The sequence below is a fragment of the Arvicanthis niloticus genome, chromosome 26 (assembly GCF_011762505.2).
Source record: "Arvicanthis niloticus isolate mArvNil1 chromosome 26, mArvNil1.pat.X, whole genome shotgun sequence".
Classification (NCBI taxonomy): Eukaryota; Metazoa; Chordata; class Mammalia; order Rodentia; family Muridae; genus Arvicanthis; species Arvicanthis niloticus.
In genome coordinates this window covers 14,881,176-14,953,264 of record NC_133434.1, presented here as the reverse complement: position 1 = coordinate 14,953,264, position 72,089 = coordinate 14,881,176, and the positions used below count along the sequence as shown (strand labels likewise).

The window sequence follows — 72,089 nt, the reverse complement described above, 5'->3', positions numbered from 1 at the left end:
AAAATGTGGTTTTACCATATCACTGTCCTACCCTGTCAACTATCTATTAACTATTTCTCACTAGCTCCAGTCGTAGAGCCACAGCCCTGTCATTGTGTTTTTACCACCTGAATGACTTTCATTCTTTACAGCCAGTTCCTAAAACTGGCCTGGCTTGTTTCAGAGAAAAGTTTCCATGTCCCTAAAAGAACTTAAAAAGCATCTCTATATGTATATATTTTATAAAAATGATTTTTATAATTTTTCATTCTTCACTAGCAGAGGTTGCCTTGTCAATCAAATACTCTCAAGAGCAGCACTCCAGACAAGGGAAGTGTGGTCGGATCTGGGGAAGTAGACAACTTAGAACAAGTTCAAGAGTAAAGAGACCTGGCTGGGGCCACAGAATGAGGCAAAAAGGCACCAGGAAGGAAGCAAGGCAGTAGAGGAGGGAAAGGATGGAGTCATCTCTCACTAGAGACAGAGACTAGGTGCAAGAGTGAAAGGAGAGGCAGGGCCCCCCGGTGTGTATCCAGATCTGGGGCCACAGTGGTCCTCAAGGCTTGATCAGAAAGTTCTGAGTGGAAACCAGGGAATGCAAAGAACAAAGCTCCAGGCAGATATTCAAAGACAAGATTGAGAAGAAGAAGAAGAAAGACCTTTCAAAGAAATACACCCAGCATCCCAGGTATACGAGGGCAGACTGGCAAAGCTTCCAAGAAGTCAGCCAGCCCGACTAATGTGGAAGTCAAGCAGAATTAATCACTACCACTCAACACTGGGAATTTTCTTACACACAACTGGTGGTTGATTCTGGGTCCATGGTCACTATAAGGAGGTGAGACAAAATACTCATGTAAGGCTCCAGAAGTTATCCAGTGGGGATCCTTAACTGTTCCCATACTTGAGCAACATAGAGGTGGGACAGAGAAGCAGGAGCTAAAGACTTTCCCACATCAGTCTTGTCCAACATATACCCTGAAAGGCACACATGCAGTACATGGGCCCACTCCCAAATATGCAGTCTATCTATAGTGTGTCCAATCTCATTCCCACATAGACCTTGAAATTATCTAAATCCACCCATACTTTTCCTGCAGTATTCAAGCCTGACTCATCTCCACCATTGGTGCCAGATGACTGGAAGGTAGCCAGACCCAAACCTTTCTCTGGGAGCCCTCAGGAGCCCTGCTTAGCTGTGCTAAGGCCTAGCCATATACATGCCTCCTTTTGACCCCAACTTTGGAGGGTATCAGGTTTGGTCGAGCTGATCGAGCCGCAGTGTGATAAGGAGCCACCAGATGGACCATTTGAAGAAACAAATTCGGCAGGAGCTGAACAATATAGAAAAGTAATGTAGTGTCCACTGGACTCCCAAAGACAAGATGATGACAAGAAGGCAGGAAGCCGATGCTGTGTGGGTGCATGTTTGAGCACACACACACGTATCTGTTGTGGCTAAATTGGTTTGTGTAAGCAAACCCTCTGCAACAACCTGTGGAAAATAACCAAGGGCAAACTTTCAAAACCCACTCCTCTCCCAAGAATATCCCTAGGACTTCTCCAGAGTCCCAATCCCTGACAGGATTGCCAGCCCACCTTCTTTCTCTTCAAATCCTACTCCCTTTGTAACTTTTAGCTCAAGCTGCCAGTCCTCTAAGGACTCACAATGCAGACCTCCTTCTGTAACATCTAACTAGCGCCCCCTCTTAGAAGGATTCACACTCTGTTCTCCATGCCTCTCTTTGTCATGGTCTTCCTGTGTAAAGCAGGCTGATTCTTCCTGTGTCCTTGACCCGAGTGGAATATCAGCTCCTAAAAGTCAAAGAAGACCCTGCCATTCATTCATCCCTCTAGTGTCCCCTGCAGACTCCCATGAGTAAGCAGTTATGGCGATGAACTGGGGTTGCTCACTTAGCAGTATTTTGGAGCGTGTGTGAGGGCTCCATTCCATAGGGGATTAGCAGTGGACCAAGTGAACAAAATCACCCTCGCCCCCCCATAGGAGAGCACCATCCACTCCCTGAGGTGAAGGAAGATCCATCTCAATAGAAGAAAGAAGGATGGGGATACACTTGTCCAGCCGAGAGCATCTACCCTCGGCCCTGCGACATCATGACCCTCTCTGCTCTTCAGACTCCGACTGACCTGGCCATCCACCTTCCTGCTCCTCCAGCTTGCAGATGGCAGTTCATGAAACTTCCTGGTGTTCACAGTCCCATGGTTTTCCTGTTTCACACATTCATGTGAACTATATCTTCAGTTCTTTTGACTAATAAGGAGCTCAATAAAGGACACATGCTCAGGCCAACGAGAGTTGAAAGTTCAAGGCCAGCCCAAGGCACAGAGTGAGACAAATACAATACACACCCACGCGAAGGCACACACACATGCACACACACTCACACACGTGTACACACATACACAACTTCACACACTCAGTGAATCAGTAAGAACAGCAATATACCAATGTCTCCCAGGGTCCTACATGACAACGGTAGATAGACATTACACAATTGACCTCACTTCTCTAGACTGAATACGTGACGCTTAGAACTCAAAGAAATACTGTATATTAAGAGGTTCACACAGTGATGGACAAACGACAATCACTCAAGCAGTACTAGACCCCTCCCACTGCCTAGTTCACAAAACTTTTCGCTACATATCTTCTTATATTCCCCCCACAGCAACCCCTTGAGGTAATAAGCATTTCCCATTTGCATGTCCCATTCTAGTTGTAGATAAACTGAGGCCCGAGGAGTTTGTGTTACAACAATCCAATCAGTGAATCCCAGAATCAACCTTCTAACAGCACCTCACTTCAAAACCCAGGCTTCCCAGACAGTCCACAGCACAAAGGCAGTGCCTAGATATGGTGCCTGTTAGGCCAATTGGTAACAACACCTGAGGACAAAGAGAGTACCAGAGAATCATGGAGTGCACCAGCTGGACAGAAACAGCCTCCTTTGGAACCACATCCTGTGTTAGCAAGGATATAGGGAGTGCAAGACTCAGATGAACCCACTGTCCTGCATAAGAAAAGATAACTTGTTTTGCCTTCGTCAGGATGCTAAGGAATTCCATCTACAGTCTCCATGGTGGTGGCAATGGAGTAGGTGGGCAGAACTCTTCCTAGCCGAGTCCTTCCACTAGGAACAGAGAAACAAGACTTCCCAGGATTTTCCTGATCCCTCATCTCAACCCACCTACCCTATTCCAGATCTGAACCCACCGTAAGACGCCATCACAAGACAGAAACCAAGGGGAAAAGCAAGAATGTTTGGAAACACTAAGAAAGCTTCCATTAATGATTCCAGTTGTCCCCTCCAGCATTCTGAATGCTGGATCCACACAACATCCCTGATAAAACAGGGATGGGTGCCAGGCAGTGGTGGTACACGCCTTTAATCCCAGCACTTGGGAGGCAGAGGCAGGCGGATTTCTGAGTTCAAGGCCATCCTGGTCTACAGAGTGAGTTCCAGGACAGCCAGGGATACACAGAGAAACCCTGTCTCAACAAACAAACAAACAAACAACCAGGGATGGGCATCCCCAACTCATAAACAAAGACATCATCAAACCTGGTATTCACTTAGGCTAACATTGGAACTCAGGCCTGTCTGATCCAAAAGCTAGACTCTGGAGCTGAGGCTTTAGCAAATTCCTTGGTAGAGTGCTTGCCTGGCATACACAGAGCTCTAAGCTCCACCCTCAGCACCCAGAAATAAATAAATCGCTGTGATTTTGAAAAGGCAACACATCCTCATTTTATTGTCTTACCCTGTGCAAAGTGGGGCTTGTAACTGAAGGGTGAGAAGCTGACAGAATGGAGTACAACGGAGCAGCAACAGGTCACAGGTAGTAGATGGGTATTGCTAATAGAAGCACGGGGTCAGAGTTCAATTAAAAGGGTGGGACTTAGTCTGTCTTCATCGCCTCGTATTCCTGTCTTAGGAAGGTAAGTGAGTGACATATGACAACACCTGACTGGACAACCCCTCTCCTTATATCCTTGTCCCCCTCCCCTGCCATAACCAGGGAGAAACCATTCCTCCACCCTCCTGCAGACTTGCATTGAGAAGAATCAAGAAAATAATTATGGGATGGAGAGGATTTATTAAATTGGATAAGTCTTGGCTATAACCTTCCTTTTAGGCTTTGAGTGGTTTGGTTTTTTTTTTTTTTTAATTTTTCATTATGGCTGCATAATAAAATAATAACATAATTAGTGAGGAATTTGTTACCTTTCAAGGAAGAGACTTTAATTCCCCTGTAGAACATCTCCCCGCCCCCAGGCTGTCTCTGCAACAGTGTGAGGAAGAATACTGGGAAGAAAAAAAGGGCTACCCTACCCACCCGCAGCTGCTCAGGTGAGAACTCAGGTACCCATCTGCACGGAGACTCTTCTAGCAGAACCAACAGAGTGCTGACTGCCAAGAGAGGACAGCCAGAACATCCAGGAGTCATTCCTCCTGTGAGGATGCCACACCGATCTCTAGAGCATCCCATGTTGCCTTGTCAGGATCCAGGTAAGACTCACATCCCTGGGCTCCGTTCCTATGTAATCCAAGGAAGGGAGGCATCTACATATAGCATCATCTAGCTGTTAGGGTTTTGTCCCATTAATTTTATTTTGTGATGGTTTCATATATTATGGGCTAGCCTCAGACCTACTAGGTACCTGAGGATAACTTCTTGCCTCTATTTTCTGCATGCTGGGATCACTATACCCCATTTACACAGAGCTGGGGATTGAATGCATAGTTTCTTCCAGGCCAGACAAGCATTCTACCTACTGCATGCATCCTTAACTCCTCCCATACCCCTGAATACATATTAAATCTTGGTTGGCATTGGCCACCCGGGCACTTGTCTGAGTGTAGTGGGATGCCAAGGAAAGGAAGACTTGGTGTCACATGACAAGAGCAGAGTGGTGTGCTTTACCACATCCTCCACAGTGTGAGGGCAGGGAGATCCTTCTTTCTTATCACTAATAGCCCCAAGTCCTCGATTTTCCCATGTGTATAATGGGTACTTGTGAATGACATGCCTTGTCCCCTTCTTTGGCTCAGCATCACCATCTCCCTTGTCTGTGACGTGTTATCCATCCTGGTTCAAGACGTGAGCCTGTGACATTAGGGAAAACAAAGAGAAGTGGAAGGAGTCAGCCACACAACAGATTCTTACAGATCTTATAGATATTAAGCTCTGGTGCCTAATGGGACCCAAACATTCCAGGAAAGAGATGCAACCACAACTTAAGTTATCACTTGTTTCTCTGTCTTTGACAGTGGGTTTTACCTAGGGTGGAGGATGGAGAGAAGGGGAAGAAAAAAAACACAAGTGGCCTAGGAGCCTGGATCCCTGGCTCTCTCTGCCCTACTCCAGCAGTCTGTGACTGCCTGGTTACAGTCAGGTTTCCGTTACTGTAACTAAATACCAGGCATAGTCTCCTTTGAAGACAACAAGGTTTATCCGGTCCAAATCTCAAAGGCTAAAAGTCTAAACATCGTGCTGCTGGCTCCGGTTGGGTCTTGTTAGCCAAGGCAGAGCATTTGCAAGAGAAAGAAATCAAATCATCAGACAGGAAAGCAGAGTATGGCTTGGGGTCAAAGTAAGGCTTCTTTCTATTAATGCATTCTATCTGGCAAACGCTACCTCAGGACACCAGTACCCCCTTCTGAGGTCCCAGTGACTAAAGTATTCCTATAAGGACCCACCTTTTAAAGGTCTCACCACCATGATATTCGAGCCTTCAGAAGGAACCATAAGCAAACCTCGGACTGCATGATGGTTGAGATTGACTTTTGCCTACCTCGTAATACTAGGAAGTCATGACAGCTAAGTCATACTTGGCCATCCTTTGTGTCTTGGAAAACAGTGCTTACGTGTGCATGTTTACGTGCAGACATGTACAGAAAGGAGTACCCAGGTCTGTGTGGATGCGTGTGACAGCAAGAAGATAACCTAGGATATACTTTCTCAGGTATAGTTCATCTTCCTTTTCTGTCTTCCTTCCTTTCTGTCTTCCTTCCTTTCTTCTTAAGACATAGTCTCATTTTGGCCCAGAACTAGTCAAATAGCCTATTGTTGGCTGGCCATCCAGCCCCAGGGATCTGCCTGTCTCTGCCTCCCAGTGCTGGGATTACAAGTACATACCACCCCAATCTTTTTATACACAGTCTCCTGTTACAAGGCCGGCACTTTACCAGACTTCTGGGTTTGTCTCTCACTTGATAATGAAGGCTGGGAAGTCAGTCAGTCTGCTACAGTTTCCTCAGCTGTAGAAGAAAGAAAAACATGTCACAAAGGTATAACATCAAATATGCCAGTGTTTCTAGAAGCCATAAGAAACTGCATTGCTCTGGAGGATGCCAGGCTTGCAGCTTTGGGCTCGACTTTCTTCTTAAAAAGGATGCTAGCGCCCATGCCTGCTTCCCTATTCTCTTCTCTCAGACCTCAAACCATCCAGGCTCCCTCCCAAACTCCTGGTCGGTTGAGTTCAGCTCCACAGTTTCCATCCAGAAATCTACCACTCCCTCCCCCGGGTGCATCCATCCCTCATCCATCACTGTCACATCCCACAGAGGACTTTTATTTAACAACCAATTTATTTCCAATTTAACTAATCTGGGGATGGGCCATCTCTCTCTCTCACGCAAACCACCAATGCCTGGGTTGTAAATAGACTCACAAACGAGGGTGCTGGCTAATATAAACTCTCATCAGAGCAGCATCAGGGGAGAGGGCTGCTGGAGAGTGGGGGTCACGGGAGTGCAGGCCAATGCAATATACAACTCCCCCAATATAAATAACCCTACAGCCCTCATTCGTGGCCCCTGCACTTGGCACTGCTTAGAATTATTTATATATGTATCTGTTGATTCCCTGGCTCACCTTGAGCCCAGGACAAATGTTTCATCAACAATGTATGAGATTCTAGCTAACTTCAGGCTAGGTGGTAAGGAGAGGTGGCTAAGTTGGTAGCCATTATCTGTCTTCTGGCCAGCCCCTCTCTCTATTTTTTCTGGTTGGGAGTCTCCTCTCAAAGCCCACTTGCATGGAACAATGGCCTCCAGGAAGGGTAACCTTGCTTTGTGAAGAGAATACTAATACATCACCTATACGGCCCAGCCAGCACCAGGAACATACATTGATCTGCTGGAGACAACAGCGAAGGGCGGCACCTACAAGCTGACACATAGGACAAGTTCAAGGCAGCAGCAGACTGAGTGGTCTGAGATCTGTCCCCAGAAGGCCTAGAGGCTGAGTGTCCCTGCTCCCGAGTGTCCCTTCTTCCAAGTTCTAAAGCTGCATTCAGGCATCCAGATTGAAGCCAGGGATATAGATCTGAAAAGAAATAAAGGATCAGGAAACCATGGTGTGTGTGAGTGTGTGTGTGTGTGTGTGTGTGTGTGTGTGTGTGTGTATACTTGTACTTGCATGTGTGTGTAGAGGCCAGAAGACAACCTTGGGTGTCATTCTTCTAAAGTTACCTGCCTTGTTTTGAGAAAAGGTACAGGCCTGTGTGCTGGAGGCCTTCCACGGAGATCTCTGGCCCGATCAGGTGTGAAGTTTCAGGCAAAGGGGAGAGAGTGCGAGCAGGGATGGGGAATCACCTCCGCTGCCTCAGCTGCTGCAGCTTCTTCCACCTCCATCTCCACTGTCGTGCCTCAGTTCATCCAAGACGCTACACCCTTCGCTCTGTGCTGATTCGGGCCAGCTGATCGGGCGAGAGGCCAACTAGCCAGCAAGGAGTTCTGGGAAACTCCTGATGGTATTTCGGGAGAGCAGATCTCTTCCCAAGCGCTATGTTACAGCTCTTACGACAGAAGCTCTCAGACAACAGAGTAATTTCTCACACACCTTTATTCCTTCTGGATAGGATTCTTATATATAGTTTTGGGGTGGGTCAGGGTCTGGCAGCAGGTACTTCCTATTGACTTGGTCTGAGAGGTTGAGGCGACCTTATCTACATGTGGGAGGGCTTGGGGTGCTGTTCCTATGTGACCGATGGCCACAGACCTCTCTGTGGGGTGCTGTGGGGAGCTGTAGCTATGTGACAGGAGCTAGGAGCCCAAGAGCATGGCCAAACGTCTACCGTTCCCTCAGGGTCATTTGGGTTGAAATCCTGTGCTCGACCAGGTACCCAGCTGCCTCTCAGAGCCCACCGCCCCACAACAAGGGTCTCTTATTGGCTTGGAGCCTATCAGTTTGGCTAGGCTGGCTAGCCAGTGAGCCTCCAGAGCTGCGGTTACAAGTGTGGACTGCCACACCCAGCTTTTTACAGGGTTCTAGTTATTAGATCAGGTCCAAGTGCAAGGCAGCTATTGTGCTCACTTGTCTCCTTGGCCCTGGGAAACCACACTTTAGAAGGAGCAGAGTCACTCTCTTTGTCTCTCAATTAGTTGGTTTCCCTTCCCTGTAGAGGAAGACTTGAGCTCAGGCTCCCAAGACCCCTCCAACTCTCACCTCTTCCAGGTGGAGCCACGGAGAGACTGACCTGGCTACTGCGAGATTTATCTTCTTCCTGGCTGGCACACTGAGGCCTGCCTGCATGACTTTAAATCACACCTCCTCAACCCTGCTGCACTCGGCACTTTCCCAGGGCCACCTTAGAGGGCAGAGAGAGTTTATGTTAAACAAACACCTCTTGGTTATTAAAAACATATTTATAGTGGTTATGGGGCTTGAAAGGTAGAGACAGATCCATTCCCAGGCTGGGTCTCCAGGGAGGACTGTGGCTACGGAATAACTTTCTCCAGCCCCAGGGACCATCACAAAGGGTCACCCCAGCCTACATCAATCCCACTCTTGTTTCTTCTCCCTGTGACAATAATTGCAGGTCTGCATCATGCTCCTGGTGTTGGCAGGGGCGGGGAGCTTGTGCGAGGACGGGCTTTCAGGGCTGCTGATTCCATTTAAGACGGATGATGGATGTGAGGCCTTTTTGAAGTTGGAGACTCAACTCAATCCTAAGCCAATTAGAAAAGGATGTGTTTATTGAAAGCCTGCAGCATCTCTTTTAGGGCTGACTTCAAGATCCTGGTTTACATTAGAGCAATGGCCTGTATCTCTATAGACTGCATGAAGGGGCCTGGGAACAAGGAAGAAGGAAGGAAGAATGATTCCCAGCAGTGCTGTGACTCTCTGAGGAGGAAGGACAAAGAGACAAGGAGCCTGCCTGCCCCTCCTCCCCTGCATCCTAGTGCTACGTGGCTGCATTCCTCTAGTGGCCAGAAATATTTAATCGAATACTTTTGTTTGGATCTCACATCCCTGGTAACCTGAAGATGTTACCATGGCAATCCCCAAGTAATACATCTCGATTATTTATGGCCTTGCAGATAGGGTGGGGAGGCACTGCAGGCCCCACAGAAACAGCGGGAAGGTGGGAGCTTCATTTCCTGCTCTCACTGTTCCTCAGCAGCCTCAGAGGAAAGGTTGAAAGAAGATGTGACCGTGGTTGGCTCGCTTGAGTTCAAAGCCTTTTAACAGGGGCGGGGGGTGGGGGGGGGTTCACCTCTGCCTTCTCCTGCTATGTCCCTCGAATGTTCCCGGTTCCTATGTCTCCATCCTGGGGTCTCCAACTCTTCTCCATTGCTCTTTACTCCCTCTGCCATGGGTGCGGGTAAGATGGGAGGAGTCAGGGGCATATGAGTGTGATGTGAGCCAGAATCCTATTCACACCACCTATTGCATCTGTGACCTGCTATCCTGAGGGCTTTGTTTCTCCGAGCACTCGAATGAGAATAAGAAGTGACAACTTCTGAGATTCAGTATGACAACAAGGAAATAGGGCGTATCGGGTTCTTTTGCATGTAGTAAGTGCTCAATAAATCCGAGCTGTTTGGTAATCACTACCCTGTCAGTCATCCTAGCATATTTTTTTCTGTGGATGGGAGTCAGTATTGTCACGGGAGCAGAGCTCACGGTGGACAAGGAACAGGACGGGGTAGATTTCTAAATATCTCTCTTACCCAGTCTTCCTGTGTCCTGTACCTACCCTGACCGTGCTCTGAGGCCCTGACAGAGCAGTACACCATCCTGCTCCTCAAGCAAGGCTTATCACTTAGACGTGGAGTTATTCCTGAGTTTGGTCCAGCTACTATGCTCAATATCCCCAGCCTGGGGATTCCTTCCAGCTGTGAAGTGCCCTGCCTTGCATCCTCCACTCCTACACTGGACTAGTTCTTCATAGTGAAGGTCTCAACTGTGCAGGTGGTCTTCTCTAAGAGGTCCCTAGGCTGTGAGCGCTCTGGTTTACATGCCTATCCCCCTGCATAGCCACCACCCCATATTTGTTTCAGTTAATGATCATTGATTAGCCTGGCTCCCTCAGGTTGAGAGCACCATGAGAGCAGAAATCTTTATACACCTTTGTTTGTAAGAAATCCTGAGTCCTTCACAACGCCTGCCATATATAGCTATTAAATATACTTCCAGTGAATTATACATAGAAGCTCATTGTACTAAGGTTTGAGAAACAGAATTCAAACACATATGTTCAGGCGTGAAGAGCCACCCTCCTCCCTTGCCTAAGCTCACATCATTCTGTATCTATAGCAATGTGAGATTAGAAACCTTTGCTCTACATGCAAACTGAACTAAACCTGTTTGGCAAGAGGTTGCTGTTCAAGGATGATTGCCTGTATATATTTGCACTCAGGCATGTATGGTGGGGGGGGGGGTCTGTACTTGGGTACATATGTGTAGAGAGAGGATGTGACACTGCCCTCTCTGGCCCAGAGTCCTCTATCCAGTCTCTCTGTGGCAGAAAGGCACAAAGCAGGTCACAGGTGCTGATACTGCACCAGAGTAGACAATGAGGATCTGAAAGATGGAGGCCATGGTCCAGATCTTTGGTCCTCAGACCCCTCCAGGTGTTCCCAGGGAGTAATGGGGACTCGTGAGCTATTTTAACATTTCTGTATGCCTAGCAGAAGTGACACATTTAGCAGAGATAAAGCCACACCAACTACTAACTGAGACTTCATTTCTCTGCTTTTGGCTGGAATTACATCAACTCAGTGTGATAAAGCCACTAATCTTATGCTGATCGGAACCCCTGATTGTCAGTCGTACATGGCTTTGATTAATAAAAAAAAAAAATGGGAAAACAAATTATTACTTGATAAATGCAGTGGGTTTGGTAGACAAAAATCTTTGAAAATACATGAAGAAGGAAGGAGGATCTGTGTGACTGACTGTTAAAACCTCAGGCTTAGGAGCCACTTGCTCATCCAAGTCCTGGATCAAACAACTCACAGTAAATTACACTAGTGTCTTAACATAAGAGGCCTCGTTTTCTTCATCTGAATGGGAGTCATAGTAGTATTCACCTTGGGAATGATCAAGGGAGATGATATAGAAGCCATTAGCTCTTTGCTGGGACACACCAGGTAAATCATTATTGAAATTCAAGATCCTTTGTCATCACTGGTCCCAGGGAGAAGGAAAAAGTAGAGATAATGGACCCTCAGTTACAGGTGGGAACTCACAGAGGGCATACAAGGTCTCTGAGGACCTAGAAAGTTGCAAAAGAGATGACACTGGGCTGGCCTGCCTTACCAGTGAGGTAGAAATGTGGTCTGCCAGGTGAGACAGAAACCAAGCAATATAGATGCCTGGACTTTCATGGGCTCATTTCCTAGAACCTCAGAGCTGGTGGCTTAAATCACACCAAGTTACTGTTTCCCAGTCCAAAGCAGAGGCAACAGTGAGTTCAAATGAGTTCTCTGCTTAGTGCCTCAGAAGGCTAAAGTCACAGCCCCTTAGGGGTCATTGGGTTATGTCTGACTTGCGCTTCTGTGATTGCAGGACTGAGGACCCAGTGTCCTTGCTAACTGTCAACCATGCACAGTCCACAGGCTGCAGTGTATCCGGTGCAGACTGTCCGCACATTCCATGTCCTAGTGTCTTAGTCTCTGTTCTATTGCTTTGAAGACACCATGACCAAGGCAACTTATAAAAGAATGCATTTAATTGGGGGAATTGATTAAGGTTTCAGAGGGTTCGTCTATTATCATCATGGCAGGAAATATGGTAGAAGGTAGGCAGGCACAATATCATCAGGCTCCAGGCAGAGAGAGATCAAGACTGAAAATGGCTGGAGGCTTTTGAAACCTCAAAGTCCACCCCCAGTGGTGCACCTCCTCCAACAAAGCCACACCTCCCCCAACAAAGCCACACCTCCTCCAACAAGGCCACACCTCCTCCAAAAAAGTCACACCTTCCCCAACAAAGCCACACCTCCTCCAACAAAGCCACACTTCCTCCAACAAGGCCACACCTCCTCCAACAAAGCCACACCTCCTCCAACAAGGCCACACCTCCTCCAACAAGGCCACACCTCCCCCAACAAAGCCACACCTCCTCCAACAAGGCCACACCTCCCCCAACAAAGCCACACCTCCTCCAACAAGGCCACACCTCCCCCAACAAGGCCACACCTCCTCCAACAAGACCTTACCTCCTAATCTTTCCTGAACAGTCCACCAACTGGACACCAAACATTCAAATATATGAGGCCATGGGGGCCCATCTCATGCAAACCACTACACACAATAAGTAGACATCACCATCTTTAAGCCCTTCCATGATTTCTTCTTGACAGTGGCCTGAAGTGACCCATGGAAATGGTCCACTTGACCCAGAAGATTCCACAGAAATCATGCAAATCAAGAGTTTGACATTTTTGTGTCCGCTTTAAAAACACTCATGACACTAGCAAAAGCGTCAAGGGTAAGCAGATCCAAAAGCGCTACATGTCTGAAAGCCGTCACTTTACAGAAGTAGAATGTGCCACCCTGTGGTAACAATGGTGGAGTTTGTTGGTGTGCCAATGCCAGATAGCAGGGCTGGACGCCAAGGTTAGTGGCCCCAAAAGAGTGCTGAATTTTTTCTGTAAGTGTTTAAAAGCACAGAGTTGCCACTCAGTGGGAAAGCACATGCGTAGCACAGACAGGGCTCTGGGTTCAGGAGTCAACGCCACACCCTAAGTGCAGACAGTGGAGCTGCATGAACCTCATTTAAAGGTTCAAATGGAGATTGTCAGCTGGGCGTGGTGGTACATACTTATAATCACAGCCAGTGGGAGGCAAAGCAGGAGGACGGAGAGTCAAGGGCATCTGGAGCGACCCAGAAAGACCTGTCTCCCCCTTCCCCCAGAATCTTCTTGCTTGTCTGTTTGTTTTCCCAGACAGGGTTTATCCACGTAGCCCCGGCTGTGTATCTTCTTAATATACACCATCTAAGCCACCCGATTCTGCTGGTCTCAGCTTCCACATCTGCAATACGCCGTTTTCTCTCTCGGTGATGCAAATATAGGCTGGATCAGACCAGATCTAAAGCAGATAAAGGTTGGTTTATTAGGCGCTGTTCCCAAGGGGTTCTTTGGTCCTAAGGAACAGGGCCAGGGAAATTGCATGCCCAGGCTAAGGCAAGGGGGTTTTATAAATCTTAGGCAAGGGGTGATGACACGTCAGCTAGGAGCTGGGATTGCTCCCATATATGGTCAAAAGCTGAGCCCCTGGGCGGGCACTCTTGGGTGGGTCACAGGAAACAAAACTGTGATCAAGAAAACACAAGGGTGATCAAGTTTCTGTCAGGTAGGAGTTTTCTCCTTGTGGGCTGGGTTGAGGGAAGAAGGACACATGGGTTTCCTAGCTTGTGCTGAGCCCAGCATTGGTTCCGACCAAACACTGGGCACAGGGACAAGACTAGGTCAGTAGTCCCTCATTTAGGCTGCTTCAGAATCACCTGTGTGTAGACAAAATACAGATTTCTGGCCCCTATGCTGAGAAACAATTTGAAGCTCTGAGGTAGAGCCCACTTACTGTATATTAGTAGTTCCAAACAACAGTTCTGTGTCCTGCCAGCTCAGGAGCCTTGGCTGACAGGAACGTAAGTTCCTATCCTTTTAAAAAAAAATCTCGATACCTCAATGAGCTAACTAAAAGGCCCTTCACCTAGATGCAGGCAGCTCCTGCGGGGGCAGGGAGACTTCTGTCATTACCTCTCCAGGGTAGATAGAAGAAGCTGTACTTCATGCCTGATTTGCCTCAGAACCAAGAGTCCCTAATTGCTAAGCTGATAGAGTGCTTGCCTACCATAAAACAAGGCCCTGGGTTTAATTCCCCAGGACCTATAGAGTTAAGAACACCCCAGGTTGGGTTAGAGAGATAGCCCAGCAGTTTGGAGAACTTACAGCTGTTCCAGAGGTCCAGAGTTTGGTTACTAACTTGAAATCCTGGCATCCCATAACTGTCTGTAACTCCACTTCCAGGGGATCTGACATCATCTTTTAGCTCCCGTAGGTACCTGCATACATGCAACATATAATCACATACACATACATAAATAAAAATAGTATTCAAAGTTTCTCCAAGTGTTACACATCCTCCTGTTCTCTGGGATAAAGATAACTGTCCTTCCTGCCAGGCAGTCTGGTTGGGGAAGGACAAGATCCTGTCTACTGGGGCTGACTCCCAGGCCTGTTCCTGAAGCTTCCTGGGAAGCAGCTTCCGGCCAAGCTGCTCAGAACAGCTGGATTGTCTCGGTTGCCTGGTTGTTAAGGAGCGATGCGTACTCAACAATCAAAACCCTTTAGCTCACTGACAAGAAGAACTGATCAAGAGAGCGACATGTGTAACTGTGGAGAGAGAACAGACGTCTATGTCTCTCTGCTCACATCAGCCCTCGTGATGAGCTCTGTTGGACAGCTACTCAGTGAGCTCTGCTCGCCCAGGTACAGTACTTCCCATTCAACCTACCCAAAACCAGATGGGGCTTGCTGGAGTAGCTATCTGCTATTCCAGGACAAGGTTGAGGGCACATCTCTGTCTGTCTGTCTGTCTGTCTGTCTGTCTCCAGCTAGAAGAGCCACAGAAAAACAAAGCATCCATTTGACAGGAAACTTATCCCCTGTGAGTATGAGGACAGCTTTCATTTCACATACAGAGAAACTGAGGCATCAAAGTCAGAGTGAAGCTGTAAAAGATTGGCCCCTGAGTGAAGGTCCCTGCTGTGAGTAGAAGTGGGAGCTTATCCAGCAGACAGACAGATAGACAGACAACAAACAGACAGACAGATAGACAGACAGACAGACTTCCTCACAACATCCAAGTATGATATACACATTTTAGTGCATGTACCTTGAAGTGCAGACTGTTCAGGGGTGAGACCAATCAAGACCTTGGCAGAGGCTTCAGGGAGGAGAGGAGAGAGAGAGAGAGAGTTAGTCTACCACATAGTAGTTCATGTCAGAGTTCTTACAAGGGAATAATCAGGATGTTGCCCACTCTGACAGGGAAGCGTCAGCCCAAGTCACCAGTGTCAACTTGCCTTAGCCTCTGCTCCACTTAGAAGGGGCAAGATGAGGTGAGCAAGTCAGACTAGAATCCAGTGTCTAGGTTTTTAAAGATCTGAAAGTTTTCTACAAGCCAGAGAGATCCGGCTGGCAAAGTGTCGCTTGTTCATTAACGTCATGTTGCTGTGCCCAGCAGCTCCCACAGTACTTAGTGAATCCCTGGAAGAGGGCTTTCTCTTTTACCCAGTTAAGAATTTCCCTAGCAGACCACCCCAGGAGCCTGCAGGATGCAAACCAAAACACAACTATCAATTCTTTAATTGTTTTCTTTCTCTTCCCTGGGGCACGGTGTGCCCCTCTGTAGCAGTCAGCTAGAATCTCACTTTTAGAAAACAACGTTCCAGAGAGGAAAGGGAAGACCTAGGGGAGGTAGGGAGAGGAAAGACCCGCCTCCATGCTGGTGACTACCCAGGACCACTGCTATTGGCTCCCCATGTGGGCTTCTCAGCCAAGCTGGACCAATAATGTACACCCAAGCAGGCCAATTTAGACCAGCTGGCCCAGATACAGATTACCACGAAGAGGAAGGGGGTGGGGTGGGGGAGAGACAACCTGGAAAAGCAAGAAGCAGGGACTTGGGAGAAATCTCAGTGGTTTCTGAACATTAACTGAGTTGGTATTCAAATAAGATGCAAATTAAATGTAAATGAGCATCTAGTATTTTTGAAAAGAGACACCAGTGGTTTGGCTAAGGGAACAGCAGTTAATCTCTCAGAGGCCAGGGATATCCAAAGTGACCTCTCCTAGAGGAGCATCCACTGCATCCAGGACCTGCCTGAGCTACTCAGAGCCAGATTCCTAGCTCACTAGGCCACAGTTTACCCCAGTGCCACCTGGTACCATGGATGCTCACAGAGTGGCTGTCAAGGTACCTTGTCTTTCTTTGTTTGGCACAAGGTGACTAAGGAAAGCACAAAGGTCACCCCATATCTGCAATGCAGGTCACTATAAGGGCTAGTGAGGAGTCGTAGGGCAGTGTCATCGTGCCTGGAGCTCTGCAGCTCCCCTGCCCATTGCAGCATGCCATCTCTCCCAGCTGGCGACTCTTCTTCAGTGAGAGTAGACTTTCTCTTCTGAGGATGCTCAGTGGTACGCGGCAGCAGGAAGAGATGTCACCCATCCTTTCTGAGGAGACCAGGAGGTGGGTCTTCACAGGTGAGGATGTCCCTCAACTCTTGACACTTGCTAAATCATCCCAGGATTCTGAATTCTATGAAGCCATGAACCAGCAAGCTTCCTCCTCTACTATCCTTTCCCTTCTAATCCTGCGTAGACACTTCTGGGAGGGGCGCTCCATCCCCTTTTTGACCTAGAGAATCCCCAGCTAGGGTCTGGAAATGCCAGAAGGAAGATAGAGTGTGATGAAATGGCAGGGAAGAGTCTTGTTTTAGTAATGAGCTCTGTCTTGCCTTTCCCAGGTCCTTTGGGTGCCTGAGGTGCCAGAAGGGCCCTCCAGAGGGCACAGGGGAGCTGGCTGCACCGCCTCAGAGACAGCAGCTAGGAAGGAGAAGCAGGCAGGAGAGGTGGTTGCATTTGAGGAAGAGATTCTTTTCGCAGTTCGTAACTGCTCCTTGGGAGAGCCCTCACCCCAAAGTGCTGTGTGCACAGAGGACAAGGTAGCTTACCTTTCCCTCCTCACCACTCCTGGCTTTGCTGTCTCCTGCCTTGGCCCCAAGGGCAGAACTCTAGAGTCAGACTGAATATAAGGGACATGGAGCAGGGAGAAAATGAAGCACATGGTCCTGATAGTCCCAGGCTCGGAAGTGCTTTCTAAAAGACGCCCCTTGAGTTCAAGATCCAGTTGTCCCAACAATGGTGTGAGCTTAGTAAATACAAATGTGGATTGATTAATTAGTTAACTATGGTTGGAGACCTAGATGGTGAAACATTTGCATGTGTGTCTATATGTATATGCTCATGTGTATGCATGGGGGTGGGGGTGCACAGGCACCCAGAGGCCAGTGTTGACTTGATATATTTTCTTCAACCACCTTACATTTTGAGACAGAGTCACCCAGTAAACAGAGCTTGCCAATTCAGTTAGTGGCTGCCAATCAAGCCCTATGGATGTCCTTTCTGCTGCCTCCAACCCACACAGTCCTGGGGTTCCATGAGCATACCTCCCATGACCAATATGTCACGTGGGTGTTGGAGATCAAGTTCAGGTTTGCATCCGAATTCAAATTACTTGATCCATAAAATGGTCGCTCTTAACAGCTAAGCCCCTGACCTTCCTTTTTGGGTTCATCTGAAGAAAATGTCTGACAATGGAGACACTAGGAACTCAACAGACATCTCCTCCCTCTTCTCTGGTTTCCTGGTTGGTTTAAGAAGCCTATGCCTTCACTCTGCTCTTCTCCCAGGCAAACGCTCTACTTCCTGACGACACCCCTATTCATCCTGCAAAGTACAAATGGCTGATTGAAAAACAGCATATACTGGCTAAGAGTTCAATGTTTCTGGACTCCAATTCTGTCTCTCCAAGTTGCTGTGTGATCCCAGGCAAGCGATTTAACCCTCCTGATGTTCAGTTCCCTCCACTCATGCACAGGACTGCTGTAAGCATAAGGGGTGTTACTCGTAATGTACCTGACAGTGTTTACTTTATAGAAGGTGCTGTGTAAAGTTAACAGATAATAAAATAGCCATCTCTGATAGCATCTCCTTACCGCTATCAAGCTGGGAAATGCTTCTGAATAAAGCTGGACACACTTGTACCACTTGTTACTATGCATAACTCTATCCTCGTGAAAGGACACCCATGTAGCCACAGTGGCATGTGTCCCCTAGCACAGCGGAGGAGAGGTTGGCAGACAGGCCCCAAAGCATGACCTTGAAGGGGAAAGTCCTCACCTTGACCTGACTTGCAGAATCCTATCTGTACCCAAGTCTAATTTCTTCTCCCTTCTACAGTTCATAGCCAGGCAGCTTAAGAAAAGGAACAGGTCCTCTTCTGAAATGGCTTAGCCATCAGCTTTTGGAGGCAGCATCTCCAGGACGCAGCAAGCTCCTCCATCCAGCCTCTGTTTTCCTTTGTACAAAAGATCCAGCTCTACCTTTAAGAATTCAAAAGGTTGAATTTACTTCTAGACCCTCCCCCTGCCCATCAACAGGCATGCCCTTGGCCCCAGCTCACAGCAGCAGCTGTTAGGAGATCCTATCTAGCCCTGACTTGACATTTCAACAGCCCAAGACCCAGAGATAAAGGTTGTCACTGAACAAAGTTCCACTGCCCTTGCCCTCACCCTTCTCTCTTACTTCCCAGAGATTCACAAGGCATCAGGTGGGCACTGAGATGGTCTCTGTCTCTTGCTACTGCTGCAATTCCTACTCTGGGGGTGGGGGGGTGGGGGTGGGTGGGAGGGCCTTCAAAATGAATGAATACGAAGAAGCCGTTTGTCACCTGTGCTTTTATGATTGCTGCGTCTTGGGAAGGAGGGGGCAGAGATGTCCTTTCAGATAAGTATTTGAAGGAGGGGGAGAAAGATTTTCAAAGCTTCCTTTGTTCTCCTGGAGAGCCGAGCCATGGAGTTCTGGCAGACAGCCCAGGAGAAAGGAGGATTTTAAAAAACTGTCTGAGCTGGCTTCCAAAAGCGTTTCACCATCCCTGTCATCAATTAGGGATGTTACTTAACAAAGCTTTGGGCCTATGTCTCCCCCAGCCTGCTCTCCCTAATTGGATGCAGACTAGGGATGAATTCCTGGGGGGAAAAAAAAAGCATGCCACACTACAGAGGTCCTCTCCATAGTGCCCCAAACTGTAGGAGAACTCAGGCTGGGCTGGTATAGGCCTCTAGGAGTAGGGTATATTCCAGGCAAGAAAATAATAGAAGGTCCTTTCTAGGGCCACTTAGTGCAAACCAAGAGGACAGATCCAAGACTCCAAGCATGCAGGTTGCCAATTATGCTGGGAGCTAAAGGTATGCACTCAAAGGAAGAAAAGGCTGATTCTGTGTGACCTGCAAACCTCAGCCCTGATCCACATAACCTGAGATATTTTTCCATTGAAGACTTAAACCAAGTTCTAAAAACATGGGACTGGACCAAAAAAAAAAAAAAAAAAAGGTGAGTCTATAATTGGATTAAGTTGTTATAGACTCAACAAATATTGTGCTCAAAGAGCCAATGAATCCTAAGACATGGCCTTGGTACTACCAAAGAACAAAAAACAATCATCATCTTTACAAGACTTAGTGGTACACACTTGTCTGTACTTTTAATACTTAGAAGGCTGTAGTGGAGAGTGGCAAGTTTGGGGCTAACCTGGGCAACATTGTGAGTTCTTCAGCAACACAACATCACCAATGAAAGACCCCCAAGAGGGGAGACCCTTACTCAAGTCTCGGGATATCATGGCCACCCAATAACTCACAAGACACCGATCTTGATGCAAACAGCAACAGGTTTATTTTGGGATCATCCGACTGAGATTGAGACTCATAACCCACACAGGGGCAGAGGAGTGTCGACCCCAAGTGCAGAATGTGAGGGGTATTTAAAGGAAAAAAACCACAAACCTAGGGGAGTGAGGGTGAGTATCAGTGGAAAGAACCAGCCCATCATTCAGTCAGTCATGTGGGGAACACCCTGTACATGCTTTTCTCAGGAATTTAATCTTGCTCGACTATCTACTTTGTGGTTAGCCAGTTCTTAGAACCTAGAGCTCATGAACCGGCTCACCTGTGTTCTTGGTTCTGCCTTTTTGCAGTCAGCTAAGTTCCTGGAACATAGCTGGCCTGGCTCCACTTTATCTGCTAGGGGTCTTAGGCTCCATTCTATCTGCTAGGGGTCTCAAAAAGTTTCTATTCCTTTCAAACACACTTCCAAAGTTGCCCTCTGACTTCTACATACATCCTGTGGCACATGGTTGCCCACAAACACATGCATTCACATACATAATAAACTGAAATTGTAAAAGGAACAAATCTATATAACTCTAGATTCACATTGAGTTCTTTCAGTCTCAAAATCCAAACACAAACTACCTAAATAAAATGGCTACCTTCCTCCACCCAGTAACTGACTCCCACTAACTGAGTTGTCAAGTTCTGTTTACTGGGTAACCCTGTCTCAAAATGTAAGGTGATTGAAGTAGAGACAAATCCTCAGGGAAGTAGGCCCCCTGCTGTATTAAGGCTCTCTGACCTTTGGATATGACTGAGCATTGGGGTTCAGGGTACTCCCAACTTTACCCTGCAGTTCCCAGGGTGGGCATGGCTATTTTCTGTCCTCTCAAAAGAAAAGCTGAGATCAAGAGAGAATGTTTACATCAAACTTGGATAAATTCTGGGTTAATTCCAACCTAGACGGTTGCATCTGAGAGCTCATGTCAGTCCAAAGCCTTACAAGACGCTTCTCCATCATTGAGGCCTCTAGGCTGGTCTTTCTCACCAAAGCTACTTCATTCCAGGCCTCTCAGAACTCTGGTGTTCAGCATGAGGTGAATGAGGTAGGGCTTTCCCCCTAACTAACACTGTTGGAGTTCTGCTTCTAGGTGTTTATGCCTCAGCTTGGGTCTCTTGGCTAGGTAATTAAGGGGAAAAAAATGTCTACCAGGTATTGTCCTCAAGGATCTTATTGACCTCACAGCCTATAAACCATAAGCATACCAGCATGTGGTCCCATAGGGACATTGGAAATGCACATATGCAAAAGCAAAGGGACAGTTCTCTAGTTCAAGTGGGCTGAGCCTTCAGCCTCAGTTTCTGGCTCATCTTTCCAGTACTGGCAATTATGCCTTGCCCTGCTTGGCTGGAGCCCTAATGCATCCCTGCCTGCCTCTTGTCAACTTCTTGCTGAAGTCCACGAGTCCCAACACTATTCCCTAGAACTTCTATTTGCTGGCAGAGCCTCTGTGCTAGCCAGATGGACCATCTGGATTTAGCCTCAGACAAACACCCACTCCATGCAGTGACCACACCCAGCCCTGCCCTACCTACAGCTAATTTCCTTTCCCCAAATCACCAATTCACCAAGGCTAGTGACCTGATACCAGCCAAGCTAAGGTCATCCCCAGTCTTTGTGGAACTGAGGAAGGGACAATCAATACCAATACCTTCATAGAAAATCAGCCATATTACTGAGCCAGACATACTAAGGATTCTTCATTTTCCAGAACCCTCCTCAAGGTGAGTAGTCTACGAATTCCCACAACACAGTAGTTTCCCAACAATTCTAGAGGATAGTAGAATTTCTATTGCACATGAGTCCAGGGTTAGTGCCATGAGTGTACCTCACTGAGTGAACTAAAATTTTTCTGGATCCTGACACCCCTAAATCACCAGTAAATCCACAAAACCAGTATGCCCAGATAGGAGAGGGAAACCAGGAGAGGGGGGGATACATACAGGACCGAGGACAGATCATCACAAGCTTACTTAAAAGAAGTCAAGAAGTCATGGGAGCTCCACGTTGCAGAACCTCCCAGAATGAGAGTTGCAGCTCTCATAAATCTCTAGAGGTCGAATTTGTATCTTCTACTTTTTCTTTCTCTTCCATCATAGTTGGATTGGACACAAGAGCACTGTGCATGCCAAGTAGGTAGGTGCTCTACCACTGAGCTACACTCCTAGCCCTTGGGTGTTGTGTTTTGTTTGTTTTGAGAACAGAATTTGTCACTTAGATCAGGCCAGCCTTGGACTTCCTATGTAGCCCATCATGACCTCAAATTTGTAACTCTCCTGCCTCGGCCTGTCAAGTGCTGGTATGACAAGTTTGTGCCACCATACCCATCCCTGGACACATCTTAAAGAACAATCACGATCCCCATTGTATACTTCTGTGGCCAACTTTGCTCTTGTAAGATCTTTGTTCTTATAAAAGCTCCAAAAGATAGGGACTCTGTTCATCTTAGAGATGGGGAAACTGAAGTTCAGAGTAATTAATCCAACCTCCAAGATCATATATAACTTTTGTACTGCAAAGGTAGGACATAAATACTGGTGAGCCAATCTAAACCTCATGTTCATTCTAGTATACATACTGGCCTCCAGAATTTTCTGGGTTCCCTTCTCTCCTTATCTTGGTATGTTATTTTTCCTCTTTCATCTGCTCATCCAAGCACAGGTCTATAGAAGTTACACCAACAGTCACTTCACAAACAGTTCTCAAACTGTTACCATTTGACAGACATTGTGAAAGAGTCTGAGGGAACAAACACAAAGCCAATACAAGTAATTACTAAGTATTGAGCGTCATGGCAAATGGCATGTACGAAGCTACTGAGCAGCACAGAGCTGGCCCAGGTTCTGCCTTGGGACAAGTAACAAAGAAGATACCATTAAAAGTTCACAGTCCACAGCTTCCACAGTGACGTGGTTGTGTTTGCTTGGTTTTGTTTTGTTTTATTTTCTTTGGGGGGGGGGCATGTTGCAAGGGCAGAAGGTGAACTTAGAAAGATGGGGAGATAAGCAAGATTGGGGTGCTCAAAGAATCAACTAAAAGAAAGAAAAGTAAAGACGGGGAGGAAAAAAGAAAAAGGAGAGAAAAGGGAAGGGAAGGGAAGGGAAGGGAAGGGAAGGGAAGGGAAGGGAAGGGAAGGGAAGGGAAGGGAAGGGAAGGGAAGGGAAGGGAAGGGAAGGGAAGGGAAGGGAAGGGAAGGGAAGGGAAGGGAAGGGAAGGGAAAAAAAAATACAGATAGCCTCTTTGGCCAAAATCCACTACATATAGTCTTCCCTATGGCAATTAGTAGACCTAGAAACCCCTAGAAATACAAATAGCATTAGCCCCACTCCTTCACCATTTTTTAGGTATAAACAGAAAGTGCGGAGAGTACAGACTCCCTACCATATTCATACCAAAGGGAAGTGTCACCTATGTACCAGATCCCCCTACAAATCTCTACTTTCCTTGCTAAAGAAATAACTGAGAGGCTTAAGTAACTTCATCTCGGTCATTGGCTGCAAAAGCCCACTCCAAAACCCTGGAGTGCACGAACATTCGACTGTTTGCTAGTTCTGGCCTCACCATTCAGGCCAATGGCTTCTGGATGTGCACCCCCATGATTGAGCTGCAAGCACAGCAGGTAGCAGGTATTGTATGAGATTGTGCCAACCCTGCTGTGAGCTGCCAGGACACTCCAAGTCAAAGGACAGGAAATAGCAAAAACTCTGAGGGCTGGGAATCCATGCTGTCCACTCCCCTTTGCACCTGAAGACCTTCCCCTTAGGCAACCTCAGTTCTTCGTATCCCTCCACCTTCCCTTCCCAGCCAAGAAGTCTGAATACCAGCCCCAGGAAAATGTCAGCCAGACCTGGTCAAACATATGCTTGTATCAATGGCACCCATCGGGAGCATCAGCAGTTAGGAGGAGGAAGAACCCAGGGCCAGGGGTGGGGCACATGGCATCCCATCAAGCCTGTCACTGCTCTGAGAACCCTCAAACCTACTCTTGGCTTTCTCTCTGAAACAAGGGTTGTCTATGAGCCTTCATCATCCAGGCCCACGCCATGCCCATGGCAAATCACCCAGCTTGCAACTGCATGCCAACCCATGAGCTGGCAGAGACGCCAGCAAGGCTCAACTCCCTCTGCCACCTGCCTATTGTCACTCTTCATTGAATATCATTGCCCTTCCACAGGGCTGTGCTCTCAGGCTCCAGGCTTCCAATCTGCTTTCTGGGAGGCTGACAGGGGATAGGCGGGCAGGGGGAGGCTGCCCTGCCTTACTCCTACCAGCTCCTTGCCCAGGGCATGAATGTTGGAACAAGTGCTAGGAACCCAGATGGTAATTGCTGCCATCTAATTATGCGTGCATATGATATTAGCCAAAAGCATTTGACTATCTCCTGCCGTCTTAAGCACATCAAATGGAGAGGCCGCACAGGTTCGAGGATTGCTCCAGCAAGATAATGGCTGACAAGACTGCCTGCTGCCACTCAAGCAGCCACTGGCAGGCTAACATTGCTCACTGGAGACCTCACTAACCACTCAAGGGATGAGAAAGGGCTGGGCTGATCCCTCTTGGGCCAGCAGGATGTAGAATCCTCCGAGGCGCAGAGGCCTTTGCATTTCCAATATCCATCCTCCTGGTCCTAATATTGACAAGCAAAGAGCTTATAGTCTCTGATAAAATAAAATAAAAATGAAAACAAAAACTAGTTTGGGTTCATGTCTTAATAATCAGAAGGTATCCCCCATTCTTCTAAAAGCATGATACCCGGCTCACCTGGTGCAGTCTTTCTCATAGCAATGAAGAGCCACTAGGACACCAGATGCTTCTCCTTCATCTACAAGAGAGCATCTTCTCATACGGCTCCTATTTGCAATTAACTGGGAAGAAATTATTACCTTGTCCTGGTCCTGTTGGTGGAAGAACAGATAAGCTGTTTGGGTATATTGTCTTTCTGGGACCTAAGATACTTAGCACAAAGCCTTGCCCACAGTGGGGTTCAAGGAAAGCTTCCTGAGCTCAACTTCACCTTCCTAGCTGGCAACTTTCACTTTATCCGCTGTAACTGACAACATGTGAGACAACAGAGGCCCAGGAATGAACAAACCGCAGTTTCTGCCCCAGAGACATCATGGTCCCTCTGACTCAGCAACGTTAAATCCTAAGTTCCATTTTGAACTATTAGAGTTTGGGAGGGAAGAAGAGCGCCAAAGAAAAAGTCGGGTAGAAGCTGAAGGCAGAGCGAGCCCTATAAAAAGCTGAAGTTTTAGTGAGCACTCAGCAAGGCCTTCTCAGGATGTCAATGCCACACCCGTCACGGTCACGACATTTCTGGGACCAAGTACGCAGGAGGTAAGTAATTAACAGGTATGTGAATGGATGTTTTATCATATGCTTTATGATTCAAGAGAGTGGTGTGGGAGCCCCTATGGTAGCCAGAGTTCCCCCACTACCACCACCCCACACACCTAGGGACTCTGCAGAGCCAAGGTTGTTCCTGGTAGCTAGATGATGAAGAGAGGGTGTGGTTGGAGCTGATTATTTCTGCCCCCTGGCCTAGGCTAGGTGCTGCTGAGACAGCACAGTGGAGGGGTAGCTAATAAGCAGCAGATTCCAGTGGGCTACAGGTATCTATAGTCAAGATCAAGTTCCAAGGAGATCTAGGGCAAGGCTCCACGAAGGCTTTGTCTAAGGACGTGAATGCAGTCTGAGTGTGGCGTTGGCAGGGGAAGAGGCAAGGTTCCGAGCCCACTGCCCAAGCAGAAACTGAGGCGTAACACCAAGGTCATCTGCAACACCAAATGACAGCAAAGTAAAGGTCACAAAGAGGGTGTGGCAGCTGTCCTGTGAGCCCCTTAGGGCTCACTGCAGCCCAGTCCAGGAGGGCCTCTTTGTGAGGTAGCTGGGACTCAGTTTCGAAGGGTTCGTAGAAAGTGGAAAGCACCTTGGACAGCAGCATGGCGTGTAAGCCAAAGGCAGGATGGTCCACAAGGGCAGCTTATTATTTTATTATATTGAGGATATGGCAGCAGTCTTGTAAGGGAACTTGCCAATTAGACTTGGGAACTTTGGAATCCTGGGGGAATTATAAAGCCAACATAAGGACAGAGATAAAATGGAAGTGGGGGGGGGGGTGGATATAGCTAAGATGGCCTCTCAGGAGTGTCAAGTCTTCTATGAAAACTCCAAGGAGACAATAGCAATACCCCCATGTATGACTACTGACCAGGTGGGGTGTTGAGATAAAACAGAAAGAGATTCAGCAGGTGACAGGCACAGAGTGTTGAAGAAACTGTGCAGTACTTAAGCCTCCCATCTGCTGGTTCATCTCCTGCCTGGCTTTAGGTCAAGGGTTTCAGCTCCACAGATTCTACCTTGAACAGAGAGAAAACAATGCCACGCTTGCCCCAGCTCCTTCTCTTTCTCCGCCTGTTCTTTTCTCATTCCCAGAGAGGATGTTTGCTTTGCTTCTCTCCCCATCCACGCTTCCAGCATACAACCACCTCCCAAACACTAGGAAGTAGGTGTGTCAGACTGTAGCTCAATGAAGGTGAAGAGTTGATACCTCATGATACCTCACCGATGCTGAAGAGAGAAAAGGCATCCTGGGTGGTTATCAAAGACAACAACTGATCAGTGCCTGCCTCCTTCCTTAGATGCCTTTTGTCACCTGATCACCCAGAGCTGCCCCAAGACGGAGCTCACTGCAGCTACAGGAGAGTTGGGGGCTCTTTTGATCCCAGAAGTGCTTAGCTCTGGCCTCAGCTGCCCTCCTGCAGCTTCCCTGCTGTGGGAGAGCATAGGGAGGGTCTAGGCTCCCTTTGAAGTCCATCCTGGCAGAAGACAGTGCTTCCTTTTCCTGCAAGCTGTGCCTGCTTGGGGAACCAACCTCCAAAGAGCAATGGGCAGAGGTTCTGGTCAAGGGTGTGCAGTGGCTCCTCACATAGCCCTAATTGTTCTAGGACACCCCCCCCACCCCGCCCCAGGCTGTATAGAAGACAGTATAGTCATGTGACCTTCGAAAGGCCACTGAAGCTCCCTGAACTGCAGCTTCATTATCTGACAGGCAGGGATCATTCCACACTGTATTAAAAGATGTCATTGACAAGTCAAGATTCATCACCCACCTTTTTCTTTTACCAAACAAGAAAACAGGAACTACCACCTAATCTATGCTGTGTCATCCAACATAACTGGAATCCTGGTGTCAAAGACATTAAAAGGAGGGGAGAAAATCAATTGTGAGAATTCACGAAAGATAGTAATACTAATTCTTACTGCACAAAGAAGGCTTTGGAGAGGACCCAGTGGGCTAATGAGTGCCATCATGCTTAGCAAACCAGGAAGCTGGGTTGTTGGGCCCCATTTCGACCCTGGTTTGGGCCTTGTGAACAAACCCAAGCCTAACTCACTTCCATACCCGGGTGACTCAGCAAGACCTGTTTGGCCCCGCCTCTGCCCTGGCATTGCTAATGTAGAGCTTTGCCATTGGCCCTGTCAGTCACCCCATACCCTCCAGTCACCCTTCCCCACCTCTTACATCATCTCACCCCACCAAAACTCCTCCTCCCTATGCTCCGAGTTTATGTAAGTGAGAGGCTGATACATTAAAGTTGAGTTCCTGCTTTGACAAGACTCCCGGCAGGGTGTGTTTCTTCTGGGCCTCCAATACTCACCATCCCACTCAGCCCCAGAGAGACCCGGCAGGACTGGGATCTCTCTCCTCTCACCTGGACCTGCCAACAAGGAGCCGACACTGGGTGAAGGCATGAGTTGTGTTTATTATCAGGGTGTCATCATGGTCAAGTTCCCATATGACAACATGAGTATGTGAGCTTCAGGAGGCAGCCTGAAGCCATCTGGTTCATCTCCTTTCAACACTGCATCCCCAGTGTCCAGAAAAGCTCTGCACACGGACAGGCTCTCAATGCACTCACCATTAGATGGATGAGGTCTCACCCATGACAGACACATTGGAATATATGGCTAAGTCTCTTCTGGTCCCTTAGCTGTGAACTAGGTGAAAGCCCAGGTCAGGGCTCTTTGAGATTATCAGGTAGCACCTTCCACAGTGAGCCTTGTCTTTTCTACAATGAAGATGAATACAAGTCAAGGACTGTCCCTCCTTCCCAACGACACAAACAGTGGAAGCATTTATAGAGCGATGACTTTGTGAACAGCCAGAATAAAAAGACAAATGAGATCTTCTCTCCCCTCGAGTTGATTGATTGAGAAGATGTAAGAATAGAGAAAAATTAAGGCAACATGAGGCCTGCGCATAGCGTTGGAGACCCGTCCTTTGGCTGGTATATTTGTTTGCTAGAATTACCATAACAAAATGTCATAGGCTGGATGGTTTAAGCAACAGAAATTTATCATCTTACAGTTCTAGAAGCTTCAAGTCTCAAGATCAATATGCCACTGAGGTTAATTTCTTCAAAGGCCTCTTGACTTGGCTCATAAATAACTGTCTCTTATATCTGTGTCTTTATATGTTCACTCTTATACAGTATACGTGTTCTAATACCTTCCTTTTTGTGAGGGTGCCACTCCTAAGACTTCAACATGAACTTGGCAAGGATAAATTCAGCCCAGGACAGTTATTTAGCTATTTAACAAGTACTTCACAACCACCTATGGTATGCCAACTACTATGCTAAGTGAAGAAGAGATGGGTAAATAATACAGCTCTTAAGAGGATCACAACCAAGTCTGGGAAGCTGACAAAGAAGCAGGTAACTGTGATCCTTTGTGGAAGGGTAATGACAAAACCACAGAACCAGCATGATTGGTGTTTCAAGGAGGAAGGACACTGTCCTAGCCTGGGAAGTGGTCAAGGACGGCTTCTTTGAGGAAGCAAATTCTAGCTAACCATGAAGGATTGATATGAACCACACTCCTGATAGTAAAAATAAGAGACAATGTGAAGAAGCCACACACCAGTCAGGAAAGAGGGTGAAAGAAGGTGACCATCTCAGAGGTTAAATTAAAACTACAGGATGCTGAGGGTGGGTGCCTCCATCAGTGTGATGCTTTGGGAGCCACACTCACCTCTTTCCAGGCCTAGCTCTATCCCAGTGTTTCTGAGGGAACACGGATAGTTTGGTGATGCTGGGACAGAGGTCAAACAAGCTAGGACTGACTGTGTGCTATACAACAACCAAATGGAGCTGGATGTGGGATCTGGATGGGCCCACCCAGTGGGCAAAGGAGATTGGTCTCTGTCCTCTGAGTAATGTATGGTCAAGTGATCCAAGATGGAGCCTTCAGGAGTTCCCTCCCGAATTGGGCAGGCATGTATTCCATCTGGTGACAATGTGGTTTAACTGTAAAACACATTGCCCAGAGCCAGACTGGAAACTCAACAGGTCATCATTGTCACTATTTTTACTCTGCCTGGGATGGTTGCTTATCTGCGAAGAAGGGATGATACAAGCATCCTACGGTGTCCCTGGAGTCTTAAAGGAGATGGCCTGTGTAGTGAGGACCAAGTGAGACACACAATGTAACAAATTATGATGAAGCACGGCTTTATCATGTGCAAGCCAGGATAATTGTATATGTTATTGAATCAAAGATTCCTTTGTGAGACCCACTATGCTTAGATTCCTCACTCAGGAAGAAACGCATGTTAAATGTGGTTACATGTGACTCTGGCTCAGCACTGAACTTAGGATACAAGGAGAGATAGGAGAGGAGTGAGTATAAAGGGAGGGAAGTGGGAAGAACCCTTTGGCTTCTGTCTAGTTGCCTAGGTTGGAGACCTGACCACATTTGACATTTTTTTTTTTTTACTCTCCTGCCTCTTCAGTCCATTAGCCACCAATTCTGGACCTGCTATCTCCTTCCTTCTCTATAATCTGTTCATGTCTCTTAGTCTAGTCTCTCACTAGCATTACGGAGTTGCTACACAGTGACACATGAGATGCTAAGGTCAGGTCATAGCAGAGTAGAGGCCCTGGATCCAATATGGCTGGTGGACTTGGAAGAAGAAAGATATTTACATAGACACATGCATAGAAGAAGAGAGGAGGAGAAAGCACAGACAGGGAGACAGCCATGCGACAATGGAGAGAGAGGCTGGAGTGGCTGCTCGCCACCACCAAAAACTTGGAAGAGACAAAGATGGACTATTCTACAGAGTCCCAGAGGAAGTGGGGCCCTGCCAACGCCTTGATGTTGGTCTTCTGATCTCCAGAGCTCTGAATTTGTGTCTGTTATTCTAAGCCATCTGGCTTGTGCTATTTCATTATAGCAGCCCTGGGAAACTAATACAAGTACCAGCTCCTGCAGCTGTTACAGCTGTACCGATCTGCAGAAGGACAGAAGGACAGGAGGCAGGGAGGAAAAGATGTCTTTTCCCATTGTCTCCTCTCTTTTGAGACAGTTACTACGGGGTTTGGTTTGGTTTTGTCCCTAGGTGTGAGCAAAGAAGATTTCTTACAGAAGGTACTGTAAACATGTGCCTTAGACATCTTTCTGAAAGAGGAAGTGAGTGAGCGGCACAAAGGGAAAGCTTCTTCAGGATAACCCATTGACAGAATGATCATGTGAGCTTCTGCAGCGCTGCCATCCCTGTGGACTCATAAACTTGAGAGAGAATGAAGCACTTTTCTAAAAAAGAGTATAAAAGGCAGTATTGTATAATTTCTCTTAAATGTCTGCTGGGCATCGGGGGCCTATAAATAGGCAGAGCATCTGCTGTGCAGAGTAAGATGGGCTGATCTCTTAAACAGGATGCACACTCTGGATCTTTCCAGATCTATCTCGACTTCTGGGCAGAAAGGAGGCGGAGGTGGAAGGCCAGCCTGCTGACCTATAAAGAAGCAGAGAAGAAGCAGGTTCTCTGTCCCCGGGTGGTGCCCAGTGATGACACACTGGGAGCTGAGGGATTAGGGCTTGTCTTTTTCTGTGTTACTACTGCAGCAAGCAATTGTGAATTTAGTGACTCACAATGACACAATTTTATTATCTTACAGTTCCAGTGATCAGAAGTTCAAACTGAGTTTTATTAGATTAAAATCTAGATGTCAGCCTGTGTTCCCACCAATATTCAAAGGTAGAACCTAGACAGGTTCACAATTTGATAGCATTATTGAGAAGTGAGCAAAGGTGAGAGGTCTGGAGGAAAGCTAGCTGGAAGAAATAGATCACTGAAGATGTGTCCAGAGATACAAACATATACATGTGTGTGTGTGTGTGTGTGTGTGTGTGTGTGTGTGTGTGTGTGTGTATATATATATATATATATATATATATATATATACTTAGTTAGGTTTTTATTGCTCTGAACTGACACCATGACCAAGGCAACTCTTATGAGGACAACATTTAATTGGGGCTGGCTTACAGGTTCAGAGGTTCAGTCCATTATCATCAAGGCGGGAACATGGAAACATCCAGGCAGGCATGGTGCAGGCGGAGCTGAGAGTTCTACATCTTCATCTGAAATCTGCTAGTGGAAGATTGACTTCCAGGCAGCTAGGATGAGGGTCATAAGCCCATGTCCACGGTGACACACCTACTCCAACCTACTAATATTGCCACTCCCTGGGCCATATGTATATATAATGTGTATACAAGCCATCATATGTATATATAATGTGAGTGAGTTTGTGTGTGTGTGTGTGTATAATTAGATAGATAGATATAGTTAGATAGAGCTAGATATAAATATATAAATATCCCTCTGCTCTTCCTCTCTGGTCACCGTGTGTTAGGCACATCTGTTCCATTGTACCCTCTCAATCTTTATGATCTGCTTCACCACAGGCCCAAAAGCATCAAGCTAAATTACCATGAATGGAAAAGTCTAAAACTGAAAACTAAGGTAAATATTTTCTCCCTTAGTTATTTTCTCAAGCATTGGTCATGGCGGCTAAATGCTCACATGCACAAGAGTACAGGAAATCACCCAGATGGTGAGAGTAGGGAGGTGATGATGAAGCATCAGAGGGTTAGATGATGTGGCCTCTTTCTGTATAGGCCTCAGACACAGAAATATCCATAATGGCGCTATCCACACCACATACGTGGTAGGGAAGTAGACTCCCTTTGTCAGCTTTGTAAATTTCATAAACTTTGCATACTTCGTAAACTTTCTAAACCCTCCAAGTAGGAAAATGACCAGGCCCTCTGCCTGGGGAGTTCTAGCAGCCAGGTCCCTCCTCCAGATCTCCTTAACTATCAAAATGGAGGCTGTAACTGTCACAAGGGTCATCTCCAGTCTCTCAACAGGACCCTCCATAAATTATGCTAATTTTAGGTGAAAAGTCTGAACAAAAGCTACCAATCCTGAAATAGGAATACCCACCAATCCCTGAACTTCACACAGAAACCCATCAATCCCTGAACAGAAAAGCCCACTAATCCCTGAGCTCCCCAAGCTCAGGACTTGAAATTGCACCAATCCTCACCCTGGAAATCTCCACCCTGCAAAGCTCCGCCCCCTAAGAAAGCCTATATAAAGACTGTCTGCCAAGTTCTCTTCTGTCCAGTTCCTCCAAGGAGTAGAGGCAGCCACTCCTGGATTTATCCCTCCATACCCTGGACCCTCCCAATAAATCTCTCTTATGAGATTTGCTGCAGGTGTGACTCTCTCACTGGAAGAAGCCAAGAAGCAATGAAGAAAAGATGTGACAAGGAGCAGGGCTGAGGCTCCTGAGCTCCTCAGCTCAGCTGGAGATACCCTCTCCTAGGAGCTGCAATGCCTTTGCTGAGGAGGCTTCCTCTCAGAGCTGTGTGGTTCCTGCCCCTCTCCCCTTACTCATCTCTCAGGATGCCTATCCATTGGGATACCTTTCCTTCTCAGAGCTGGACTTCTCAGAGCTTCTCAGTTCCTGGACTTCTGAATCCCAGAGCACTTTCCCATCTGAGCAGCAATGCCAATACGATCTGCTTGTGATGGGACCACACATTGATCCATCTAAGATGGTCTGTCTAAGACCCTCTCTAAGATGGTCTGCCAGTCTGGGAGTAGTTCAGATCTTTATGAAATCTAACATGTCTTTGATAACAGGGACAAGAAGAATCTGAAGGATCTTTGGAAAAACACTTTGCCCCATCTCCCGTTTTTCCAGAGACTTGAAGAGGGAGTCGTAGCCATTAATAAATGGATCTAGAACTAGAAGCCAGGACTTTTGACCTAGGATTTCGATGTACTAGCTAAGCTGTGTATTACCTTGGCAACACCATGTGCCAGAGGACCCTGAAATCACTCTGTATATCTAGAAGGGTTGGCAAATTCTTCTCCAGAGTTGCAGCTGATTTAGACATGGCTTTAAGGCATGCGATTGAGGCATACTCTAGGTCTAAACAGACTGCAATTTAAGAAAAGTTATCCATTATCTTTACCCAAATTAGTTCTGTTAGAAATACGGGGCACGGTCCCAGACAAATCACCCCATGCACCAGGTCGCACGTGGGAGGTTTAATGGGAGGGGGAGTCAGAGGCAGCTTCTGTAAGAGGATGGAAGGAAAAAGAGAGTGGGGCCAGGAGAACAGTCTTTTATCTGGGCCTTGACAAATGCACAAAGGGATGTGTGTGTGTTGGGGTGGGTGGGTGTTGAGGGGTGAGGTGTGTGAAAGAACAGGCATAGAAGCAACACTGTCGCCTAGAGATGCCGCATCTCATTGCTGTGTCATCTGTAAAGATGTCTGGTCCTGTGAGGTCGCTTCTAGCTGTCCATGGATACACCGGATGCTAACAAGTTCCCCAAAGTCACAATCTATTTAAGCTTTAGTGCTGCTGGGCCAGATATTTGAGGAAAGTGACACGCAGGAAAATTGACTTTTGCTCCCGGTTTTAGAAGGTCCAACCCATTTTGACACACACACAGAGAGAGAGAGAGAGAGAGAGAGAGAGAGAGGTTCACAACATGGCAGCCAGAAAGCATGGAAAAGGAGATACAGAAAGAGGCCAGGGAGAGAGACAGTCTCTAAGACAGACTTCTAACTGATATACTTCCTCTAACTAGGCGCCACCTCCCACATTTCACCTCCTCCCAATAATGCGATCAAATTATGAATCCAACAAGGGAGAAGCCATTGTTTAGATCAGAGTCCCCATGATTGTCTGAATGACCGGCCTCACAGGCACACACAAAGATTCTCATCACTAACTTGGTGGCTGTGTTAATTCAATCAAGTTAATTGTTGAGATCAGTGATCATAACAACCCACAAGGAGTACCAAACAAAGCTCCTCCTTTTTGTGCAAGATCATTGTGGTTTACTAGATCCAGCGCTCATAAAACCCAAACCAAAGTACACACAGTTATAGTGAGTGCTATTACATCACTGAGCAAGAGTAATTCAAGGGATATGATCATAATGGTTTATTATTCCTTTCCCACTGTTTATGATTCATTCACCGAGTGAAGGCTCCCTCTGTCTGTAATTATAGTCGTAGTCTTGGAAATAGTCCATAGTTTGTGTCCTTGACAGAGTTCTGAGCACCACGATTCTACCTCCTGGTGCACATAGCCTATGGAGTCCTCTAACTGGAGTGTGGTCCAGACTAAATATGAAGGGGAATAGTCATTCCTCCATTGGTGTTGTAACAGGGCTTTGGGGATAGTCCTTGTTCTAAAAGATTGCATCCCCTCACTACTCCCCATTGTTTCTCTTTCGTTCAGCATTGGAAATTCTGAAGAGATGCCCCACCTGAAAGATATGAATTTTAAAATAATCTTTCTTTGGAATTACAGGGTCCAGAACATCTGGTGACCTCTGTAACGCCTTAGCCTTCAATCATGGCCATCAATTGGCACAAACTATGTAGATTGCTGGGAGGTTTAACTGGCAGAAAAGCAAAGTGTCTGTCTTAAGAAACATGGGGGTGGGAGCTAGAAACTATAAGCTCAACACTGGGGAGGTGCAGACAGGATCTCTGGAGTTTACTGGCCAGGTAGCCAGTCTAGCCAGTTCCTAACTTGTTACACAGAAATTAGAAAACATAAAAGCCATTTCCTCAATTCTACCTACAAAGTTCAAAACACAAGTGGGAAACAGTAACAGCTACAGGATTCACCTATGGGATCAAGGACAGAGCCATAAGGACATCTCCCACTCATTCACCACAAGGGGTTGAGGAATGGTGTGTAGTCTCAACTCTGAAGAAGCAGAACAGCAACTCTATGGTGGGTTGAATGAAAATGGTCTCCATAAGCTCATATAGTGAATGATTGTCCATAGTTGGTGGAACTTTTCAGGAAGGATTGGGAGGTGTGGCCTTGATGAAAGAGGTGTGTCAGGAGGGGTGAGCATTGAGGTTTCTAGAACTCATGGCATTACCAGTTAGTTCTCTCTCTCTTTCTTTCTCTCCCTCCCTCCCCCTCCTTCATGGTTACTGTCTCAACACATAAGCTCTCAGCTACTGCTCCAGTACTATCCCTGCCTACTGCCATGCTTACCACCATGATAGTCATGTACTCACTCTCTGAAACTGTAAGCCCCAATGAACTCTTTCTTCTATAAGCTGCCTTGGCCATGGTATCTTAGCATAGCAGTAGAAAAGTAACTAAGAGAACACCCTACTAGTAAGTTAAGGCACAAATATAATCCTCCCCTAAAATGTGGAGTGTTTGGCAATGTCTTAGTCAGGCAGGGTTCTATGGCTGTGTAGAGACACCATGACCAAGGCAACTCTTATAAAAGAAATCATTGCTGGGCGGTGGTGGCGCACGCCTTTAATCCCAGCACTTGGGAGGCAGAGGCAGGCAGATTTCTGAGTTCGAGGCCAGCCTGGTCTACAGAGTGAGTTCCAGGACAGCCAGGGCTACACAGAGAAACCCTGTTTCGAAAAACCAAAAAATAAAAAAAATAAAAAAAAAATAAAAGAAATCATTTAATTGGGGCTGACTTACAGTTTCAGGTCTAGTCCATTATACTCTTGGCAGGGAGCATAGCAGCATGCAGGCAGACACAATAGCTGAGAGTTCTACAACCAGTTCAGAAGGTAGCAGGAAGAAACAGTGCCACTCCCTGATGACCAAGCATTCAAATCTATGAGCCAATGGGGGTCATTCTTGCCCAAACCACCACAGGCAATAAACACAATTCCATTTGAACTGGTGTCAAAACTCCTCTCCATTGAGAACTTCTAACTCCATTGAGATCCTGTTGACAAGGTGTGTGGAGAGTTATAGAACCATTCTTGCCTATAGAAGGCAATAGGCAAAGGCAGGGAGGAGCAGAGACTTCTAGGTACTTAGTCTTACGAATTTGAATAATGAATTTCATGGACAATGGAGAGGATGGGCTTTTAAGAAAGGAATTTATCATAGACTCACAGGAGACCTCAAGAGATGAGAACGAGGTAGAGTTCTTGTATAGCAAGAGTGGGTCCTAGGAAATGGCTTGTCAGCAAGGGTCCCATCTAAAGGTTAATAAGGCTTTGCTGGGTTGAGGTATGTGGGGTGAACTGGCTGCCCACATGCCTCAGTTTTAGTCATAGCTGTAGAGTGAAAAATTATAAAGACCATTTTATAAAATATATACAGGCTTTTTCTTTACCCCTAGACCTGAGCAAAAGAATGCAAGTTCACTAGTTCCAGAAAGCAGAACTGAATGTAAGATTTCAGGCCTTCACTGTCCTGGGATACATTCAGGCCTTCACTGCCCTGGGATACATTCCGGGAGGAGTACATTATCCCTGAGTCAGAGGACACTTGCTGGATTAACATTCCTCTAGCCTCAGGGAAGAGAACCCACCTGTGGGTGGGGAAGGCCCAAAGCAGGAAGACACATTCCTGACTACAAAGAAAGATGCAAGTCATCTGGGTGGTCCCAGGAACTGGCTAACTGAAAGATAAATGGTTGGGCAAGATTACATTTTTACAGAAGAATGAGTATACAGAGTGTTTTCCACATGACCCTAATTCATTTAGATTGGGTTCCTCTGGAATTCTATTTTTATGTTATATTTCCTTAGCAACCCTTCACCCCCTCCTCATTCTCCAGGTTTGTGGTTTCCCCCTTTAAAAACCCTTCTCAGACTGACTGGCTTTGTCAATTCAGCTCCTTCCTGAGCGAAAGAATTGACCTTGGCCAGCCAACTCTCTTCTCTAATAAACCTCTGCTGATTGCATCCAGGTACGATGTCTTGCAATTTTTGGGTGGCCGTGACTTCCCAAGACTTGCGTAAGGGTCTCCCAAATTTGGAGGTCTTCAGTACCCTCACAAACAACTTCCAGGCAGCAATGGACAAATTGTGAGAAACAAGGCCAGAAATTGTTTTCAAGATTCCTGTACCTCACACTGCCTCACCAGCTTCTAGCAGCTGATCCCTTCAATACTGCTTCTGGGAAGGAGAGAGAGACAATATCCCCCTTTCTTGTCAGACTCTGAATTCTTCTCAGTGGCATGTACAGGTGGCCCACACTGGAAGCCAAGCTCTCCCTGGCAGTGATAATAGACTCAGGAATTCTGACCTCTTCCCACCATCTATCATGAACTCAGGTTGCTAAGAAATTGCAGACAACTCTTCAGACCTACATAGATTAAACTGCCTTCAAGCTACTTGTGAGGAGTAGACATGGGGGACACACCTACACTCTGGGTTACAGTCAGTCAACAGCTCTTCTCATTAAAGAGTCCCTTGCACCAAACTTGCAAGCCTGGGTTTCCATACATAGGGCAGCTGTAACCTAATGGCACACCACCTCCATCCTCTCCCCCAAGGCCTTACCGGTTAAAACTGGAATCAAATTCAATTCTCCCTCCTACATTGCTCTTCACTCTTGGCTGTTATCTTATCTGTTTGGGGACCAAGAAAGAGACTGTTCCTGGGCACATTCTGGTTTACAATATAAAATCTGTGCTCTGAGCCCTCTGGCTTTGCCTTTTGATATTTAAAGCCATGCTTTTGAAATTCAAAAATACCCTTTTTTTCTCTCAAGCACCTTGCCCTTAGAATTGAAATCTGTGTCTCTCAATACCATTGCCTCTACAATAGATTTACAAAAGGCTACTTAAGAGCTCAAAAGGCAAGAAAGGGGCGCTTTGTTCTCTCTGTATGGTCCCTGCCCTCAGGGCAGTGCATGGAGAAAGCCCAGCTGAGGCTCAAATTGTAAGGTGGAGAGGCGAGAGGGTTAAGGGATGGCAAAAGCGAGGGAGTTTAATATCAGAACGTTACTGGGCAGCATTTATAAAATGCTGAGGTAAGTTTCCCCCAAGGCTCAGCTAAGTGTGGTGTTCAGGACTCATTCTAGCCAAGGTACTAATAAAAGCAAGCAATTGTGAGTTCATAAATATTGACACAGAGAGTCGACAAGTAACTTTATTATGCGTATTTATAATCATTTGTTGACGAAACTTTAAAAAAAAAAAGAATCTTAGAATGTCCACAATCTGAGACTTTCAGAAAAATCACTTAGACTTGAAAGAGCACATTTTTAACAATAATTTTTATTTATTCTTTGACAATGTTTTATATGTATGTAATGTATTTGGATTATATTCACATACCCCTCCCCAAGTTCTCCACTCATCCTGTTCTCACTCCCTAAGGAACCTTTCTTCACAAGGCATCTCTCCTACTTTAATATCTTTTTTTTTTTAAGGAACCTACTGAGTTTAATTAGGGTTGCTTGCATGTTCAGGGGTGTGGGGTTGATTTTTTAAATCATGGAACAAATAATTTTAAAATATATTTTTTTTAAAAAAATATATATATATAATTGTATATATGTGTATATATGATTCAAGACACTGTATTAAAATAAGGCACCTTGGCATTTGCATAGCATAACAGCAGAGGCTGAGACCACTTTGACTTTACTGTTAGAGAACCCAGGTCCTAAGCAGAGAAGGCAGAAACACATCTAGGCTGGCTGCTGCCAGGGGTCAAAGGCAGCCCAACTACTGTCATGTTCCATGAGTTACACTGCCAAAGCCCCACTACCCTACATAGAAAACAAGTGACCCTTGTTACATCCAGGACCTGCTAGCTGCTTTTGTCTCCCAGACACCTCAAGTTCCCTGAAAAACTCTCTCTCTCTCTCTCTCTCTCTCTCTCTCTGTCTCTGTCTCTCTCTGTCTCTCTCTCTCTCTCAGTCCCTCTCTCTCTCTCTCTCTCTCTCTCTCTCTCTCTCTTGCAGAGTTAATGAGAAAGCATTCAGTGCTATATCCATGCACCACTACTACCACCACCACCATCACCACCACCACCATCACCACCACCACCTCACATACATAATGTTCTTTCTAATACCTGTCTGTGCGGCCCTTGGCTCACAGTTCCCGTTGATAGTTTCCTGCTAAAAGGCTACACTTCCCAAGCTTCCCTTGCATCCAGGCATAGCAGCTCTAGAAGAATTTGATGTATGTGTGGTAGTTTTTTACCCCATAAAAAAACAGTAGGAGCCATCTTGTTTGTAAACATTTTGGTGAATCAAACACATGGGTGTCAATATGCCTTCTTACCATGAATAAACGTGACTCCAACTAAGGTCAGACCAAACTTCTCTTTCTGGAATTAAGGAGCTTGTTGCTTCCTATAGAAAACAGCTCTCTCTAATACAGCATCTCTTTGGATTTGAAGGGAAGCCTTTCTTGGATCGTGTGTGTAGTATCATGTTCTGTCCCTCCTCCTTCAAGGCCTAATCATGGCTATCTGTGGATCTGTGGTTATAAGCTTCTCTCCCTCCCTCCCTCCCTCCCTCCCTCCCTCCCTCCCTCCTCTGCTTGCTCTCCCTCCTTTCCTATTCTTTTGGGGTTTTTTTTCTTTATCATTTTTATTAAGATGGCTAGACCCATTTAAGACTGCACTTCCAGTGTCTCCTGAAGTAGCTACAAGTATCACATAATTACAACCTGGTGGGATACAGTAGGTAAAAATATGAGGCGTAAGCTGTAAAGACAAATCTTTAAAGGACCCCGTTGGGCCATAAAACAACTCCAGGATGAACTGATCGACAGAAAGGTGCTGGACAGGGGCAACTTTGGAGCAGGCAAAGCTTTCCCCATAAGCAGTGTCAATCATTTCTCCTAATTTGTCAGCAGGTATGTCTGCAGGGTGATGTCTGCAGGGTGACATCCGCAGGGCGGACGTCTGCAGGGCGAATGCACCTTTCCAAACGTAACCTTGTTCTTTCTATATCAGCTGCTCCTCTTCGGTTATTCCACTCCCCACAGCGGCTTAGCTTTGGAAACTCCTCAGGAACAAAGAGGCCACCATCAGAAGTCAATCCCTCAACCACGGCTTCACTGAAGTATTTTGGTGGAAACTTCTTGTCATGGTCTTTAAAACAAACATGAAATGTATGTCTCTGAATCCACGACTTGGTATTGTAAAGCCCAAATGAAAAGGACCTCACCGATCCATGGAGAACTGCAGACGCACCCCAAATCACTCACGAGAAACACAACTTAATGCAATCGCATGAGGTTTACTGGCTAGCCAGGGCTGTCTTCCCTTCAAGCCCGCGCAGGGGCAGAGGAATTCAGCCTCGAACAAAAGAATTTTACAGCTTTTAAAGGGAGAATCTACAAACCAGGTGGGGGTGGAGTTAGGGAAGGCAGAAGGCTGAGAGTGGAGTTAGGGAAGGGGGAAGGCTGAGAGTGGAGTTAGGGAAGGGGGAAGAAGGGGGAACAGGTCATTAGGTCATCAATACATTTGATCTCAAATTCTTAAGATGGGTGGTGTGTCACTTTATAATTGGCTATTTCTGACTAGTTTCACACTATATATCATGAGCTCCAGTTCAAGGGGGTCAGGCTAATCTCGAACTTTTAGCATCCTGGCACCAACTGTCTCAGGGTTGTTAGTTCAAAGCGCGGCCAGGCTAATCTCGGGCCCATAGCATCCTGACACCATACATCTTATGGTTTGTTTAGTTAGGGCCATCTATTCAAATGGTCAGCTAATTTCCTGGGACTGAGGCGACACAGTGTTTGACTTACAGGTTTTTATGTCTTTGCTTTTAAGAGTAGGGTTCAGGGGATCAACTTATGATTTTTCTATCTTTCAGTATCTTTTAACCGCATCAAGCACTTTGTCCGCAACCTCCTCGGCTGAAGCCCCACTCTCACAAAAGACTCGGGCATCGTACAACTTCTTATAGTACAGTCTTCCATGCTTCAACTAATCTCTCAGAGATGCTCCAGTGTTCTGGCCCACAATCCTATCAATTCTCATTGATTTCAGACGACTAATTATATCCGTTAGAGGCACATCCAGGTATACAGCAGTTCCATTTTTCTTCAGATGCCACATGCTACTAGCATCATGCATGAGATCCACTGAGGGAAATCCCACTTCCAGACGCAGAACACTGTTGAACACTGTTTTTCCATCCTCTTCTAAAAATCGCTCATTACCGACATCCTGCAATTTTTCAGACATGCCCATATTCCAGGTTTTCTCAAGGACACCACCGTCCACATCATGACACAACAGCCAAGGTTGTCACCTAATATTCTGCCAACTGTTGTTTTCCCAGGACCAGGAGGCCCCATCAGGACAATATTCTTGTCTCCAACAAGAGAGTGGGTGGAGTGCTATGACTTCCCTGATAGTGCACGTGCAAAGACTCGTGGAAGCAAGAGCTGTGTGGGGGTCTGCACTTTAACTGTCACACTAGAAAAAACACTTCTGGGTTATCTGTTTCAGATGGTGACATCTAGTAAAGTTCAGCATTTCTCTTCACTTCTCCGACCAGGTCAACCTAGGGGTTGGCTTTAGCCAAGTAAGTCAACCTGTCAAGAGAAAAACTTCATTTCCTTATTTGGCTTTGTATGGTGCTATGCTTAACTCACTAAAGTGCAAACACCATATAGCAGGAACCACAGATGAAGAGCACACTGAGTCTGAGGCAAAGTCGATCTTTGCAAAAAATAGGGTCCCAAATTTGAAACGATTTCGCTATGCAGTCTGATACACTCTCTGAAGCAAAGCAAAGCCCAGAGAACCACCCAGAGAAGAGTAGGGAGAGAAAGGGGAAAGGGAAGCGACTTCAGCTCAGCCTTGGTAGCCTCAGGCAAACCTTGGTAGCCTCAGCAGGCAAGCCTTGGTAGCCTCAGCTGGCAAGCCCATCTCAGAGCTGCTACTCCCTCCCTTCCTATTCTAATAAAGCATACCTGTGGGATAATTTTGTGTCGGCTCCTTCCCGTGAACCTGCCCTGGTTTTTTTGTTTGTTTGTTTTTCCCTCCAACAAGAGCCCAAGTCACATATATCCCTCCCTCCTGCATCAGACATGTAGCATAGCTCACATCTTAACCCTGCTTCCTTTCCTTCCTGGGAAACCTTTTAAGAGAGGATACCTTGCTTTATCTGGCAGGACTTCTTATTCTGCCATATTGTTTGTAGTGGAAAATAAATCTCTTGCCTGATAGACAATTTGACTCAGCCCCCCCTCCTTCTTCTCCCCTGTCTCCCTAAAGACCTAAAACTTCCTCCTTGCTCCTTCTCTGAACCACCCATAAATTTAGCTGCCCTCCAGTTTACCTTTATAAAACTAAGGTAAACGTAATGATTGGCATGGTAGCTGGAGGTTCCTACAACTGCAGAGTTGTATCACAGCATGATATCATGAAGCCTCTGGAATAGTACATATGTAAGATCACCCAAAACTAGTGGGGACCAACATGCCCAACCAGGCCAAGATGACCATTGACAGTTCTTTGCTTTGCTCTAATGGCACTTTCATATCATATCATTTGAGCTGTGGAGACTACCTTGATCTAAGTTACTCCATGTTATATAAAACAATGGCTTTTAGGCTGGAGACTGCTCTGAATGGCTTCATGTCACCTAGTAGCATTTGGAGCAAATTCACAGGTAGGATGGAATCTGCACTTTCTTGGGCACATAAACACTACCCACTTGATACAACCTGTGAAGCCCAAGACTGATAAATTAGTCTTACAAAGCACAAAGGGTATCTACCACCTATAAACTTATTGAAGTTTACTGGGCACACTTAAACATGGAGGTATATCAAAGTCTGGTCTATGTTTGAGATCTCTCCTAGCCTTCCCCATTACCAACACGACTTTCATTCCTAGAATGAAGAAATATACTGTACTATAATGGAGAAGAGAAAAATACTTCTTTCTGAAGACACAGGGGGCACAAAGAAGAATACAGAGAAAGCCAGTCTTGCTGGCTTTGGTATACAACTAATACCATGCTTTATTATGTTCATCTGATCTTCCTTGTCTAATCACACTTCCGTTCATAGACCATGCCTCACAGACAGAAGCACAAAAAAGGTACAGGTTTGGTCTCAGCACTAACATGTTCACCAAGAATGTACAAGGCCCTGGGTTCAAGACTTAGCACTGCAAAATAAATAAATGTTTGAAACTCAGTTTAAAAAAAAATAAAACCATATTTTGTTCCTTTGTCTTGTAGTTCTCATTTTGGAGGGCTCCTACGCCATATAGTGTATTAAGCTATAAAAATAAACTTTCTATGTTTCCCCCTTGTTAATCTGTCTTTTAAAACAGGTGCCACAGCTGTGAACCTAACAATGAGTGAGAAAAAGATATTGCTGTTTCCCCCCTGCCTTAGCAAAGGTGTAAAACCAATTCCATAGAGAAAAGATAGAATTTTCAACAAATAGTGCTTGAACAGTTGGATGCCCATACTCAAAAAATTTAACTTTGATCTACACATCCAAACAGGTACAAAACTAATTCAGAGTAAGTCATAATCATAAATGTAAAACCAAACCCAATAAAATACCTAGAAGAAAACACAGTAGACACCCTGTGACCTGAAAGTGGGTCAAGATTTCCTAGCTATGACCCCAAAAATCCATCCATAAAAAAAAAAAAACAAATTAATAAGCTGAACTTCTCCAAAACTAAAGACTTTTGCTCTTTAGAAGACAGTTTTGAAGCCTCTGGGATAAGGCAATGGACTCAACACTGCCTTCATGTGATACAGTGAATGATGGATCCTTTTCCCATGAGAAAAACTAGAAGAATATTGTAAACCACAAAGGAAGTAATCGAACAGCTGAAAAGTGTGGAGAAACAGAAGATGCTACATGTAGGGTAGGGTAGAGGGCATGGGGTAGGGCAGAAGCATCATCCACAAAGTAAGAAAATACACACCAATAAGATACATCTGTTATAAATATATATGCCCCAAGTGTTGCTGCACCCAATTTCATAAAACAAACATCATTGGTCATAACTAAATAGATAGGTTCAGATACACTATAATAATTACTTCAATACCTCACTCTCATTAATAGATAGATCATTTATAAAAAAAAATCAATGAGAAGCCTCAGAATGTTCTAAGCTTATTAGGAATGCATGGAGTTTTCTCTAAAACAGACCACATTTTAGACTAGAAAGCAACTCTTAACAAACATTTAAAAAATCAAAATCATTTATTTTATCTTGTTGGAGTATAATGGAATAAATGTAGAACTAAGTAACAAGAGAAAATACAGAAACTGTGCAAATACATGGAGATTAATCAATGGACTCATGAGTGACCAGTAGGCCATTGAAGAAATCAAGGGGAGTAAATTTAATTCCTAGAATTAAATAAAATGAAACCATAACTTATCTGAAACTTAGGGATGTAGGAAAGGCAATTCTAAGAGGACAGTTAATGGCTATGAGTTCTTGTATTAAAAACCAGATGGACCTCAAATAAATAACTTAAGAATATGTCTCCCTGACTGACCAAAGCAAATTCAAAAATCAGTAGATAGAAAGACTACAGATCAGGACAGATATTCATGATACAAAGACTAAAAGAACAATATAGAGAATGAATGAGACAGAGTTGGTTCTTGGAAATGGTAACACCAGGAATAAACCTTTAGCCAAACTAGTAAAAAGGAAGAGACAGAAGACCCATACTAACAAAATTAAAAATGAAAAGAAGACGCTGAGACAGATACCTGTGGGATCCAGAAGACTGGAGCTGGAGAGATGACTCTGCCCCTGGGAGCATGGATTACTCTTCCAGAGGATCTAAGCTCGTTCCCAGGCCCATATCAGGTAGCTCACAACTGCCCATAACATCACCCTAAGAAAACAATTAATAAAATAAGACTAATGAAGTAACATAAAAATAATGTAAAATACATTTTCAAAGAAAAACAACCAATGGATACAGAGAAAAATCACAAAAGACAACTGTCAAGACTTTTGATCCAAGCTAAATTAAAAGCTTTAAAATCATATTAAACATCAGAGTTTATATATAAAAACACCTGGGGAAAAAAAACAGTTTCCAAAGAAACCAAAATGTACCTGCTACAGAGTCCAGCTGTTCTTTCCCTGTGTCTCGAACGACAGCACAATTAGTGGGGGTGCCAACGCACACCTCCATCCCAACACTTGGGAGGCAGAGATAGGAGGTGCCCAGTCTACATAGCAGTGAGAATAACAGACAGGCAGACAGACAGACAGACAGGCAGGCAGATAGATGGACAGAAAGGCAAAGAGACATAGACAGAGAGACAGAGATATAGATATGAATACACAAAGAGACACATAGAGAGAGACAGAGATATAGATACACAAAGAGACAGATAGACAGACGCAAAGAGACAGATATACAAAGAGACAAACACATATACAGAGAAAGAGAGAGACAGGGAGAGACCGAGAGAGAAAGAGTGAGCGCATAAAGGTCTGAGTTAAGCTTATTGACAATTCTAGAATTTGGTAACATTTCCTTCCATCAATTAGAATGAGTGTTCTGATTAGCAGAACAGGGGAGGCTGATTTCTTTTTTAAGAAATGGAGAAACAGAGAACAGAAAGCTTATTAGCTGTTTCAAAATCACCTTTCTTCTAAGGGCAAGGCTGAACGGGCCTAGTCCGCCCCTGAAAGGGGGCTCGTCTGGGGATTTGACTGTTACCAATCACTTTCCTAGTTTGTCGGGAACCAGATAATCAATTTGATTTCAGCTCTGTGGCTAGAACCTCAGTGCCAGGGGCTCTATTTTGGTCTGGTCATTTGGTCTAGTGCCAAAGACAGCCCCAATCAAGGGCTCCTAGAGACTTTATGTACCAGGTCCTCTCTTATGCTCAGGCTCTTGCCTGGGAGACTAAAACTTCTGACATGGATACTTAGGATCATTTTGAGTTTCTGCTCTCAGCATGTCAATCACAGGTTGTGGGGTCTTTCTGATCAGACATTTGCTTGAGTTTTTGTTAATCCAGACAAAGAGTGACCATTTGACATTTGAGAGATGGCTACATACAGACATTTAAAACTGTTGAGAGAATGCCACACTCCAGAGATAATATTCTCATGAGTGTCTAGAGGAAAATACCAAGAAATTGGCATTTGCTGCATACACCCAGGGTGTCTTTGAATCAAACCAAACCAAATCAAATAGATCAAAGAACTAGCTGGGTGAGGAGCTTACCCACTTATCCAAGTGGATACTAGGTTCCACATCTGAGTCTCTAGGATATCTAAAGAGGTTTTATTTGCTTGATTTTATTTGGCTTTCTTTTTGCTATTATTTTTTTAAATTTTCATGTATTTATATTTTGATGTAAAGTCTTTTGTATTGTATTTAGGGCTATGTAGCAAAGGATGATCTTATACTTCTGATCCTCCTGTTGAAAGTATAGACATGTACCACCATGCCCAGTCTTATGTAGTGCTGGGATCAAACCCAGGACCTCATGCATGCCAGACAAGCACCCTTCCAATCTGAGCTACATCTCTAGCTTACCTGAGGTATTTATCTCTGTGTAACAAGAACTGTCAGCAGCTTCCAAGTGCTCTCTTCATTCAAGCAGTAGGTTACCTCAGATGCCATTCGTGACTAGGATCAAATAAAGCAGGGAAAGAGAGCAAGCCATCTAACTCTGTTACAAAAGAACTGCTAGTATAATTTGACTGGAAGTTGCAGCCTCAATATTTCATTGTGTCCCTTCAAAGTTACTGCTTATGAAGGTCTAACTACAGCATTGTTCTGACATAGAAAGGAGCAGGCACGTGCAAAGAAAGGTTGGGGGCAGGTCTCACATTCCAAGCTCCAACTTATTAGGGAAAGCATCCATGTCAGGGAGCTGGCAGCTTCTGTTCTTGGTTTATAGTCTGAGCATCTCTGACTATGGCACCAGGGCCTTTTGTAATGTCCCTGTGTGGTCCACACATCAGGCACGAGACATTCCCTAGTCTCTTGAGAGTTATACAAGGTGTCCAGGATCAGCCCATATGACATTAGTGACAGAGCAGCTTTTGTTCTTAGGAATCAATGGGAGAAGTTAGGTTGCAGGAAGATAGAATACACCATTTAGTCCAGTACAAAGGTGGTGTCTTACTTAAGGTTTCTATTGCTATGAGGAGGCACCATGACCACAGCAACCCTTATAAAGAAAAATATTTCATTGGGGCTGGCTTACAGTTTCAGAAGTTTAGTCCATTATTGTCATGGTGGACGTGGTGATAGAGAAGGATCTGAGAGTTCTATGCTTGATCCAAAAGCAGCAGGAGTGGTTGAGCCACACTGGGCATAACTTGAGCATAGGAGACCTCAAAGCCTTCCTGCACAGTGACACACTTCCTCTAAGAAAGCCTATTCCAGCAAGGCCACACCTCCTAATAGTGCCATTCCCTATGAGCCTGTGAAGACCATTTTTATTAAAACTCCCCCATTTCAATCACTAGCTCCCATAGGCTTATAGCTGTATTACAATGCAAAGTGCATTTAGCATAACTTTAAAAGTTCCCACAGTCTATAATTGTACTGACATTGTTTAAAAATCCAAAGTTCAGAGTCTCTTCTGAGATTCATGCTATCTCTTGACTATAATCCTCTGTAAAATCAAAATAAAAAAGCAGATCACATACTTCCAACATATAATGGCCCAGGGTATATATTTCTGTTTCAAGATGGAGAAAAGGAAGCATAGTGAGGAAATACTAGACCAAAGCAAGATCAAAAACCAGACTCTGCATCAACACATCTGATATCAAAATGCTCTTCAGCTCTCCAACTCCTTTCAGCTTTGTTGACTGCGACTCACTTCTCTCTCTTGGGCTGGTTCCCCTCCCTGGTAGCAGCAGTCCTCAGCATGTATCCAAGGGCTCTGGTATCTCCAACATCTTGGGGTCTCCAGGGTAAATCCAGGCTTCACCTTCATAGCGTCACACAATGGCCTCTCTAGGCCCCCAGACAGGGCCACCCTTGACACATGCCTGGCCTCAACAGCTTACCCGAGTCAAAGGGGGCAACTCAGTAACCCCTTTCTTCTATGCCTGACTCTAAAGCCAGAACTGTGTGGCCAAATCTGTCAAGTTCTGCTGCTTGCTGGGGCTGGAACATGGCCCCTTGTTCAATTACATCTTTACCAGCTTTCTGGTTGTGATGGTTTCCTTCACTGTCTAAGCTTTGCTGTCCTGGAACTTTCTCTGTAGATCTGGCTGACCTCAAACTTAGAGATCTGTCAGCCTCTGCCTTCTGAATGCTGGGATTAAAGGTGTGCACCACCAGACTTGGCCTTAAATTTTTTTTTAATTCCTTTTCACAAATTGAAAGCTAATCTGGGTGGGGTCTTTCCCTGAGGTCATTATTCCATTTATTTTATTTAACAGCTGGCTTTCTTTAATCTTTTTATCTCCTTGAACATAGGAGTGCCTCCTTTTTCCTCAAACCATACATTTTGTATTTCTCCTTGCTCAGTTTTCTCCTTTTCATTAAAAGCTGTTTATAGGAGTGAACACTAATAACTAACCACACAACAGAATCAATACTAGGCTGTTTTGAGATGTCCTCTCCCAATGGAATCTGAAACTCTTCAATTTAGCCTCAGGCATCTTTTTTGAACAAGGACAGAAAGCTGTCACATTCTTCACCAAATTATCTAGGCCTCTATTCTAGAACAATATCTGGGACACACACTAAAATTCTTCTCATATGAAACCTCTTGAGCCAGGTCCCCAGAGTTCAAATCACCCTCAGCACCACTATCTTTGATGTTCCTAGTAGGACAGCCCATTAAGTCCCATCTAAAATATTAAACTGCTTTTCTAATTCAAAGTCCAAATTTCTCCAAATGAAAGCATAGTGAGGTCTATCGCAGCAATACCCCACTCCTGGTAACAACTTTTTTTTTTCTTTGTTAAGGTTTCTGTTGCTGTGAAAAGACACCATGACCACAGCAACCCTTATAAAGAAACATGTTTAATTAGGGCTGGCTTACAGTGTTAAAGGTTTAGCTCATTATTGCCATGGTGCTGTGCAGGCAGATATGGTGCTGGAGAAGAATCTGAGAATTCTGCATCTTGATATGAAGGCAGCAGAAGTGATTGTGAGCCATACATACCAGGCATAACTTGAACATATGTTACCTCAAACCCTTCCCACACAGTGACACACTTCCTCCAACAAGGCCATACCTACCCCAGCAAGGCCACACCTCCTAATAGTGCCACTTCCTATGGACCTATGGGGGCCATTTTTATTCAAATCATTACAGGTATATAATAATACTAATAGTTTAAAATCTTAAAACCAATAAGTGTTGGGGGCCGACTTTTAGCAGAAAAGCGGCTATCAGCTTTGCAGCCATCTTGAGCCATATACCCTGACATGAGACTTGGATTACAATAGCCTACAACAACTGAGCACACTCCAATAATCTTGGTTTAGATACCTTGGGTGTGTGAGATTAAAGGTGTGTGAGATTAAAGGTGTGTAACTTAGAAGTGTAGAGATCAGAGTTAGAGACAAGACCTAAGGGCATGATTATAGGTGTGACTTAGAGGCATGGCTTAGAAGTGAGACATATAAAAGGCAGAGACAGAACAGATCAGAGAATCAGACAGAGGAGACCCTTTTAGGAGACACTTCAGAGAGTACAACTTGGAGTAGGAATTAGGTAGCAGGCACTTGGAAGAGAACTTGGAAGTTGGAGGCACTAGGGACTAGGAACTAGGGACTAGGAACTAAGGACTTGGGACTTGTAGAGAATCAGACACAGCAGACAGAGGAGACAGAGAAGCAGACACTTAGAGGAAGAGAGACTGAAGAATAAACAGGATTGAAATACACTCTGTCTGGTCTCCATTCTTCGAGTCTGTCCTCACTCTCTCTCTTGTTGAACCCCAACCCTCGGACTGGAGCGGCAGCTTGGACCGGGATACAGTGGCGGGGCAGCCCGGGCCTCAACATTTTGCTCGGGCCGAGATATATTTTGGCCGCCCGAACGTGGGGCTAGTGCAGTTCTCGACAAATAAGTAGATGGAGATGTAGCTCAGTAGAGAAATATTTCATCAGTATGCCCAAGGCCATGGGTTCCATCCCTAATATACACTGGAGATATGGCTCAGTGTTTAAGTGAGCTTGCTGGGCAATCATGAGGACTATTGTTTAAATACTGACACCTAAGTATCAAGAGGGCATCCTATAAGCAACTCCATCTAGAAGAAATATGACATCCACTTCTGTGTATAGGTATATCCATGCAGGAATACACTTACACACACAGGCGCACGCGCGCGCGCGCACACACACACACACACACACACACACTCATATAAACAAAACACAGAAAAGAGAGTAGTTGTACTTATGAATCCCTGCCACATACTACAGATCTAGTGGTAGTCAACAGGTTCTGAGAGAGGAGAAGGCATTGTGTCCAGTTATATGCCAACTGGTGAGCCCACCAGGCTCTGGTGATCAGTTCCAAACTTGAGATCAATGGGTGGTCCTGGTTAAATGTTGTGGACACTGACACACTGTCCTAGTAAATAGGGCAAGAAGTTTGTAGAAGAGGGCTGGTAGGGATGTGATGGAAATAAGAGAAGTTGGGAGAGGGACTAGAATACATTACACACATGTATGAAACTGTAATAAAATTTATTAATCAAAATTTCTAAAGATGTTGTTCTAAGTGTGTGTATGTGTGCACCCGTGTATGCATGCACTAGACATATGTGGGCACCCACAGAAGACAGAGTATGGCATCATATCCTCTGGAGCTGGATGACACAGGCAGTTGTGAGCCAGCTGACATGGGTTCTGGGAATCAAACACAGGTCCTCTGGAAAAGCAGCAAGCTCTCTTAACCACTAAGGCATGTCTCCAGCCCCATGAATTTTTCCTCAGGGGTTTGAAAGAATCATAATAGGACCACAGGGTGTTATGAAGCCAAATCAAAGGGTCAACAGACTTCAGGAGCAGAGCAGACACAGGAAAAGTGTCTGTCTATAGACAGATCTCAAATCTTTTAAATTTCTTTTCGGTTTTCAGACACATCAGAAGAGGGCAGCTGATCCCATTACAGATGGTTGTGAGCCACCATGTGGTTGCTGGGAATTGAATTCAGGACCTCTGGAAGAGCAACCAGTGCTCTTAACCACTGAGCCATCTCTCCAGCCCCCAAATTTCAACTCTTATCAGTGAGAAGTAATCAAAGAGCTAATAAAAACACAAAGCACAAGAAACAATTATCTTCATTTCCTAGGCTTGCCACCAAAAGGACAAAATACTTTCACTATTTCCTTCTGAGAACAATCAATACTCTAAGAAAATCTTGCTATTTTCATAGCATAGAACACAGTCTAATTTTGTATTAGCATTCTTTTGATATTAATGCTCAATTTTTAAAATAACTTATAATTCCCTTCTAATTTTAGATGTTTTTGACACATGTAAATTTCTTTTTCAAGATTCTTCCATGAACCTTCTACAATGCTGTGATACATCTTAGGATATCCGTCCTGTACCTTCTCTTTTTGCTTGAGTCTTGATTACTTTACATTGATTAATTACTTTAACTTAGTAACTGTCTTGCTATAACAAAATATCTGAGGTTCTATACTTTGTGAAGAAAGGAGATTTATCTAGCTTCTAGTTATAGAGGCTGAAAGTCCAAGCCTGGATAGACCTATCTCTTCATCTTCCATGAGTGTCATGGATGATACAATTCCTAAGAGAGTGGAAGGTAGCATAGGAAGCCAGAGAGAGGAAAGAGACCACACTTGCTCTTAATATAGCAACTTGATCTTACTAAAACTAACCCAGTCTTCAAGAATAGTACATAGGCCCTTCCAATGGAAGTAACCTATGATTTAATTTCCTGGAATTATTTCTCACTTTGACTTTTTTCTGTTTTTAGACAGGATCTCACTATGTAGCCCTGGCTTGCCTGGAACTCACCATGGAGACAGGCTAGCTTCAAACTCACAGCAATCCTCCTGTTGCTGCCTTCTGAGTGCTGAGATTACAAGTATGTGCCACCACACCCCACCTAGGTCTTACTCTTTAAATCTCCATCACACACTGTCATACTGGGGATCAAGTTTCTACCATATAAACCAAAGAACAAGACCATAGGCAGCCAGGCATGGTGGTGCATGCCTATAATCCTAGCACTTGGGGAGAGCTGAGGCAGAAAGATCATAAGTTCAAGACCAGGCTGGCTTCTATAGTGACCTCAACTTCAAAAGGCAAAATCAGGAGGCTAGAAGATAGCTCAGTGGTTTAGAACACTTGCTGCTCTTATAGATTTCAATCCCCAGCACCTACAGGGTGGCTCATAACCATCCTTAACTTCACTTCCAGGAGCTCTGACACCCTCTTCTGACCTCCTAGGGAACTAGGCATTCACATGGTATTAGCAAACCACTCATACACATAAATAACTATTTTAAATAATACTAAAGTAAATATAATTACTTTATGTTTACTTTAAATATAAATTTACTTAAAATATAATTCAGCAATTGATGTTTCATTATTATTTACCTTACTTAAACATAATCTACATACATATTTCATGAGTACCCTTTAGTTACTATAAATGAGCAAAACTTCATAATCTAGTTTGTGAAGAAACATGGAGAAATTTTGCCCATGTTTTAACAATTACCCAAGAAAATTTTCTATGGTCCTCAGAAGCACTAGACATCCTCTCAAGTTATTTTCCTTGTAACCATTTTTATAGCTTATGAGTTAGCCTTCACCAAAGTAAGGACCCAGACTTGTTACAGGCTCTCTCTCTCTCTCTCTCTCTCTGTCTCTCTCTCTCTCTCTCTCTCTCTCTCTGTGTGTGTGTGTGTGTGTGTGTATTATTGGTAGTGTTGTAAAGCAAGGACCCAGACTTGTAATATACTCTGTATGTGTGTGGCCATGCATGTGTGTGTTGTTGTTGATGATGTTATTGTTGCTTTTGTTGTTCTGGTTGATACTTTAGACTGTGCTTCATTAAATAAACAATTTTTAAATTAGTCTTATTTACCAAGGACTTGTCCAAGTCATGTGACCTGGAAAATAATTTTTCTAGCAGTTTTAAAAATGTTGATTTATAACTAAGCCAGTATGAATTAAGCTTCTTGGTGGTATTTGGTGTTCATCTCAAAGTTTAGAGATTCACCTCCCTCTGCCTCTGGAGTGTGAGAACAGAAGGCATGCACCACCCTGCCTGCCTGGCTCTTGCTAATATTTAAGACGGTTTATTTGCTCAGTTTTAAAATTATAACTTTTATTCTTTAATTAATTAATTAATTAATTTTGTTTATTTTATGTATGAATGCCCTGTCTGCATGTGTGCTTGCATACTAGAAGAGGGCTTCAGACTGCATTACAGATGATTGTGAGCCACTGTGCTGGTTTGAATATGCTTGGCCCATGGGAAATGGCACTATTATGAGGTGTGGCCTTGTCTGAGGAAGTTTGTCATTGTGGAGGCAGGGCTTTGAGGTCTCACATGTATGCTCAAGCTTTGCCCAGTACAGAGGCAAGTCTCCTCCAGGCTGCCTTGGGATCAAGATATAGAAGTCACAGCTTCTTCTCCAGCACCACATCTGCCTAGATGCTGCCATGCTTCTTGCAATAATAATGGACTAAACCTCTGAAACTGTAAGTCAGTCCCAGTTAAATGTTGTCCTTTATAAGAGTTGCTGAGGTCATGGTGCCTCTTCACAGCAATGAAACCCTAACTAAGACAGCCACCATATGTTTGCTGGGAATTGAACTCAGGAAGAGCAGCCAGTGCTCTTAAACACAGAGCCATTTTCAATCCCCTTAAATGATAATTTTTAAAAAGTCATCTCAAAGAAAGAAAAAGGACAGGGAGGCAGAGAATAGGGTTAGCAGGAGGTGGATTTGGTCAACTGAGAACTGCTACAGTATCCACCAAAAGGGAACAAAGATGTCTTATCCTGCATACATCACCCGGTTAAATTGACGACTACAGACTGTGGGGCTGTGAGAGGCAGCTGGGTACCTGGTTGAGCAGGCTTTGAACTCTGGAGACCTTCAGGGATGGTAGGAGTTCGGCCTTGCTCCCGGGCCCCTTGCTCCTGGGCCCCTTGCTCCTTTCACATAGCTACAAACCCTCCCACAAAGAGGTCTGTGGCCATTGGTCACATAGGACAATGCTCCTACCAGCCCCTACAACAGGCGTGACTACAGGCCAGAGATACTCAAGATAGGTCTCCATATTAATGAGATACCTAAAGGCCAGAGGGTGTATCCAATTAAGCATTCCTTCCCAGACCCTCCTCCTTGCAAATGATATTTAACCTCAGGTCTGCCCTGAGAATACGGGGTATAGCTTCATCCATTTTCCACCATAACAATAAATATCTTAAGACCACAGCCTATGACTATGGTCTATTTTGCTTCTTTGGAGCCTGCCATGGGGAACCGTAGAGAAGGTCTTCAACTGCTGAGCTGATGTCTAATGTCCCACTCTACACTTCCAGCGACAGAGGCCACCAACTCAAGCAAGTGAGCCGAGCCAGCAGGGAGCAGCCAGAACTTCTCCCCCACTCTTCTTCGGGTCGATCCAGCTCATACGCCCTGTCTTGGCCCTTCCATGGCCTCTCAGCAGCGCCTGAGAGCCCAAGGGCCTGAGAACCAGTCGGCTCCCAGCTACCTCCTGGCCCTAGGAACCCCAACTCAAGAGTTCTAGCCCCCACGGGGCCCCAGACTGTGTTCCCTCACCCCTGGAGTGGAGTCCCGTGACTTCTCACAGCCTGACATCTGCCTGGCACTGGCCTGGAGTGAACCCAGTCAACTTCCTGGGCCTCTGACTCTCTGAGCTGCGGCCCTAGCCCCTTGGGGGCAGCAGATGAAGGACCCACAATTCAACCCAACAGGTCACACATGCTACAGCCCAACAACAGACTACCTTCAAAACCTTTTGGGAATGGTACACCACTCCAGGGGTGGAGAGAGGCCCTAACATTTGCAAACGCATAAAGGAATTCTTCAATTATCTTACTGGTAAGTCCCAAAAGGAAAAACAGCAAGTATTCTTGACAGCATTAAACTCTTCCTTCTCCTTAGATATTAGGTACATTTCAGTTTATGAGAGAAAATTTAGATGGATGGATAGATAGATAGACAGACAGACAGACAGACATATAGATGTTACCAAAACAAGGGAAGTTTTTATCATGTTCCAAATAGACGTATATTTAACAAGTGATTCAAGGTCAAAACTGATAGGCTCCAAAGAGGAATCAGAAAGACTCCATGCATTTACCAACTCAAAGTTAATTCCAAAGAGTAAGGAGAAAAAAAGACTTGGTAGTTACATTATACTAACTGCAGATGGGGCACCACCAACATATCTCTCTGGCCATTTTTTTTTTCAAGTAGCATGCAAAGTATTGGGCAGTGTTATAATATTTTCAAACAGAATTTGAAATTTCAGTTGAATCTCTACCCCCAACCCATCCGCCTACCTGTCTCCTTTCTCCTTTCACCTCCCATGAATCCTTCTGCAAACCTCAGTTATCCCCTTCCCCCATCTTGCTTTCTTTCTCTGTTAGTGATAAAATATCCTGCAAATGTAACCTAATTGAGGAAAGGCTTCTCTTGGCTCACCAGGTTACAGTCCATCACTGGAGTCACAGGAGCTTAAGGGACCTGGTTATGTTGCATCCTCTACCAGGGCAGAGAGCAGCAAATGTATCAAATGCATGCATACAAAACCTCTGCTTACTCTCTCTGCTCATACATGCTAGGAGTATGTCCACCATCAAACTGTGTCTCTGGCCTTCAGGACCACCCCCGCCCCACCCCACTCCCTCATTATCCAAGAATGTGTTTTCAATTTCTGTCTGACTGAGTCAGACACCTGAGGCTTCCCTTACCTAAGATCTCAAAGATGTCTATGAAGAGGATAAACTCCCAACATTGTGACCTCCCAAACCTGGAACACACACTGTGAAGCTGTAGCTACTTCATGCAACCACAGTTGTAGAACTGCAGCTTCCTGGTAGTGTCTCAGGTACTCTAAAGCCAATGGTCAAGAGACAACTGATTCTTCTCAAAAGACAAACTGATTCTGAATTCCACTTTAGAAAACCAGACACTCAGTGCAATAGGAGGAACTTGCCTCCCACCCTTGAAGCTCTTGTCAAGAAACAGAAGGCCTCGGAAGGTAAGAATCCCCTGTTGCGTTCTTAGTCAGAGCTTCATGGTGTTGCCCTTCTGGTCACTTTGTCAACTGTCAGATCATCAGAAGACAAATTAAAATGAATTTAAAGGTCTCCATCGATCTTATCTATAATTCTCGAGTCAGGCAACATCTTGTCCCATTGGCTCCAGTGAGATTCTAAGGAGCTGGGCAGAGGAGATGTCTTCATTAAAAGGGAAGACTGAGGAATGCAGAACCAGCAAAGGCAGCTGGTTGTTTGGTTGTTTCCAAAGTGCCCATCCTTTTGCCAAGGCTAAATCACAGGGTGGGGGGGTGGAGGAGTCATGGATAAGGTGCCGAGACCTCATGGCTTACAAGCAGAGGAAAGCACCTGGCCACACTTACGTAAGAACCTGGCTTCTACCACTCACCTTCCTGATTTCTCCAAAACCCAAATTAACAGTTTGGTTCCATCTCTGTGGCTGGAACTTCAACATAAGGACTCCTGTTTCAGTTTACCCAGCTGCCTCTAGCACAGAAGCTCCATCCAACCTGTGGCTTCTGTAAAGCCTACATGAGTGTTTTCCCAGGAGAAATTAAAGCATGCAGATTTCTAAGGCTTATTTTTGGTGTGTGTGTGTGTGTGTGTGTGTGTGTGTGTGTCTGAGTCAGTGCCATGGAGGCTAGAGGTGTCGGATTCCCCAAGGGCTGGAGTTACAGGTGGGTGCAAGCTTCCTGACTTGGGTGCTAGGATAGGAAGTACATCAGTGGTTGCCTGTAGGGATGGCAGGCAAGAAGGGACACAAGGGGACAGAGAGAAGAACAAGTTATAAAGCACAAAAGAAATGTTTCAGGGGTGATGGATATTTTTTATTATTATTTAACAATGGAGATAGCTATGTCAAAGTTTCCCAAATGGTACATGTTGGTACACATCGCTTATTGTATGGCAAGTATACATCAATAAAGCTGTCAGGAAGGTGTGTTTACAAAAGTGACATGTGTTGCTGGGTCTGCCACAGTGACAGACTTCTAACGCAATCTGTGTGTACCTTCTGAAACCGAGTGAACTGCATGCGGATCTCTCAGAGATTTGCTTGTCGCCCTCATTAAATGCTGTACTTAAAGTGAGCATGTTTGTTTGTACTGAGCCTGCATAACTAGCTTCTAAATGTTAGTGTCTAATCGATAGCTATTAAAATCTGTGGCTATTAAAGTCTCTCACTCTGTGCTGGTTTAGGGTTGGGTTTGCAGTGTTGACATTGAACCCAGGGCCTTGCACATGTTCGGCAAGCAGCCTATACAGAGCCGTACTCCCAGCACCCGCCTGCACCATGCTTCAGGCATCTGTTACCTGTGAGCTTCTTCCTGAGTCACTATAGGAGGTTCTAATAATCTAAGTGACTCAACTAAGCTTCAGGAAAAATGAGGAGGCAGAGCCAGTGAGTCGGGGCAAGGACAAGCAGGACCGAAGTGCTGAGACCTCACTGCCCTGTAAATGCGTTCCTAGTTCACCATAAAGTTCTCGGAGGTTGGAAACCAGTCACCTAACACGTGACACCTTGACTGCTCAAAAAAAAAAAAAAATGACAAAGTGAAGTGTGACAGAAAATTTAGATGATTTGTCCTTAGATCAGATGCCACATGAGTGGAATTGTTTCCCTGGACTAAGTAAGTGGCTTAGAACAAATAGCATGCATTTGTTCTCAAAATTCTCAGTCCCAGATAAGCCTCACACACAGCTCAAACCCGCGGGTCAGCGGCACCGCCTCTTGGAGGCTCCAGGGAAGAATTCATTCTTGACTTCTTCAAGTGTCCACAACCTGCCAGCATTCTTTGGCTGGTGGCCATGTCATTTCAATTTCTGTATTCATTGTCAGCCAGACTTCTGCTCTCTCCTGACCCTCCTGTCTCACGCTTATGAAACATTTTGTGATTGCATAGGACTCCCCTAAATAATTCAGGGTTATCTCTTCATCTCACATCCTATGCTCCTTCTAATCACATGCAGTTTATTTGACCCCCAAAAGTAATACATTCACAGTTCCTGTGGATCTGAACAAATATATATTTTTATATTTTTAAATTTTTTTATTGGTTCTTTGTGAATTTCACATCATACACTTCAATCCTACTTATCCCCCCTCCCTTCACACCCTCCGTGCCCTCCCAGGCCTGTGTGGTGCTAGACTGTTGGTCATCTCAGCCTATCTTCCTGTCCAGGTCCTGTGGCACAGTTCTGGTGGTCGTCTCAGGCTTGCTTTTTTCCAGGAATGTCATTCAGATGTCCGTAAGTCAGAACACTGAGCATAGACATAGCCTCTCTCATCTCTGCCACCTACTGACGGACATATGACATACCAGCCCACTTGCAATGCCTCTAGGGTCAGGCTGAACACATTTATTTGAGGGGAGACTTTAGGGACAAGAAGAAATTTTCCATTGGCCTGATGATGATTGGATAAATCGACAATAGATATTAAATCAATATCTTATGGGAGAAAGGAATACATTTATTTAATGTGCATATGTATACATTTTTACATATAAAGTAAGAGAACCCCAAGAATGTTCAGTTGATTAAAGCTCAAATACAGGGGTGGGGCTGTCATCAGACAATTTCCATAGGTTTGTAGAGAATTTCTACGAAAAACAACTAAACCCAAAGAGAAGACAATGGCCTGAGGCAAAGTTCCTTTGGGTTCTGGCAAAGATGGCAAAATGACAGGTAAGGTGGTCAAGGGTAAACTTTGAACTTCATTCAAAACCCGCCATCTTGCTGTGGAAAGCAAGTCTCCCAGGGGACTTCCTGGAGCTGCTATAAGAAGAGCAGGTATGAAATTTGATCTGACTGGCAGATGCTTTTGTCTTTTTTTCCTGATCACGTGGTGAGATTTCTAGAGACAGGGCACAGGTGTTACCTTTGTGTAACTGTGGCCAGAGCATCAGACAGAAGCAACTGAAGAGAGGGAAGGCTCATCTTGGCACACTGCATCAGACACATGGTCCATCACGGTGTGGAAGGCACGGTGGAGCTCACGGTGACAGAATCTGTTCACATCGTGATGGGCCAAGAAACTGAAAATGGCCAGAACTAAGGGCCAGCCTCTAACTTCAAAAGCCTGCCCTAGTGAGCTAACCTACCAGTGAGTGAGGTCTCACTTCCCAAAGGCTCCAGGGCCAGAAGCTGAGGAACAAGCCTGGGGCTGCTGAAGACCAGTTTAAGATGCAAGTGGGGTCACTGATCGCATTTCTTTTGGAAGGCGTTTCCTCAGTCAGATGACAAACCTTCCCTGGGAAGGAAAGAGGAGTTGTCTTTGCTTTGAGACAGCACCTCAGACCTTCCTATTTCCTGTGATTCAAAAGTATTGATACTTTTATCAGTTCCATGCACAGTTACTGATCAGGGCCTGTCTTATCAACCCGCAGTATGACGATTACAGAAAGAGATTTGCAGAAGGCAGTTTATTCGTGAAGCGAACAATACTGAAGATGCAGGCGCTTCAAGATTCCAATCCACCATCCATAGTCTAGGGCTCGGAGTAGTTGGATGTGACTTCTTGGCAACAAAGAAAGGCAGGCACCCTTAGTGACAACCACCCACATCACACCCAGGTCCTCTGGAACCCTTTCCCAGCATGCAGAGGCATCCCAGTCTGCCATCTCTCTGTCACACACCAAGCATTCCCAACAGTCTTCCTAGCTACCACTTTAACCTTTGGAACATGTGCTCGATGACCTTGAACCAGGCACACCTCAAAGCATATCCAGTGAAAGCATACCCAACTCCTCTCCTTCTTGAACTACGACCTTAACCTGAGCATGTTCGGGAATGTGCTCCTTAACTGAGCATGCTCAGACATGTACTTGCCCCCTGAAGTGCTTTCCTAAATAAACATAATAGGTCTCCAAATAAAATTCCCTAGGCTTCCTTTGTTCCAAGAAGGCATTGCCATGGAAATAACTCCCTGGCTCTCCTTATCTGCCACAGGTAGCAAACCTTTCTCCACTCTTTTTTTTTTTTTTTTTTTTTTTTGGCTCAGCTTGATTTGTTTATTTGGGGCTTTGTAATCCATCGTGTTTTGTTACAGTCTGAGAAAGAGAACTGGGGACTGGGGGAGGACAAACAAAGAAATAGATGGCATGCACCCACACAGCCAAGAGTCGTGGATTTTCATAGGGTAAAGGTTGAGTGTAATGATGTCAGCACGGTGCATAGACTGAGGCATTGGATGCTCTGAGGGAGCAGGTTGGAGCCCTCTGAAGTCGAACGGATCCTTGTATAGCTCCAAAGGAAAGGCTGGAGGTTTCAATGGGTTGGAGTGACCTTGGCGCTCCTGAGAAAGAGCATAGACAACCATTATATATACCCCAGGTGACGTGGACAGCAAGGCTGTGGACACATAGCTGCGAGGCCTCTAAGATGGTGATAAACAAGAGTGAAGCTAGAGAGGTCATTGGGATTCTCCATTACTCTATGTACCACACCCACCTTGCTTGATGAGACCACTTTCGTGGCTGATCAGCTGTCAAGCTAACTTCCCTCACTCTCCTGGTCAGTTCTCATTGCAGCTGGACCTTAGGGATTGCCCCAGGCCACTTTGCTCACACTCCTGTCTTCCTAGTAGCTGCCCATTTGCTGGACAGCTCCTCTTAGCACTTCCCAATCTACTGAAATCCCTACCTCCCAATTCACACAGTCTCTCCTCAGTGCAGCCTTTGCTCATCTGTGGCTACGGAGTGCTCCCCATTCCCTGGAATGCCAGAAGGTTAGGAAATGGCATTCAACCTGGGAGTGGTGTTACAATGTGAAATGTCCTCCGTAGGCTACTGTTTGAGGACTTGGTCTGCAGCTGGTGGTGTTGCTGTTGTTTGGGAAGGTTGCTGAGCCTTTAGGAAGTGAGAAGATTGACTAGAGGATAGTGGGTCACTGGTGGGTGGGCCGTGTGGTTTTATGGTTCAACCCCACTTCCTGTCCCATATCTACTTCCTGGTCTGTTGAGATATGAAGCGTCTTGGCCACATGTTCCCATTGTCACAAAGTTGATCATGCCTTCCCTACCATGACGAGCTGCATCCCCTCAAACCACGCAACAGAATAAACCCCTCCGCCATTAATTACTTCCTGTCAGGCATTCGGTCCCAGCAAAGAGAAAAGTAACTAATTCAGTTTGTTTGTGAAAGCTTTCCAGGCTGGCTGGAATCATGCCTCGTTTGTCTGTGCAACTCCCACAGTCCACACCGCAGAGCCCCCACACAGAGGCTTAGTGAGTGTTTATTCAATTCATGAGTGGATCAATGAGTGGAAACAAGGCTGTACCCAAGCGGCCATACTCTGCCTCCTAGTGCCATGGTACACTGGTCCTCACAGTCCCTCAATCCCAGGGCCTGCCACGTCTCACAGCAGAGGTGGCAGGATTACCTCGGGAACAATATTGACTTTACTTGGACACCTGAGGCCAGGCTGAGCACGCTGGTCCAGACCGCTTCTAACCTGGAGCAGGGGCTGGACAGAGAGCATGATGCACACAAAGGAGAGCAGGAAAACTCAGGCAAAAAGCACAAACATCGTTTATCAAAAATGCTCAGTCTAGTAATGTCTTGTCTCTGTCTGATTCAGGTTCCTCGATCAGTCTTGTTTTTCCATTTGAGGGCCTCCTGATGAGTCTGTCTTCAGCTAGAGACACAGCCAGACACCCAGAATGTGTTCTTGGACTCGTCATTATCTTGCAAAATCACTGGGGTCAGGAACCAATGACATGATACAGAGCCAGTAACTTTATTTTACTATAGGAAGAAGTCCCCATCAGAAGTGAAGACACCTCCATTTTCATCAGTCAACATTTAGTTGATTCAGAGGAATGGGTCCCTGTCATTGGTGATACCTCCACCACTTTCATTGGCCAACATTCATTGACCAGTGGGACAAATGCAGCAGGAAAGAACTGGCTCACATACTCCAATCCCTGCATACAGATGCAGTTGTGTATGTGTGTGTGTGTGTCTGTCTGTCTGTCTGTACGCGTGCACACTCTTGAGTACATTTACATATGCATATAGAATAGTCCATGCACAAGCTATAAAAACTTCAGCCAATCCATAGGAGATCTCATTATTTTTTTTTAAGCAAACCCAAGTTTCCACTTCTTGTCAATAAATCCACTGTTTTGCCTACTACCTCCTAAGTGGGCAAAAAGCTTTCAGGTCAGAGATTTATCATTTAAACTGTAGGCAATGGATACTGAACACAGACGCCAAAAGCGCCTCCAAAGACTGAGTAGTATTGGAAGCCAAGAAGTTGGGAATTGTCCTTAACCAAGTGTTTTGGATTTTGCTTTTGTCTGAGTAGTGATCTCCACCCTTCTCACTTTCCACCTAACAGGACTTTATTTGGGCTTCTCGGGTATTTGGGACAAAGTCCTTCTCTTCAGCTGTTCGGCAGTAGCCACCAGCTTATTATGAACTAGAAGACTGGTCGCAGTGAACAGCTGAGCGAGACCGTACAATCTGGACAAGCAGGTGATGCATTAAACAAATCCAGGACACCCTTCACATTGTGTCATGTACAGCTGCACACTTACGGTGACAATTTCCCAGCAGATGGCAGTGACAGGTCTTGAGGAAGAAATCCTCCTCTCTAATTTGTACCAGGCATCAGATGAGCTAGGACAGTTGGCTTGTCCAGAGTGTCAGCTTCACCTGGGTGATGGTTTCCATAGAGAAGCAGTGCTAAGAACAAACATAGAAAGCTGGACTGTCTCAGGCTGTGCCTGTGTGACATTTCCACTGTGGTGGTCTAGGTTTGGGATAGACAAGTGTCTTGGGCCCGACAAAGCCAACAGAGTACACACGCATGCGATGTCCTCCATCCTTTGCAGAGACCACGTTCTAGGGTAGGAAAGCATGGGCTCAGCTTCTTTTCCAGGGTTGTGCCCCCAGAACTAAATGCAGTGGCACACACTACAACAGAAATGAAGGATCTTTATGGGTAACTGAGTGAATTCTCAAGAGTCAAAAAGAAGCCCAGGAGGCTTTCTTGTCATCGGGTGCATCCTCTGAGGGGTGGGGGTGGAGCATAGAGTTCTACTGTAGAGTGCAAAGACTGCTGACTGAATTTGAGGAAAAAAATGTGTCACCAGAAATTGGTCCCCAGAGAGCCCCTTCCTGAGGTAGCAAAGCTCTCTAATCACCATGTGCGCACGCACATTCACTGTCATCGCCTGCTCAGTCCAGATGTCTGTCCCACCTCTCAGCAAAGCCCATTTACTAAACCCATTTGCAAGTCTAAAATGCAATCACTGACTTCCTCCTTAGAATATTAATACTCCAATAGAAACCCCCAGAGCCAGGGAGCCCCTGCTGGATTCACCTGCTGCCATCCTGCCTGGCCACACCCACACTACCCAGGAAGAGAGAGACATAGGTGGTGCAGAAATCAAGACCAGAGGCCTGAGCTTCGGCCAAGGCTTCTGCTAGCAAGGACCAGTGTGAGACTGTCCTTAGCCAAAACCAGACTCAGGGAGAGATGTTGGGGGACTAGGGTCAGACCTCAAACTTGGCGGGGTTGGGGGGGGGGAGAGCTGCAAAAGAGCTGCCTCGTCCCACCTCCCTGCTCTGCCCCATACAATGACTGCTGGGCTTACTGGACAGTCTAGTTCACTGAGAAACTCAAGGTCACGAGTGTCACCTTTTGACCTTGCAACACAACATCCTTCTACAAACTTCACTTTGGAGAACTGCACATTGGACTTACCAAAACAAAACCTCTCTCTCTCTCTCTCTCTCTCTCTCTCTCTCTCTCTCTCTCTCTCTCTCTCACACACACACACACACACACACACACACACACACACACAAATTATCCATAATGTTTCAGGTAAATTATGATTTTTTTTTTTGTCTTGGGCTGCAGTCATAGCCGTCTTGGCGACTGGAACAACTTTGAATTAAGTGGCCAAGGCAGGGCTCATTCCTTATTTTAACTCAAACCAGCCCCTTCATGCTCCCAGCAGCAAGAGTTTATTGAGAAATTGCCATAAACCAGGCACTGTGCTAGGAACGTGCAAACACAGAAAACAAGCAGGGACTCTGACCCTGTGGGGCTCACAGTCGGTGTAGATTATGCCGGTGTACGGGCTTTATACTCTAGCATGCGTCAAAGGATCCCTGGGAGACCGCTGATGCTCACACATGTGTCTTCAATGATGCATTTCCAGAGATGAATAGCTCCTGACGCTCTGGTCTCTGTAATATGACGTCATTACTGAGTAGTATCTAAAGACAGGAGGTGGGGACTAGCTGGGGGGAAGTAGGGCACTGGAAACCACTGGAAAGTGTGTCCTTGCAGGTTGGATTTTCTTGTGTCTCTTTGCATCACCATGACCTTCTTACCAGAATGGGCTAAAGCCTGTGAGACAAAACAAATAATTCCTCCCTTTAAGTTTTCTCTCAGGTTTTTGGTCACATTGATTTAAAAAGAAAAGTCTGACTCAGACAAGTAGGAAATGAAGGCAATTAGATGAGTCCTGGAGGAGTCCTCAGCCAAGTCAAGAGTTGAAGGACAAGCATGAGTTATCAGGCAGAGGAGACGGCATGTGCAAAGGTCCAGAGGTCACAGAAAGCACAGCCCTCTTACAAACTCAACACTCAGGCTGGCCAGAGCTGTGAACAAAAACATGAAAAGAAGATGAAGGGACCCCCCCTTCACCATGATGGTTTGTATATGCTCAGCCCAGGGAGTGGCATGATTAGAAGGTGTGGCCTTGTTGGAATAGGTGTGTCACTGTGGGTGTGGCCTATAAAACCCTCATCCCTGCTGCTTGCCAGTATTCTGCTGGCAGCCTTCAGAAAGGATGTAGAGCTCTCAGCTCAGCCTGCACCGTGCCTGCCTGGATACTGCCATGCTTCCACCTTGATGATAATGGACTGAATCTCTGACCCTGTAAGCCAAGCCCAATTAAATGTTGTACTTATGAGAGTTGCCTTGGTCATGGTATCTGTCCACAGCAGTAAAACCCTAACTAAGACCCCCACCATCAAGCTCTGTCTTGGCTCACTGTACCTGGTCTGGGATAGGGTGATGGGCAGTGATGATAGAGTTTGGAAAATATGTAAGGGTAAGCATGCAGAGACCAGGAGAAGACTGGACATACTAGTTCTGAGCATCAAAAGTAAATTCCTTCCTATTCTGCTTTTTATTATGTAGTAGACACACTTGGGCATCAATGAAGGTTAAAAACCCACCCCTGAGGTATTTTATACTTCAAAGGGGACTTGTGTGTCCAGTTTCTTGTATGTTGTATGATTCCTTCCCCTCTGTTGGGGATTAAAATTGGGGAGTCTCATGGATGCTAGTCAAGTGCCTAACCATTGGGCTACCTTCCCACCAGCTGTCATTTACTTGCACAGTTCTATAGGAAGTTCCAGGTCAGCCAGGCAAGTAAGAAGAGCCTCCACCTTCCAGCTGAGGAGACCAGAACACAGACACTCACCAGCAGCTGCGTGATAACAGTGTCATTGAGAACTTTCTATTACCCTGGTGGGAAACCTTTTACATAGCTTTAAAAAAAAAATTCACCAAAATCAGACTTCCAAGCATTTTCTAGGCTTCCAGGCATTACAAAAACACTAAGTTTAGGAAGGCTTTTCAGTGGGCAAAGGAATTGTTTGCATGTGTCTTTAACCCTCCCACTCTGTCCAGAGAATAGCCACTCCCAGACATCAAGGGCTTGCTCAGTACTCCCCCCTCCCCAGTACGGAGGTCATATAACATAAGGCAGGTCCTAGGGGCAACCCTGCTCAGAGCTGAGGGAATCCTACAGAAGCCCTGCAGTGGATAAAACAGGGAGGACCTGATGTCAGTGAGGTGGGGACATAATCCAAGCCAAGTCATTAGCAGTACACACAGATGGCAAGGATTCCAACCCCTGTACTGTTTCCCCATCCCTCCCGTATAGCTGGGTCCCATGCCATCTGAGGGGGAGTAATTACAGGACCACCCCTTGGGCCAGCAGCTCCTTGCCAGCCTCTGCATGCTGTCCCCAGCCTGCTTGTGGGACCCTGTACTTCCCCACTGTATCAGGCTAGGAGCCCACTCTCTCTGGCTTGCCGCTTAAGCAGGGAAATAAATATTCCCACTTCAAACAGCAGTGATTTCAGGGCCTTCTGTCTGAGAACAACTGTGCCCTTCACCAGATCCTCAGCATCCTTCTAGAATTATTTTTCCTAGGGAAGAGGACGAGACAGGGGACTGGGAAACAGCCTGGAGATGAACATTATTCTTTTCTTTAAGGGGGTCTTTGTTACTGTTATTTCCATCTTCCTCCTCTCTGGTGAGAGCCCCCACCGAGCTGCAAGAGGCTCGGTGCCATGGAGACAATTGTGTTATCAAAGAGAGAGGATTATGGCTCCAGTGGGGAGGGAGCACCGAAGGAGGGAGCAGCAACTGACAAGAGGAGATGACAAGTCGCTTAGGCCTGGTGGCAGGCTGTGAGATGCAGAGGCAGGTCTTGTCACTTCTGAAGGATTGCCCATGTCACTGGAGACATGCTCTTTCAAAAGGAGACATCCCCCTGAAATGGGGAGACCGGAATCACAGCAGCTACTGCAGGGGGAAGGACAGGGGCAAGACCAAGCAACTCATGGAAGGTGTTCCCTGATCCAGGCAACCGCATCCCTGGCAGCAGACAAGAAGGCGACTCCAGTATCTTGGGAGACTCTGGAGTAAAGAAGTTTGGACACACTATGAAACCATTTTGTGCCCAACATAAGTGATTTGTCAGAAAAGTAGTAGACACGCCCTTCCCCAGTCATCATCCTCAGTCACTAATGCACACAGAAGCCCTGCATCCGTGCCTGACTTCTGAGGGACTGTGAGTGGTAGGGACTGATTAGGCTCCAAGACGCTCAAGAGAACTGGTCACTGGAAGAAGCCAAACGAAAGAAAAGAAACACTCTTCTTTCTTTCTTTGGATGTCAGCTTCCTCCAAACGCTGGACTACCTTACACACTAGGCTCTCTAGGGGGCTTGCATCAGAGGCAATATGGCTGCCTCTCACCAAAGTTTTGGCACCTGCTTTTCACCCAGCAACAGGAAGTAGTTCCCCTGGCAGCCATACCCCTTGGCCCAGAAATAACCTGGGACATGTGGGGGGACATGTGGGTTACTGAAGTCAGAGAGAAAAGCGGCCTGGTGCCTTCAGAGGAGCTGGTGCATCTTCGAGAACTCTCTGCCACTCTTCAATCTTACCACACCCCAAATAACCAGGGGAGACACATTTTCTGGGCTTTCCTGACACATCTAATGGATATCAGATGGGAACGTCCGCATAGCAAATAGGAAGCTAATCTATCCCCTCATTCAGCCAAATGGAAGCATCAGGACACCCGCTGCTGAGCCTCTAGCTTCTGGCGGGGGACACGGAGAAGGAAAATGGAAACAGATTACAGTCGGTCTGATACCCAAACAACAAATAGGTATCCCAGAGAGAAATTTGTTTCATTGATGTTCGGGAAGAGAGCCACTGATTTCTTTGTCAGCTCTGCCTTGCCGCTTTAATTGAGGAAGTGCTAGTTACAAAGCAAAAGGGAGAATACAATGAAAGCGGAGGCCCAGGAGCTGGCACGGGGGCTGGCACGGGGCTGCTCGCTTTCTCGCACTCCTGTGCACGCGCTGCGATGGACTCCTCTACTGGCCACTCGGTGTCCACTGAAACGAGTCACTGATGCACACGGTTCATATCCAGGGCTTGACAGATGTTCTAAGCCTCCCAGGCAGATAAATGCAAGGAACGACTTGGCCATTGGGGTCAAGCTTCAGGTTGGAGCCAGGAGGTATCAGATGTCTATAAGAGGAATTAAGAACAGTCCTAAGGAACACTGATACCACCCTCCATCACCCTATATTCTTCAACCACCACTACTACCTCCTCTACTTCCTCTGTGCCAGTGGTGGGGTGCAGGCCTTAAGAATGCTTGCAAACATCTCACTTTAGGGCTAAGGATATAGCTCAGGTAAAGTACTTGCTTAGTGTGCTGGAAGCCACGAGTTAAAACCCCGGCACTCCCTACCTTTTGGGCTGGGTATGGTGGTACATAACTGAAACTCCAACACTTGGGGTATAGAAATGGGAGGATGAGAAGCTTGAGGCCATCCTCAGGTACATATCCACATTCAAGGCTAGCCTGAGCTACATGAGACCATGTTTAAAAGAGGAGGAAAGAATCTCATTTTGGATCCTAAAAATCCAGGGGAAGGTGGAGGCATCCGTGGCACCATCATCAGGACCACAGCGCACATCTGAAGACGCCAGATAGGAGGGGAGATTTCTGTGGTGCTATAAATATAGTTTATAGGCTTTAGTTTGCCTTTATGACAGACCTAATAAATAATTTACTAGTCAGTAAAAGATCAAAGGAACTGCCAGAACCGAAGCCCGAAACGCCAGAATCTCTAATGTTTCTGTGGAAGCTGCACTGATCTTATAGGCTTGGTGAGGCATATTTATAACTGTGAGCCTTTCCCTGGTCCCCAAAGGCAGAAAGTGTGTTCTGCTGTGGTGAGGTGTTTTTATTTGGAGACATGGTCTCAAATATATCTCAGGCTGGCCTTAAACTTTAAAACCTCCTGCCTCAGCCTCCCAGTACCTAGAGTTACAAGTATGAATTCATATACCCAGCCCAAAATAAAATAAGTAAAACACTAGGGCAAAACCATATTGAAATAGATGTGTGTGTGTGTGTGTGTGTCTGTGTCTGTGTATCTGTGCCTGTGTGTGTGTCTGTGCCTGTGTGTGTGTTTGCATGTCTCTGTGTGTATGTGTGTCTATATGTGTGTGTCTATGTGTGTGTATCTGCATGTGTTCTGTGTCTGTATGTGTGTCTGTATATGTATCTGTATGTGTATGTGTGTGTGTCTCCCTGTGTATGTGTGTATGTCTGTATGTGTGTTTGTGTATATGTTTGTGTGTGTCTGTGTGTATATGTGTGCATCAAGTACAATAGACAATGCAGGTGACACTACAGGGGTTCACACTGTAATGGGGAAGAAGCTGCTATGAACTCGTGCCCCCCTCCCCACCACCATCTGGCACAAAGAGTCCTCAAAAGGAATATGGACATGTGCAAAAGCCAATAAAGTGTACATGATGTAATTAACCCAAGAAGCCATTGGAGGCAAACCCAAGATGTGATGAGCGGACCGAGAATGGCCCCAAATCTGATAAAGGGGAAGTGTGTAATTTCCCAGGAACACTGAATGTGATCATAGTTAAGATCTGCACTCCATCCTGGTGGGTTAGCCCCATGGTCCCCACACTCTACAGAACAACAGCTACCCTGGGGCCTCAGCACACACCTGCCAGCTATGGTACCAGCTTGGTGATTACAAGGAAGAAAGAGGGACAGAGTGGGGCTCCCTGAAGTATGAACTTCAGGCAAAGAGTCTACTTCCTAGGACTTTCAGTGGCAATAACCCAAATATTCAGTGCTTGCTGGGTTCATAGCTGTAGCCAATAGGGAAGGACATGAATTACAAGATTCTGATCTCAGACAGGTGTAGCATTTGCTACAGGTGTGAGGGAGTTACCAGCTCGTGGGGCCTTTGCTTTGAAGGCTTTAGTCACATTCCTGGTGTTCCGTATAAGAGTGTGCTACAAACTCTAGACAGAGGCCTCTTTCCAACAGCAGAAACAACAAAAAATGCCATTAGCACACAGTCATCTTTGCATTTCTTTATCAGTGTGAGTCTGGTTAGAATATGCCATTCCTGACTGGAGAGATGGCTCAGCGATTAGGAACATTGACTGCTCTTCCAGAGGTCCTGAGTTCAATTCCCAGCAACTACATGATGGCTCACAACCATCTGTAATGGAATCCGATGCCCTCTTATGGTGTGTCTGAAGACAGTGACAGTGTACTCAAATATATAAAATTTAAAAAAAAAAAAAAAAAAAGAATATGCCATTCCCCTTCGAGCCCCACGGCCTATCAGCATCTTTAGCCTCCTGTCCTTGTGTAAATCACTTCATGTCATTGCCACAAAATATCGGAGAGAAGGAAGTTAAAAGAGAAATGTTTATTTGGATTTACTACTTTGGAGATTTCCACCCATGGTTAGCTGTTCTATTGCTATGAGTCTGTGGTGAGGCAGAGTATCATGGTGGCAGTAACAGCACGTGACAGAGGACTCCTGTGACAGAGGACCATGGCTCAGGACATGGTATTGGGGAAGCAGACAGCAATGTAGCATGAATTGGCAGATCTCCTCCTTCTCCATCCATGTCCAAATCCGATTGGATGGTGTTGCCCATATCTAAGGAAGATCTTTCCTGTGTACCTGTCAGTCATCTCTGGGAACGCCCTCAAAGCTCCTCCCAGAAGTGTGCTTTACTAACCTCCTAGGTGTCCTTCAGTACAAGCAAGCTGCCAATCACAATGAACCCTTACACTCCCTGCTTTTAACAAGGCTGGCATTCAGGGTAAGTTGGGTCTTTGTTACATGAGATTCAGCCTGCACATGGCAGGAAGTTCCGCATTCTTGCTGCCTGTCCACTGATCACTGACAATCAACAACGGCTCTTTGTCACCGAGATGACAAGAATGCCACTCATTTCCAAACACCACTTTCCAGGGCACCCTGTGACTCCCTAGGTAGGAACCATTGCTTCAGTTACAGCTAGGGAAGGAAAATGTGGAGACAGATGTGAAAGATCCAGAGACATGCAGACTGGGAAGAGACGTAAAGGACAGGCAGAAATGGGGAGAGGAAGAGAAACAAGCAGGAGGGCGGGACAATAAATGATCAACCCCACACTTCCTGGTAAAACTCAACCAGAAACTCGCATCCCATGTTTTCCTTCCACAGGAGATGAAGGTACAGCATGTTGCCACAGTTAACCCATCTCCCAAGGAGCCCCCTCCCCTAATCTTGGGGACTTTGGAGAGCTAAGAGGATGAGAGTTGAGCGGAGTTGTTACACTCTTGCCCACTCTACCGGTCTCCTGCCCCATCTATCCTGTTCCTAATGGAAGCTGGTTGCTGGCAGATTGGGGGCAGGCTTTGTGTTCCTAGACTCTTCTCCCAGTAAGGGTCAGGAATGCGGTTGTTTCTTCAAACTGAGAGTTTGCCCCTGGTCTGCATTCATTCAGTCAGCTCAGCCCAGGGGTTTCTATCTAGACTACAGCTTCTCAACCCCCAGGGCATGAAATGGAGGCTCCCTCTGTGCCTACACTCCTCCTTCCAAGTTTGGCTCTGGCCTTCCCCAGTGCTCAACCCCAGGCACAATGTGCTCTGGTGGAGCACAGAGACAGGAGACAGGAGATCTTCCTTCACTGTTAAGAGGGACAGAGGACCTCCAGGAATAGACTTGATTGTGCACCCTCTGCTATGCTGGCTTTGTCATCCCACATAAATCTGCATGTATCTAAGTGCTCATGGCTTGTGGCAGCTACTTTGTGTTACTCTCACAGAATGCCCGACAGAACAACTTTAGTGAAGAGAGACTGGCTTGTTCGTGTTTACATCTGCCCCAGCATCCTATGTTCCTCCCACAAGATCCCTTAACCTTCTAAAAGGCTATGGCTTCCCAAAATAGTGCCACCGGCATTAGAAACAGGACCCTATGGGGACACATTCAAACCACAACGTGGCCTATCCAGGCAGTTAGCTGAAGGACCCTAGTCCCCAAGGACCCAAAGTCCCCAAGAACACAGAGAAGACTCCCTACTAGAGTGTAACCTATGACCAACCCCCCAGGATCCCAGTGACCGTTCCCCTATTGTTACCTAATGTGAAAGGGAAGGACCCTATTTTTAACTAAGACTTCAGCAATGCAACTATCTAGTTTGCCTCTTTCCCCTCCTCTGCCCTGAAAGAAATCAGCTGTGTCTTTCCCTACTGACTAAACTCCTTCATTGCTGGCTCTGGATCCTTAGGGTATGAACCACACATGAGAATCTAGCACAAGGATTGCCAATTATGATATTTCCCATTTACAACACCCACCATACTGGTGTCTACAACAGCCTTTAAAT

General features: G+C 45.8%; 1 non-coding gene and 1 pseudogene across 1 annotated transcript; both read right to left on the bottom strand.

Moving 5' to 3' along the window:
* Positions 1–25,401: 25,401 nt before the first annotated feature.
* On the bottom strand, positions 25,402–41,380 carry LOC143438740 (threonine synthase-like 1; annotated as a pseudogene).
* Positions 41,381–58,321: 16,941 nt separating this feature from the next.
* Positions 58,322–58,449, bottom strand: LOC143439505 (small nucleolar RNA SNORA17). The gene has a single exon (XR_013107726.1). It is a non-coding gene; the product is annotated as a small nucleolar RNA SNORA17 (small nucleolar RNA).
* Positions 58,450–72,089: the final 13,640 nt, after the last annotated feature.